We start from the raw sequence: 72,089 nt of genomic DNA, 5'->3' as shown, positions 1-72,089 counted from the left end.
ATGCAAGGTATGTGAAGAAAGTGAAATGTGCTTATAGTAAAAGATCATAAGGCGGCCCTGGAATGTAAATTTTTGCCTAGTAAGATAGAATAAAGCAAAATGTTTGAGCAAGTTGTTGAAGGTTTGTAAAAACTTAATCTTGTAAAAAGAAATTCTGTGAATGACAATATTGGCTATTTAAAGGAGGATTTTTCCATAAATTGAACATTGAAATAAAAGCACAACAGAGGCACAAGTCATGGTGACTCATGCTGGAAATCCAAGCACTTTAGGAGGCCCAGGCGGGTGGATCACTTGAAGTCACAAGGTTGAGACTAGCCTGGCCAAGATGGTGAAACCCCATCTCTACTAAAAACACAAAAATTAACTGGGCATGGTGACATATGACTGTAATCCCAGTTACTTGGGAGGCTGAGGCAGGAGAATCGCTTGAACCCAGGAGGCAGAGGTTGTATTTAGCCAAGATTGTGCAACTGTACTCCAGTCTAGGTGGCAGAGGGAGACTGTCTAAAAACAACAACAACAACAAAAAGGAACAACAGGATTTTCTCAGTGCACTAATCTACTCTTTAACAAAAATTTGTAAAGGGTTATAAAAAGGCTTATGAGAATCTCACCTTATAATCAAAGTGATTAAGATTGAATAGATTTGTATATAAGGTTTTATTAAAAATTGGGGTTGACAATAGTATACTAATACAAGGATGAAATTTGGCTTTCTGTCTTGAATAAGATTTTCATGTAATACTAAAAAATAATAAAAGATTTTGTTTGCCTTTTGAGTAAACTACAGGAAAAAAATGGAAAAGCAAGACACAGATTGTCTGAAAATTGAAGTCTTCCATCTATCAATGAGTAAAGGTTTTTGCCTTTTTAAAATTTTTGTGTCATCATTTTGGCTAATTAAATGACTTTTGGTGACCTGAAATTCTCAAGTGTTTTAAACCTTTAACATATTTGATAGTCGGCCCAAAATAAAATTTCAGCTTCAAAATTGTCTTTTCTGATCACTAACTTTGGGATGCTACAGCAGACCCCTGAAACATCCAAAAGAGAGGTAAACAGGATGATTCGACAAGTTAAGTTACATGGAAATTGTTGTCAAAATAAGAAATGATGTTTAACCTTTTTCAGGTTATATTTTAGTGAATGTTATTAATATATGTTCCAAAATTGTATGACATTTCTAAAATTCTAATATGTCTGACTACATACGATCAATCTATTAAGAATTATGGTTATTAGATTAAGTTATTGTAGACCACAGAAATAACCAAATTTCCTTGTCAATTGTGTTTTTAACTATGACTATTTATAGTCATTTCCACAATAAATTGCTTAATGCTGATGTAGTTTCTGCAAAATTCACAAGCACACAAAATCCTAGAATATGATGTCTTTTAGGAGGTTCATGAGAGGATGCAAAGGACCCTGAAAAGTGCTCTTGAATACAGGTTTCTGGAAACTTTAGAGTCATATCATTTGGACTGTTTAAGAATTCCTGGAACTTTAATTAAAAGACTGACTTGTTTATAAAATTGCTAATACAAGTAGAACAAAATTTAATTGAGTATCAAGAAAATATTTTGCCAGATTTTCATGCCAAATCAGCCAACACGGAAACTGTTTAAATATACAGTCTGAATGAACTCCATGGTCTCAGTCAATTTACCAATGAAAACTCATTAGTTATCAGTGCTACGTCCCTAAATTGGAGAAACAACTGGTATTCAAGCAGGGATAAGTCCGATGTTAAGCATGGACTCATGGAGAACCAAGATAGCCACCTTGTCTTTCCTGAGTCCTTAAAGCTTCTGTTATTAAAGATTCTGCATTCCATGACTCATTATGGAAAAGATGAAATAATCCAAATGAAATATATATTGTTGTGGTCACTTCTAAATGGCTGAAACAGTTTATGACCAATGTTTGGTTTGCCAAACCCATATTCCTGGGAAGACAATCAAAACTTCAGGTACGTTCGGCTACCTGGTGAGTCATTTAAACATTTATAGAGGGATTTCATTCAATTGTCCTTTTCAATGCATGTTTTCTGGTTGTATAAAAGCTTTCCTTTGCAAGAGGGCTGATACATACAACAGTAGATTATTATGCCACCATGTATTTTCACCGGGTAAATAAAGCTTTTTATGATTCTCTGACTTAAAACAATCAACTCTTCACAATCTAGGACCCGAAGACTGGATCTTCTAAGAACATCAGAGAATGACTATCCTTGTCATTCACACTGCAGCAAAACTTCAGAACCTGAAACTTAGGTTCATAACCTCACTACTGAGAAGGGTCCCTCCACACTCTTGACACTGTGCACCCATTGGAACCCTTAAGGTAATGCTAAACAGGGAAGTTTCTCAACAGAAAAAGATGGAAACTTTGTTTTATTTTTAATTTTTAATTTTTCTATTTCAATAGGTTTTTGGGGAACAGGTGGTGTTTGGTTACATAAATAAATTATTTAGTGGTGACTTCTGAAATTCTGGTGCTCCCATCTCCTGAGCAGTGTAACTGTACCCAAGGTGTAGTCTTGTATCCCTTGCCTCCCTACACCCTTTTCCACAAGTCCCCCAAATCCAATGTGACATTCTTTTTTTTTTTTTTTTTTTTTTTAATTTGAGAAGGAGTCTTGCTCTGTCATCCAGGCTGGAGTGCAGCAGTGCCATAGGGACTTACTGCAAGCTCCGCCTCCCAGGTTCACACCATTCTTCTGCCTCAGCCTCCCGTGTAGCTGGGACTACAGGCATCTGCCACCATGCCCAGCTAATTTTTTTGTTTTTTGTATTTTTAGTAGAGACAGGGTTTCACCATGTTAGTCAGGATGGTCTCGATCTCCTGACCTCATGATCTGCCCGCCTCGGCCTCCCAAAGTGCTGGGATTACAGGCGTGAGCCACCACGCCCAACCAGTTTTTTGTTAATATTATTTCATCACCCACGTATTAAGCCCAGTACCTAATAGTTATCTTTTCTGCTCCTCACCCTCCTTTACCGCTGCCCCCTCAAGTAGACCCCAGTGTCGGTTGTTTCCTTATTTGTGCTCATAAGTTCTTACCATTTAACTCCAACTTTTAAGTGGGAACATACATTATTTAGTTTCTTCTTCCTGCATTAGTTTGCTAAGTATGATAGCCTCCAGCTCCATCCATGTACACACAAAAGACATCATCTTATTCTTTTTGGTTTTAGCTGCATAATATTCCATCGTGTTTATGTACCACATTTTCTTTATCCAACCTGTCATTGATGGGCATGTGTGATGATTCTATGTCTTTGCTATTGTTAATTGTGCTGCAGTGAACATATGCATGCATGTGTCTTTATAGTAGAATGCTTTATATTCTGCTGGGTATATACCCAGTAATAGGATTGCTGGGTGGAACTGTAGTTCTGCTTCTACCTCTTTGAGGAATAACCATACTGCTTCCCACAATGGTTAAACCAATTTACACTCTCACCAACAGTGTATATGTGTTCCCTTTTCTCCACAATGTTGCCAGCATCTGTTATTATTATTATTATTATTTTTAATAGTAGCTATTCTGACTGGTGTGAAATGGTATCTCATCGTTTTGATAGCATTTATCTAATGATCATTGATATTGAACTTTCTTTCATATACTTGTTGGTTGCATGTCTATCTTCTTTTGAAAAGTGTCTGTTCATATCCTTTGCCCACCTTTTAATGGGGTTTGTTTTTCCCTTGTAATTTTAAGTTCTTTATAGATGCTAGAACTTGGACCTTTGTCAGATGTGCAGTTTGCATATATTTTTTCCTATTCTGTAGGTTGTCTGTTTACTCTGTTGATAGTTTCTCTTGCTGTGCAGAAGCTCTTAACTTTAATTAGATCCTACTTGTAAATTTTTGCTTTTGTTGCTGTTGGTGTTTTTATCATAAAGTCTTTGCCCATTCCTATTTCCAGGATGATTGTCTTCTAGGATTTTTATAGTTTGAAATTTTACATTTATGTCTTTAATCGATCTTGAGTTGATTATGTATATGGTGTAAGGAAGGGGTTTAACTTTAATCTTCCACATATAGCTAGTCAGTTATCCCAGTACCATTTACTGAACAGGGAGTCTTTTTCCCATTGCTTGTTTTTGTCAGCTTTGTCAAAGATCAGATGGTCATAGAAGGCTGACCTTATTTTGGGGCTCTCTATTTTGTTCCATTGGCCTATGTGTCTGTTTTTGAACCAGAACCATGCTGTTTTGGTTACTGTAGCCTTGCAGTGTAGTCTGAAGTTGGGTAACATGAAGACTCCAGCTTTGTTACTTTTGCTTAGGATTGCCTTGGCTATTTGGGCTTTTTTTTGGTTCCACATGAATTTTAAAATAGTGTTTTCTAGTTCTGTGAAGAATGTCTTTGGTAGTTTGATAGGAATAGCATTGAATATGTAAATTGCATTGGGCAGTAAAGCCATTTTAATGATATTGATTCTTTCTATCAATGAGCATGAAAAAAACAAATTTTTTCATTTGTTTGTGTCTTCTCTGATTTCTTTGAGCAGTGTTTTGTAATTCTCATTGTAGATGTCATCCATTTTCCTCATTAGCTGTATTCCTAGGCATTTTACTCTTTGTGTGGCAATTGTGAACAGGATTGCCTTTCTGATTTGGCTCTCAGTTTCACTATTGTTGGTGAATAGAAATGCTAGTAATTTTTGTACATTGAATTTGTATCCAGCAACTTTGCTGAAGTTGTTTATCAGCTAAAAGAGCTTTTGGCCCAAGACTATGGGGTTCTCTAAATATAAAATTAGGTTGTCTGCAAATAGAGATAAATCAGCTTCCTCTCTTCCAATTTGATGCACTTGGTCTTTTTTCTTATCTGCTTTCTTTGACTAGGACTTCCAATACTATGTTGAATAGAAGTGCAGAGAGAGGGCATCTTTGTCTTGTGCTGGATTGCAAGGGGAATGCTACCAGTTTTTGCTCAATCATTATAATATTGGCTTTGGGTTTGTCATAGATGGCTCTAATTATTTTGAGGTATGGTATTAGTCAGGGTTCTCTAGAGGAACAAGACTAATAGCGTACATGTATATATGAAAGGGTGTTTAAGGAGTATTGACTCACACAATCACAAGGTTAATTCTCACAATAGGCTGTCTAAAAGTTGAGGAGCAAAGAAGACAGTATGAGTCCCAAAACCTCAAAAGTAGGGAAGCCGACAGTGCAACCTTCAGTTTGTGGCCAAAGACCCAAGATCCCCTGGCAAAGCACTGGTGTAAGCCCAAGAGTCCAAAAGCTGAAGAACTTGGAGTCTGATGTTCAAGGGCAGAAAGCATCCCGCACTGGAGAAAGATGAATGCTGGAAGACTCATCCAGTCTAGTTTTTCCATGTTCCTCTGCCTGCTTTTATCCTAGCTGTGCTAGCAGCTCATTAGAGGGTGCCCACCAAGACTAAAGGTAGGTCTGCCTCTTTTAGACCACTGAATCCAATATTAATCTCCTTTAGCAAACCCTCACAGACACACCCAGTAACAATACTTCACATCCTTCAATCCAATCAAGTTGACACTCAATATTAACCATCACAGGTATGTTCTTTTAATACCTTGGTTACTGAGAGTTTTTAATATGAAGGAATGTTGAATTTTTATAAAAGGTATTTTCTGTGTCTATTGAGACAAACTACATGATTATCTTGTGGTTTATTATAATTACCAACTTTGAATTCTGGGGATGAAACCTACTTGATCATGATAGATTAGCTTTTAGATGTGCTACTGGATTTGGTTTGCAAGTATTTTGTTTAGGATTTGTGCATTGATATTCACAAAAAAAATGTTGGCCTTAAGTTTCCTTTTTTGTTGTGTTTTGCCTGTTTTTGATATGTAGATGATGCTGGCCTCGTAGAGAGACCTGGGGAGGAGTCCTTTCTCCTCAATTTTTTGGAATAGTTTCAGTAGGTATGATATCAGCTCTTCTTAGTACATCTGGTAGAGTTTGGCTGTGAATCCATCTGATCCTGGGATTTTTTTGGTTGGTAGGCAGGCTATTTGTTATTGATTCAATTTTGGAGGTTATTATTGGTCTGTTCAGTGAATCATTTTCTTTCTGCCTCAGTCTTGGGAGGATGTGTGTGTCCAGAAATTTACTCATCTCTTCTAGGCTTTCTAGTTTGTGTGCATAGAGATGCTCATCATAGTTTTTAATGGCTGCTTTTATTTCTGTGGTCTCAGGAGCAACATTCCCATTATAATTTCTAATTATGTTTACTTGGATCTTTTTTCCTCTTTATTAGTCTAGCTTGCAATTTTTTGTAATGTAGCTAACTCTTGATTTGTTGATCTTTTGGATGTTGTGTGTGTGTGTGTGTTAATTTCCTTCAGTTAAGCTCTGATTTTTGTTATTTCTTGTCTTGTGCTAGCTATGGGGTTGATTTGTTCTTGTTTCTCTAATTCTTTCAGTTTTAAAGTTAGGCTGTTAATTTGAGATCTTTCTAACTTTTTGGTGTGTGCATTTAGTGCTATGAATTTCCTTCTTAACACTGCCTTAGCTGTGTCCCAGAGAATCTGGCATGTTGCATCTTTGTTCTCATTATTTTCAAAGAACTTCCTGATTTCTGTCGTAATTTCATTTTATACCCCAAAGTCATTCAGGAACATGTTGTTTAACTTGCAACTTTTATAATCTTTTATTTTTATGGTGTTGTGGTCTGAGAGTGTGTTCTATATGATTTCGGCTCTTTTATATTTGTTGAGGATTATTTTGTGTCCAATTATGTGATCAATTTTAGCATATATTCCATGTCATGATGAGAATAATGTATATTCTTTGCTTTTGGGTGGAGAGTTCTGTAAAAGTCTGTCAGATCCATTTGCTCCAGTGTTGAGTTTAGGTCCTGATATTGTCTGACTTTGTGTCCCCACCCAAATCTCATCTTAAACACTAATCTGAATTGTAATCCCCCATGTGTTGGGAGAGAGACCTCCTAGGATGTGATTAGATCATGGGGGTAGGCTCTCCATGCTGTTCTCATGATAATTAGTGAGTTAGCATGAGATCCAACGGTTTTATAAGGGGTTTTACGCACTTTGCTCATTCTTCTCCTTCCTGCCACCATGTGAAGAAAACATGTTTGCTTCCCCTTCTGTCATAATTGTAAATAAGTTTCCTGAGGCCTCTCCCACCCTACAAAACTGTGAATCAATTAAAACTTTTTCCTGTATAAGTTATTCAGTCTCAGGTATTTCTTCATAGCAGCATGAAAAAGGACAAATAAAGGTCCTGAATATCTTTGCTAATTTTCGGCCTCAATGATCTGTCTAATACTGCCAGTTAAGTGTTGAAGTCTCTCAGTAATATCGTGTGAGAGTCTATGTCTCTTCGTAGGTCTCTATGAACTTGCTTTATGAATCTGAGTGCTCCTCTGTTGGATGTATATATATTTGGAATAGTTAAGTCTTGTTTTTGAATTGAACCCTTTACATTATGTAATGCCTTTCCTTGTCTTTTTTGATCTATGTTGTTTCAAAATCTGCTTTGTCTGAAATTAGAACAGCAACCTCTGCTTTTTTTTTTTTTTTTCCTGTTTCATATTTGCTTGGTATATTTTTCTCCATCCCTGTATTTTGAGTCTATGAGTGCCATTACCTGTGAGATGGGTCTTTTGAGGATACCGTTGGGTCTTGCTTTTATAACCAGCTTGCCACTCTTTGCCTTTTAAGTGGGGATATTTAGCCCATTTGCATTTAAGATTAGTATTGATACGTGTGGATTTGATCCTAACATTGTGATGTTACCTGGTTATTATGTTGGCTTGTTTGTGTGGTTGCTTTAAAGTAATACTGGTCTGTGTGTTTAAGTGTGGTTTTTTATTAGCTGGTACCAGTCTTTCCTTTCCATATTTAGTAGTCTTTTCAAGATCTCTTGTTAAGCAGGTCTGGCGATAATGAATTCCCTCAATATTTGCTTATCTGGGGAGAATCTTATTTCTCCTTAACTTAAGAAGCTTAGTTTGACTGGATGTGAAATTATTGGTTGAATATGTTTTTAAGAATGCTGAATATCGGTCCCCAATCTATTCTGGCTTTAGAATTTCAGCTGAAAGGTCTGCTGTTAGCCTGTTAGGGTTCCCTTTGTAGGTGACCTGCTCTTTCTCTCTGGCTGCCTTTAACATTTTTTCTTTCACACCAACCTTAGAAAATTTGATGATTATGTGTCTTGGGGATGATCTTCTTGTGTAGAATCTTGCAGGAGTTATCTGCATTTCTTGAATTTGACTGTTGGCCTCTCTAACAATGTTAGAGTAGTGTTCATGGATAATATTCTGAAATATGTTTTCCAAGTTGTTTGCTTTCTTCCCCTCTGTTTCAGGAATGTCAATCATTCATAGATTTGGCATTTTTACATAATCCCATACTTCTTGGAGGTTTTGTTCCCTTTTTTATTCTTTTTAAAATTTTTGTAAGACTGTCTTATTTCTGAGAACACGTCTTTAAGTTCTAAGATTCTTTCCTCAGCTTGGTTTATCCTGCTGTTAATACTTGCGATTGCATTGTGAAATTCTTGTATTGTGTTACTGAGTTTTGTCAGACCCATTCGGATTTTTTTTAAACAGCTATTTTTTTCCTTTAGCTCTTCTGCCACTGCCTCTGCAGTGGACCTTCCCTTGCCACTCTCAGAATAAAAAAGCATTAAAGATCCTAAGTATTTTTTTTTTTTCACACCTCCAACATATTTCAGTCAACCAAAGTAGAAGAGGCTAGTCCATCTCCCACAGGTTCCACACATACCCCACTGCTAGTAACAAGACAGGAAACCACTGGCTTGGGCCCAGAGCACAGACCCTCCATCCTGGGAGAATTACATTGAGCAATTGGTTACTTGCACCACTTTGGGGTGGAACCTCTGGGAGACAGGCAAACAACCCTCTACCACAACCACTACTAAAATTTCTTCCTCTGCTGCCTCTAAGGTGGGGAAGAAATATAAACACTGAGATCACCTCAGAGATGCAATGGGCAGCCCAGAAGTGTCACATAAGGATCTACGGCTAACGATCAAAGGAAAGAAGACCCCGCACTTTCAGAGCATTGAGAGGGAACTTGGCTGCAACTGTGAGAATACAGGGTAGTCATGCAGCTGAGAAACATTCTATCAAATGACCAATAAGCTTACATACTACCTGTTAGATTATACCCCAAAGTTTCAACACCAAACATACCTCACTAATATCTACCCTTCTGAAGCGAGAGACAAGAAGGCAGCTTCCAATAAAGACCATGCACAAAGCCTGAGACCGGTGAAAACATTCAGAAAATAAGCCTATTGATTGTACTCAATTGACACCACAGATAAAGGAGCATCCCCACACAGAGATGAGAAAGAACCAATGCAAGAACTCTAGTAACTCAAATGGCCAGAGCGTTGTATGCCCTTCAAATGACTGCACCAGTTCTTTAACAAGAGTTCTTAACCAGGCTAAACTGGCTGGAATGACAAATAGAATTCAGAATATGGATAGAAACAAAGATCATTGAGATTTAGAAGGACAGCAAAACTTGACCCAAGGAAAATAATAATCACAATAAAGCAATCCAAGTGTATTTTATAACACATTCTTATGTACTATTTTGGGTTATACTATCTTTTTAAAAAAAATTAAGAGAAGTTAATTTCTTTTTTGTTCTTTCTCTGCAAGTAGAAATTAATCAAACATTTAAAAATTTTTAATTATTTACTTTAAGACAACAAAGATCTAGCCCATTAATTAATGAGGATTTTTATAAACAAATCTTGAAGCAATAAAAACTAAATAGGAGTTCACATTTAAAAACCAGTAACAGATTAAATCAATTTTTGGAGTTGTTTTACTCAGGCCATTTTCTATGCTTCAGCCCGTTTGTGAACATATGCTGCGTCATTCTGACTGAAAACCTTAAATGAAGCATCTTAAAGAAGGGCCATGAAGAATATAAAGAAAACTGTGTATAAAGACTAAATGTCTTTTTTGGGTGCTTTTTTCAAAGAATTTTATTTAAAATCATTCTACCAATGACATTTTTTTTTTCAGATATTTAAAAGGTATGAATTATTTTCAGTATTAAAGGACACCACCTGTATTTTTAACTATGATAAAAGGGTCATCTCTTGTAGTTAATAACACCAATTAACCTTTAAATACATTATAGAAAATTAAAAATATATAATCACCAATTTGCCTATAAACGCTTTTCTTTATTCAATAGTGGTGGTTATTAATTGGTACAAATCTCTTTATTTTCAGAGCAATAAAAGCATGAAAAACACTTTCTTATTTTTAAAAGAATCTTTCATAATAAACCTCAGCTACACCATTACTAGTAACTTTGACAAATAGACTTTATTATAAACCTGTAAATGCCTAATACTGTGCAATTCAAATAATTTTGTATCATTACTCTTGGTATCAAAATAGCTTTTCATTTTTTGTTCAACATGAGAAAAAATATTAGGTAAGTATTTTGAACTGAAGATCTCATTATAGTTTACTAAGAAGACAATATTGTATTTGTTATAATCTTGATAGAACTAATGAAAAGAAGTACATGGGTCTTGGCTATTACCTATTAGTTCAGCAATATGTGATAATATATGTATTTAATTAATTATATCTAAGGTTCATATCTATTAATACCTTACTTCTGGTTCTGCACTAATTAGGTATTCACATTTAGTCATGCTACTAACAATTTTGTGTCCTAAATTTTTCCAATTGTAAAATTAAGAAGCATCTCAAGTTCTGGTCCCTTTATAAAACTTTATGATCTGTGGTGAATAATTATAGGTAAACATTTAAACTGAATTTTCTTTTCACTTTCAAAAACATTTTTTCCATAAAGTTGTTTGTCACCACTTTATAGGCTTTTATTATGCAATGAAAGTCTTACAGAAGTTAAATATCTCATTTTATACGTCTTTGCTAAATTTTAAGTGGTGTCACAAAGTGCTGCATTAATTTATAATTTTTAGTACTCATCAAGGTATTTTCTGTATAAGTACAAGTGATGGCTAAGATTAGTACAATATATAGTCCTGTATAATTTTTCTGTTAAAATCTGTCTTTATTAAAATAGTATATTTTGACATGTGGATTCAAACATAAGGAAAGAGGATAAAAAAACATACATACTACTGGGATAAAAGTTAACTTTAAGTATATTTAACTGTCAATCATCATAGTCTAATTACATTCTGGCTTTGCTTATAGATTAATTCATCCCAGGTATAAGAAAAAAGATTTTGTTATATCTGTGTTAAAATTCTAATTCAGAAGAAAAAGTACAACTTTTTTTTGAAACTGGTTTCCGGGTTTTTAAAAAAAATTTTGTTTTAATTAATATGATTCTTCAAAATTTACTTTTCTGAAAGTCACAGAAGCTACATTGGGTCCATAGCCCCAGAACTAATCAATTTAGGCTAGTTAGTTAAGAGGGTTCTCATCTTATTTTCGAGGTACAGATTTGTTTTTATCGATCTTTGCAAACAGGTACAGACATAATAATAGTACATTATCTAATTAACATATATTCGATCTAGTAATATAATCCTTAATCACATTTTTTTTTTGGCTTCTTTTTAAGCTGAGGTTTTAAGTAGGATAAAGCCAGACGTAAAATATAATATTTTTCTTCAAATTTCAAAGTAGGAGAAATACTATTTAAAATTTGCCTGGAAAACCATGAGCATTTCTAAAGTAATTTAATACTGAAGTAATAGAAAGTTGAATGGTTATAAAAAAACAATGGGACAACTAGAAAATAGAGCTGGGCACAGTGGCTCGCGCCTGTAATCCCAACACTTTCAGAGGCCAAGACGGGCAGATCACCTGAAGTCAGGAGTTCTAGACCAACCTGGACAACATGAAGAAACCCTGTCTCTACTAAAAATACAAAAATTAGCCCGGCGTGATGGCAGGCACCTGTAATCCCAGCTATTTGGGAGGCCGAAGCAGAAGAATCGCTTGAACCTGGGAGGCGGAAGTTGCAGTTAGCAGAGATCACACCCCTGCACTTGGGTGACAGAGTCAGACTCTGTTTATAAATAAATAAATAAATAAATGAAAAAAACAAAGGAAAAGAAAAAGAATACCACAAAATAATCTTTAAAAAATTGTTTTTGTTGCCTGTGCTTTTGGCATCATATCCAAAAAATTTTTGCAAAGACCAATTTCAAGGAGCTTTTTATGTTTTCTTCAAAGAGTTTTATGGTTTCATGTCTGACATTTAAGTTTTTAATCAATTTTTAGTTGATTTTTTTTTGTATGATGTAAGATACAGGTCCAATTTTATTCTTTTGCATGGAAATTATTAGTTTTCCCAGCACCATTTATTGAAAAGATTATTCTTTCCCATTTATGTATTCTTGGTACATTTGTCAAAGATTAGTTGATAGTGTACGCATGGGTTTATTTCTGGAGTGTCTCTTCTGTTCCACTGGTCTGTGTGTCTATTTTTATGCCAGTACCATGTTGTTTCAATTACTATCACTTTGCAATACAATTTGAACTAAGGAAGTGTGATGCCTAAAGCTTTATGTTTTTTTTTTTTTTTTTATCTTTTTCTCAAGATTGCTTTGGTTATTCAGGGTGTTTGTCATTCCATATTAATTTTAAGATTATTTTTAGTATTCCTTTGAATAATGCCATTGGGATTTTGATAGGAATTTTTTTGAATCAAAAGATTGTTTGAGGTAGCATAGACAATTGTTTTTCTTTCCTTCTTTTTTTTTTTTTTTTTTTTTTCTTTTTTAAATTCTGAGACAGGATCTTACTCTGTTGGCCATGCTGGTATCCTGGTGTTATAAATGTTAAAATTATGTATTTTGGCCATTTTAATCAGATTGTGTATATTTTGGCTATTGAGCTATTTTAGTACCTTGTATATTCTGGTTATTAGTCCCTTGTCAGATGGATAGTTTGCAAATATTTTCTACCATTCTGTGGATTGTTTCTCCACTTTGTTGATTTTTTTTTCATTTGCTGTACAGTAGCTTTTTTACTTGATGTCATTACATTTGCCAATTTTTGCTTTGTTTGACTGCGTTTGTTTGGTGTTGCTCAAAAAATGTTTGCCCAGACCAATGTCTTGGAGATTTTCCCCAATGTTCTCTTGTAGTGGTTTCATGGTTTGAGGTTTTAGATTTAAGTCTTTAATCCCTTTGGTTTGATTTTTGTACATGGTGAGAGATAGAGTTCTAGTTTCATTCTTTTGCATATGTGTATCCAGATTCCCCAGCATCATTTATTGATGAGGGTGTCTTTTCTCCAGCTTATGTTCTTGGCACTATTGTTGAAAATGAGTTCACTGTAGGTGTGTGGATTTGTTTCTGGATTCTCTACTCTTTTCCATTGGTCTACATGTCAGTTTCTATGCTAGTAGCATGCTGTTTTGTTTACTATAGCTTTGTAGTTGCTATGTCTATGAAGAACATCATTGGTATTTTGATAGGGATTGCATTGAATCTGTAGGTTGCTTTGGTCAATATAGACATTTTAACAATTTTTCTACCAACTCATAAACATGGAATGTCTTTGCATTATTTAGTTTCCTCTTCATTTTTTTCATCTGTGTTATATAGTTTTTATTATAGATATCTTTTACTTCTTTGGTTTATTACTAGGTATTTAATTTGATGTTTGGTTATTATAAATGTGATTACCTTTTAATTTCTTTTTTAGATTGTTCACTGTTTGCATATAGAAATGCTACTGATTTTTGTGTTTTTTATTCCTTAACTTCAGTGAAGGTGTTTACTAGTTTTAATAATTGTTTTTTTGTGGAGTCTTTAGGATTTTCCTAATATAAGGACATATAATCTGCAAACAAGGATAATTTAACTTTTTTTCCCTTAAAACTTGTATGTATTTTATTTATTTCTCATCTTACTGCTTTAGCTAGGATTTCCATCACTATGTTGAATAACATTGATGACAACAAACATCCTTGTCATGTTCTACATCTTAGAGGAAAATATTTCAGTTGTTTCCCATTCTGTATACTAGCTGTGGGACTGTCACATATGGCTTTTATTTTGTTGAAGTATGTTTCTTATTTCCCTGATGCTTTTGGGATTTTTATCATGAAGTGATTTTGAATATTATCAAATTATTTTTCATTATCAATTGAAATGATCAGCACTTTGAGAGGCTGAGGCATCAGGATTGCATGAACCCCCGGGGGTTTGAGACCAGCCTGGGCAACATAAGGAGACCTTGTCTCTACAAATAATAGAAATTAAAATAAAATTAAAAATCATATATTTTTTGTTCTTCATTCTGTTGATATGATGTATCACATTGATTGATTTGCATATGTTGAACCACCCTTGTATCCCAGGAATAAATCTTACTTGGCCATAATAGATGACATCTTTTCAATGTATCGTTTAATTTTGTTTAACAATATGTTATTGGAAATTTTTGCATCAGTATCATCAGAGACATTGGCTTTTTATTTTTTCTTTGATCTAGTTTTGGGATCAGTGTAATATTGGCCTTATAGAATGAGTTTAGAATATTACCTTCTCTACTTTTAAGAATAGTTTGAATAGGATTGATATTAGCTCTAAAATGTTGGTGGAATTCAGAAGTGAATCTCTCAGGTTGAGGACTTTACCTTGCTGGGAGGCTTTTTATTATAGCCTCAATCTAGTAACTTGTTACTTTTCTGTTTAGGTTTTGGATTCTTACCTAGTTCAATCTTGGTAGGTTTTATGTGTCTAGCACTTTGTGTATTTTTTCTAGATTTTCCAGCTTATTGCATATAGTTGCTGATAGTAGCCACTAATAATTCTTTGAATTTTACAGTTTCTGTTGTAATGTCTCCTTTTACATCTCGATTTTATTTATTTGGATCTTTTCTCTTTTTTTAGTTACTATGACTAAGCGTTTGTCAATTTTGTCTAACTTTCAAAAAACACTCTACAATTTTTATTTCATTGATCCCTTGTATTATATTTTTCATTTCAATTTTATTTATTTAAAATTATTTTAATTTGTAATTTTTATGGCTACATAGAGATATACATTAATGTGGTACATGAGATGTTTTGATACATGCATGCAATGTGAAATAAATGCACAATGAAGAATGGGGTATCCATCTCATCAAACATTTATCCCTAGTAACAAACAATACAATTACAGTCTTTAGGTTATTTTTAAATGTATCAATTTCATTTTTTCTTCTCTGATCATTATTATTTTTTCTTCTACTAATTTTGGGTTCAGATTGCTCTTGCTTTTCTAGTTTTTAATATGCATTATTAGGTTTTTTACTGACTTTTTTTTTTTAATGTAGGCACTTATAGCTATACATTTCCCTCTTAGTACTGCTTTTGCTGTATCTCATAGACTTTTGGTATGCTGTGTTCTATTATCATTTGTTTGAAGACATTTTTCAATTTCCTTCTTAATTTCTTCCTTGGCTCACTGTTCATTCAGGATAATATTGTTTCATTTTTATGTATTTGTATAGTTTCCAAAGTTCCTCTTATTTATTTCTAGTTTTATTGCATTGTGGTCATAGAATATGCTTGATACTATTCCAATTTTTTGAATGTTTTAAGACTTGTTTTCTGATCTAACATATGGTATGTCCTTGAGAGTGATCCACATGCTGAGGAAAAGTGTGTTTTCTTTTATCATTGCATATAATGTTCTGTAAATAGCTATTAGGTCAATTTGGTCTACACTGCAGAATAAATTTGATGATTCTTTATTGATTTTCTGTATGAAAGACGTGTCCAATCCTGAAAGTAGAGTGTTGAAATCTCCCACTATTATTGTTGTGGGGCCTATATCTCTTTTCATCTCTAAAAATATTCAACTTAAATATCTGTGTGCTCCAGTGTTGGATGCTTGTATTTTTTAAGTTGCTATATCTTCTTGCTGAATTTCCCCTTTTATCATTTCATAGTTTCCTTCTTTGTCTCTTCTTACAGTTTTTGTCTTGAAATCTATTTTGTCTGATATAAGTATAGCTACTCCCGCTCCTCTTTAGTTTCCATTGACATGGAATATGGAATATCTTTTTCGATTATTATTATTTTTTTCAGTCTACGTGTGTGTTGATAGGTGAAGAGTTTTTCTTGTAGGCAACAACTAAGTGGGTATATTTTAAATCAGTTTAGCCACTCTATTTATTTTGATTGAAGACTTTAGTCCATTTACATTTAATGTTATTATAAATAAGTAAGAACTTACTCATGCCATTTTGTTGTTTTCTTGTTACTTTGTGATCTTCTCTTCCTTATTTTCTTCCTGTTTTCCTTTTAATAAAGGTGATTTCCTTTGGTGATATAAATTAGTTTCTTGCTTTTTATTTTTTGTATATCCATTCTGTATATTTTTGTTTGAGGCTAACATTTGGCTTATAACCAATTGTTTTCAATGATAACAAGGTAACACTACATAAACAAAGAAAAGCATGCAAAAACAAAACCAATAAAGACTAACTTCATCCCTCTGATTTTTAACATTTTGTTGTTTCTACTTATATTTTATTGTACTGTGTATGTCTTGAAATGTTGTTATAGTTATTATTTTTCATTGGTTCAGTATTAAGTCTTTCTACTTAACTGTAGTTTATATACCACAATTACAGTATTATAATATTCTGTGATTTTTTTTGTACTTATTATTACCAGTGAGTTTTTTACCTTCAGATGACTTCTTATTGCTTGTTAACATTCTTTTCTTTCTGACTGAAGTACTTTCTTTAGCATTTCTTGTAGGACAATTCTCTTGTTAATGAAATCTCTCAGCTTTTGTTTGTTTGTGAACATCTTTACTTGTCATTCATATCTGAAGCATAGTTTTACCAGATATACTATTTAAGGCTAAAATTTTTTCTTCAACACTTTAGATATGTCAGACCACTCTCTTTTGGCCTGTAAGATTTCCACTGAAAAGTCTGCTGCCAGATGTATTGGAGCTCCATTGTATGTTATTTGTTTCTTTTCTGTTGTTGCTTTTAAGATTCTTATTTTTGAACTTCAGAAGTTTGATTATTACATGCCTTGAGTAGTCTTTGGGAAAAATCTGCATGGTGTCCTACAACCTTCTTGTACTGGGATATTGATATATTTTTCTAGGTTTGGAAAGTTCTCTATTATTACCCTTTTGAGTAAGTATTAATTTTAGTCTTCACTATCTGGGCTTATTTGTACCCATTCTTCTGTGGAAGGCTTTCCAGATATTAGAAAAAACTTGAGTGTTGTGATCTAAGCTGAATCTGCCTAAGCCTGTATGCCAAACCCAGTTAACACTGTGGTTCTTGCAGACTAGTAGATGTACAACCTTGATGATCTTGGACAAGATCCAAAAGAATTCTCCGGTTTGCCAGGCAGAAACTGTTGCTCCCTTCTCTTACTTTTTCTCAAATGAACGCAGTCTCTTTCTCTGGTCTGAGACACCTGGAGCTAGGGGTGTTGGGGCAAGAGGACCCTGGTGGCCATCACCACTAGGACTACACTGGGTTAGACCTGAAGCCAGCACAGCACAGGGTCTCACTCAAGGCCTATTGTAATCACTTCTTGGCTTCAGTCTGTTTGCTTAAGGTCTTGGGACTACAATCAGCAGGCAACAAAGCCAGTCAGGTCTTTGTCCTTCCCTTCAGGGAGATGAGTTCTCCCCAGTGCCATGTGGGTCCTTAGGTGTTGTTCAGGAGTCAGAGACTACAGCCAAAAACCTGTCCTGTGACTTATCCTTCAGGGTAGTGGGCTGCCCTCTGGCCCCAGACAACTCCAGAAATGCAGTCTAAGAGTAAAGACCTGAAATTTGGGACCCCAAGTGTCTGCTTGGTGCTGTACCCCGCTGTGGCCATGTTGGTAGATTAGGTGCAAGGCTTTTTTCTCTGCTTTTCTCAAGTTTATGGAGTTTCATCCCATAGCCATCCCAGCTGGGAATGTGCTGAGTCTCACCTGAAGCCAGCAAGTGTTAGAGTTTCACCCAAAGCCCTTGACATAGTATTTGGGAATTTCCTCTGATTATTCAGGGCCCAAGAGCTTTTTGGTTAACGGGTGATAATCCTTCCAGAACTGGGTCTTTCCCTTCAAGAAAGCAGGTTCCCTTCTGGCCCAGAGTGTGTCTAGAAATACCAGGAAGTAGGATCTGGAAGTGTTCTCCAGGAAGTAGGGTCTAAAATGACTGGTGCTCTAACCTGCTGTAGTTGAGCTGGTGTCTAAGGCGCAAGACAAACTCCTCCTTACTATTTCCACTTCTCTCCTTAAATGGAGAGAAGGGCTCACTGTTGGAGCCATGAGCTGTGCAGCCTGGGCTTTGGGGAAGGCTGGTGCCAGCACTCCCTTAGCTGTTCCTGCTGGTGTATCAGTAGATTAACCCACCTAACCCAGCCCACTGTCTCTGGGCCCAGTTCAGCACTCGGACTCATAGTCCTTGTGGCAGTCTATATTCAAGTATATTTATGATCCCAGAGCACTTTAGCACACAATGGCAAGGCTCATGGAAACTCATGTTTGGACCACTGGGATTGGTGATTCCCCTTTCACTCAAACTGATTTAAATGCTCCTTTCCTGGGTGGGTGGCAGCTGAATTGGTATGGTTTTGTTTTCTGTTATAACAGGTCAGAACTAAGTCAGTCCCCTCTCCCCTGTGCACAGAAACACTCCGCACCATGCAGCCACTGCTGGTGTGTGGGACAGGCATGGCATCAGCAATTCAAGGCTGTTTTTACTACCTCTTCAGTGCTTCTTTCAGTTATATGAAATAAAAAGCAGGTATTATGAGTGTTCACTTGATTTGGGGTTATTATGAAGGTGCTTTTCTTGTGTAGATAGTTGTTAAATTGGTTATTATGAAGGTGCTTTTCTTGTGTAGATAGTTGTGAAATTGGTGTCCTTGCCAGGAGGATGATCAACAAAGCCTTCTATTTCTTCATCTTGCCCCACCTCTCTCCCTCCTTCATGTTTCTTGACCTGTAAAAATTATGTCATCTGAAAACAGGGCAATTTAACTTTTTCTGTTTTAATTTGGAAACCTTGTATTTCTAGTTCTCATCTAATTGTTCTAGCTAGGACTTTTAGTTCTATGTTCAATTGAAATGGAGAGCATAGACATCCTTGCTTTGTTCCTAATTTAGAGAGAATACTTTCAGCTTTTTATGATTGAATGTAATTCCAAAAGCACAAACAACAAAAGCAAACATAAACACATGGTATTACATCAAACTAAAAAAAATTTGCACAGTAAAGGAAACATTCAACACAATGAAAGGTCAACCAACTAAATGGGAGAAAGTATTTTTAAATCATATATCTGACAAGGGATTGATATTCAAACATATGAGAAACATCTATAATTCAATAGGAACAAAATCAGCTGATTAAAAAATAGGCAAAGAATCTGAGTAGACAATGAGCTAAAGAAAACATACAAATGGCCAACAGATCATTGTATATTGTATGGATATGAAAAGGTGCTCAATCAAGCAACATCATTAATCACTAGAAAAATCAAAATTACAATAGAATATAACCACACATCTAGTATCAAAAAGTCAAATAGTGACAAGTGTTGGCAGGGATGCAGAGGAAAGGGAGCACTTGTATTCTGATGGGATTGTAAACTGGTACAGTTATTTTGAAAAACAGTAGAGAGGATCCTCAAAAACTTAAAAACAGAGCTACCACATGATTTTTTTTCCAGCAATCCTACTTTTGAATATATATTTAAGGACATTGCAATCTGTATGTGAAAAAGGTATCTGCATTCCTATGTTTATTGTAGCATTGTTCACAATGGTTAAAATAGGGAAACAACCTAAGTGTTTGGTAATGGATGAATGGATCAAGAAAATGAGATGTATATATATAATGAAACATTATTCAGCCTTATAGAAGGAAAAAAAACCTGTCATTTGCAAAACCATGGATGAAACTAGAGGATGTTATGCTAAATGAGATAACTCAAGCACAAAAAGACAAATACTGCACGATCTCACTTTTATATGGAATTTGAAGTTGAACTCATAGAAACATGGTAGAAAGGTGGCTGCCAGGGGCTGAGGAGTGAGAAAAATGAGAACATTTTGGTCAAAATGTTTGAAATTTTAAGTTGAGTAATTCTGAAGATCTAATATACAACATAGTAACTATAGTTAATGGAAATATATTGTATTTTTGAAATTAATTAAAAAGTAGATGTTGAGTGTTCTCACCACAAAAAAATGCTAACTATATGATATGATGTATATGTTAATTTTGGTAATCACTTTATATTGTATACATATATCAAAGGATTACATTTTACATTTTAAATACATATAATTTGTATTTGTCAGTTACATGTCAAGGAAGTTGGGGAAAAGATTTTTAAAAAGTAAGTGTTGGTAGCTGGGTGTGGTGACTCGTGCCTGTAATCCCAGCAATTTGGGAGGCCAAGGCAGGTGGATCACCGGAGGTCAGGAGTTCGAGGTCAGCCTGGCCAACCCTGTCTCTACTAAAAATAATAATAAAAAAAAAAAATTAGCTGGGTGTGGTGGCACATGCCTGTGATCTCAGCTACTTGGGAGACTGAGGCTGGAGAATCACTTGAACCCAGGAGGCGGAGGTTGCAATGAGCCGAGATCATACCACTGCACTCCAGCCTGGGCAACAAAGCAAGACTCTGTCTCAAAAAAAAAAAAAAAAGAAAGAAAAAAAAGAAAAAGTGTTGGTGAGAATGTGGAAAAAAGAAAACTTTTGTAAATTGTTTGCAGAGATTTAATTGGTACAGCCATTATGGAAAACAGTATGGGGCTCCCTCATAAAATTAAAATTACAACTACTATGTGATATAGCAATTCCACTACTGGATATATATCCAAAATAATTTAAATTAGAATCTTGAATAGATATTTGCACTCTCATGTTTATTATATCATTATTTACAATAGCTAAGTTAGGTAAACAACATAAATGTCAATTGGTGGATGAATGCATATAGAAAATGTGGTATATACATTCATAGGAATTATTACTCAGCCTGAAAAAAATACTGCAATACGTAGCAATGAAGATGAACCTTGAAAACATGCTAAGTGAAATGGGCCAGATGCGGAAAGGCAAATAGTGCATGATCTCAGGTGTGGAATCGAAATAGTCAAGATCATAAAGCACATAGTAGAATGGTAGTTGCCAGGTGCTGGAGGAAGGAGGAAATGGGGAAATGTTTGTTAAAGGGTACAAAATTTCAGTTCTGTAAGATCAATCTTTTTGAGAGATCTATGGTTTAGTACCTATAGTTAATAATACTGTATTATATACTTAAAAGTTGCTAAGAGTTTAGAACTTATGCTAAGTGTTATTACTCTGAAATAAATAACAGAGGGTGCAGGAGAAAACTTTTGGAGGTTGTCTGGCTAGGACTTTCAGTACTAGGAGTAATGCCAAATATGTCTATGGCCTTCATAGTGGTAATGATTTCATGAGGTTATACATATCCTTCATTTCATTGAATTATATCCATTAAGTATGTATGGCTGTTTACATATCAGTTGTACCTAAATAAAGTAGTTTAAAATTTGAAGAGTTTTAAATTTCAAGTTAATTAAAAATATACTAAGATTGGTGACGTTTTATCTACCTCTTTTTAAAAAAATTACGTTTTATACAATTTAAAATCACAGAGACAAAGCTCTTCTGGCATTTCGTAAGAAAAAGCAGCTTAAATTATGAAAAATAATTCCATTATTGCACCCCTCTAGTTGATAAAAACATTTTGTTGTTTTTGCTATAAGAGAAAATCTCAGCTCTTATGCTTTCCGTAATTAAAACGTTTTTGAAAATGAATCTGAAAATTTTCCTTATGTTTAAACACTTTTAAATATCAGTTGTCAAATTGTCAGAGAAGCAGAGTCTTCCCAGCTTCTATTAATACATGCATCTTCTGGTTTTGGCATGAATATTGCTGTCAGTTTTCTGAATGTTCTGTAACTGGGAATGGTCTAAATGAAGCTTGCCCAAGCCGCCACCTGCGGGCCTCATGAGGACCAGGACGGCTTTGAAAGCAGCCCAACACAAACTAGCAAACTTTCCTAAAAGATTATGAAATTCTTTTGTAATTTAAAAAAAAATTCATCAGCTATTGTTAATATTTGTGTATTTTATGTGTGGCCGACGACAATTATTCTTTTTCCTATGTCATCCAAGGAAGACAAAAGATTCAACACTCCTGACATTTTCCTTGAACACTAAACTATTAGGTGGACTGTTGTACAGAGAAGTGAAACGCTTTCAGCTGTGACAGTGTAAGTTTCCAAGTCTAAACGCTGTCTTGAAGACAGGTGAATTTAAATCAGAAGTCTTTTACTAGTAATGAAAATAAAATGGAATCGTTTATGGGATCTTTTGCATTTCATATCGTTGTCAATGCATTTCAGTTGCTTATTATTTTGATGACTCCTACCTCATGAATATTTTGCTTGAAATTTTGAGAAATGCATGTTTTTCCTTTTTAAAAACGTAATACATATTTTGGCTCCAAATTTGAATTGATTGTGCTGTTAATCTGCATACTAAAGCATTGTTAATATAATAGTACAAAGAAACTTTAATATGGTACTATTCTTAACTATTGAGATGCACAGAAAGATTGATTCTATAAACAGCTCGAATTACTCACTATTGCAAGGGAAATGTTACAACAATCTTATTAACATTGATCACATTCAAAGGTGCTTGAAAGAATACAATATTAACACGTGCTAACTTATTTTTTTCTTTTAATTTTTAAAATTTTTTGTGGGTACATAGTAGGTACATATATTTATGGGGTACATGAGATGTTTTGATACAAGCATGTAATGTGAAATAAGCATATCATGGAGAATGACGTATCCAACTCCTCAAGCATGTATTCTTTGATTTACAAACAATACAATTATAATCTTATTTAAAATGTACAATTGGCCCGGCACTGTGGCTCATGTCTGTAATGCCAGAACTTCAGAAGGCCGAGGCCTGCAGATCACCTGAGGTCAGGAGTTCAAGACCAGCTTGGCCAACATGGCAAAACCCCGTCTCTACTAAAAATACAAAAATTAGCTGGGCATTGTGGTGGGTGCCTGTAATCCCAGCCACTCGGTAGGCTGAGGCAGGGAGAATGGCTTGAACCCAGGAGGCGGAGGTTGCAGTGAGCCGAGATTGCACCACTGCACTCCAGCCTGGGCGACAGAGCAAGACTGTCTCAAAAGAAAAAACATAAAATAAAAAGAAATAAAAATAAAATGTATAATTAAGCTATTATTCACTATAGTTGCCCTATTGTGCTATCGAATAGTAGGTCTTATTCTATTTTTTAATGAAACTATTGTTAAGGTAATAAGAGTGATTTTTAAAAAATCATGAAAAGAATAATCATAGTCTATTGTACATTTTCAGAATAGTTCCATTTATATTTGAGGTATCAAAAGTAGTTGACAACGTATGACAAAATAATTATAGGTACGAATTTATAAAAGATGACTGACTAGAGGAGCAAATAATTTTGTTTGCTGATGACATTGTAACTGGTTTATTATCATTAAAATACTTTTAGTATGAATAATAAATCTATTGAATTTTGGCATTAGTTATTACCTTTAGAAGGTTGCATTCTGTCCCATTTCACATTTTAAAAACTCCGTATACAAACATAAAAACTTACAAAGCTTTTAAGCAGGTCAATTTTTATGGATTCTTCCTTCCATGAAAAAATAAAATGCATTTTATTTTAGCTAAAATCACTCCTTTCTGTACCACCCTAAGCATTGAATATAATTATATCTTTAGAATTTTGCCATAAAATATTTCTGAACTACTTCTGCAGTGTAGTATAAATTGTATCTCTAGCCAGGAAATGATTTGACTACTACAAACTGGAGGTATTATGGAGGTTAAACCATTTAGCCTGCTAAAAATGACTGCAGGTATAGTACATTTGATGTAGATAAAGACCATGCTTGAGTCTGAAACCGCGTATTACCATTTGCAAGCATTGTGAAATTGTGCAAATGAACTTACCTTTCTCTGAGCTTCAATTGAATCACATGTAAAATATTCTCCCTAACTTAGAAGATGATTAATAATTTTAGAGGTGGTAATATTTACAAAGTGCCTAATGCAGATGTTGGTGAATAGTAAGAATTCAATCACTTTAAAAATCTGAATGTAAGTAAGTTATAAAGTTCAATACACCATTTAAAAATACCAAATCCATGAATTTTGATTACATTGTAGGACAGTTTCAAAAATGCTAAGATGAAGTAATTTCTTACTAAATATTAGGTGATTAAGTTTCATAAAAACATATTACAACATATGTACAGCTATGTCATAATTTGTGACCCACATGATCTGTTATTTTGTGTTTTCATTATCATTGTGTAATTTAAATCTGTAAATTCAAGATGTTTTGGAACTCTAGATCAAATATAAAGTACCTGTAAATTCTCTTTCAGATAAGATATTAGTTATCATATAAGATATAGAATTTGAGGATTTTTTTTTTTATAAACTACTCAAAAGGTCAGTTGAAGTTTTACAATTGAAAATGTGTGAATTCATGGAAGAGTCACTGATCATTTTAGAATATTTATGAACATTCATGTTCTACATTATAGACAAAAACAAGTGATTTGAATATTAATATTTATGGAAAAACTTCTCAAGTCATAAGTTATCTGAAGGCAGGAATCATGTCTTATTTATATTTGTATCTTCAGCACATAGCACAGTTCCTGACACAAAGTAGGACTCATTAAGTGCCTACTGATCGACTGAAAAAATAGAACATCTCACCATTAATTCTTCAAAAAAGTAATCCTAACTTAGTTTTCCCAGACACTGATATTAGAAACAAAACTTTACTAGAGTTTTGATGAATTTTTCAGAAGAATGACCTCAGAGAGACAGTGCGGATGCTGATGTGTGTGTGTGTGTGTGTGTGTGTGTGTGTGTGTGTGTGTGTGTGTGTGTGTGTGTCTAATAAATGGATGACTGGAAAATGAAAAGAAAGTTGTATAGACAGAATTGTATATTAGGAGACAATGCAGAAGAGATTATCTACTTTTATGTGTATGTTGGGAGGCTGATTTCGAACTGTTAAACATAGAATCCTTTTTTGTTTTCGTGAACTTGCACACAGAAGTATCTATAGTATCCTTAATGTGTTAGTTAGTAGGATAAAAATTCGCTTTGCCTAAGTAGCATTGCATGAGTTGGGGGTACTGAAAAAATGTAAGTTTAATGAATTGAGTCTAGTTAGGAGTATACAAATTTAATTATATTCCAGATCCATAAGAGTTTCCTCAAAGAAATTGTGTCATATTTTAACAGAGATTTAAAAGGTAACAATTTCAATCTGAAAGTGTGCATAATAAAATTTTGGAAATTATGAAACAATTTTATAAATTATTTTTGACAACAGTGACAAGAATGGGGAAAACATTTCAGCCGTACATAAAATTTTAGAGTGTGATTGAGCACCTTCCACCTTATCCCACAAATTAAATGATTTCAGTGTTTACAAAAAAAGAATATGTAATTTCAATAACTTTTGAATTTTCCCTTTTCTCTCCACTAGGCTACGCTGTTCGTTTCCTCCGTAGGTCTCTTTTATTTGATGTGACTGTGGTTAGAATATTTAACATTAGATCCAGCGTCTTAGCAATTTTTGAAGTGTATAATGCATTATTATCAATTCTAGGTACAATCTTGTATACGAGATCTCTAGAGCTTATAAATCTTGCTTAACTAGCACTTTTTGCCTGTTGATAATTACGTACCTTCCTACTTCCCCCTTCCCCCAGTCCTTGGCAACCATTTCACTGTTCGCTTTGAATATTTTAGAAACCTTATACAAATTGAATCGTTCCATATTTTTATTTCTGTGACTGGCTTATTAAACTTAGCTTATTTTCCTCAAGGTTTATCCATTTTTTTGCACATTGCAGTATTTTCTTTTTTAAAAAAGGCTGATTTATATTGAATCGTGTATGTACCACATCTCTCTATCCATTCTACTTAATATCCTTTTGGAGTCAATATTAGATTTTTGTTTCATTAAAATCACCTTTGCCAACATGATAGACTTAAAAATGCCTAAATATATTCTCCATGAATGTATCAAACTATCTTGAAAAAGAATCAGCAGAAGAAATAAAGATATCATGAATGAAGCTCCTTGAAGGGACTGACAGGATAGCAAGGGGTTTATGAACAAGAACTTTGCAATCTAACTACTTGGGCTTAAATTACAGCTGTGTTACAAACTAACTCTGTTACCTAGACAGGAAAATTGTCTCAATTTCTTCATCTATAAAATCAGAGATAATAATAGGACCTAACTCCTAGTGTTGCTGTGGAGAATAAATGAATAAACTACCTGAAATTTTATAGACACTGGATGTGTTAGTTTTGATGATAATTACTATTCCCAATAAGGTCCATACTAATGCCCTAAATTTTTTATAAACTTGTATCTGCTAACTATTACCACACAAAACTTATGAATGAATTAAATAGTGCCTTTTAGTTATGTTTTTAGGAAAAAAGACATTATTATTTTGGATATTTGAAGTTCAAACTTATAGAACACTGCTCTCTTTGAGGTTCTCTCAAATGTAAAGAAATTCCTCTGCATTAATTTGATAAGCTGAAGTTACCATACCATTTTAGAAAGGAGTGACTCCTATGTTCACATGCCTACCCCTCAAAAGTCATCAGTCTCATTAATCTGGACCTTTAATCAAACAAAATGTCAATCGGCTTGAAAGGCTTTCTTTCTTCTACCATTTGGAAAAGTTATTCCACTAAATTCTTCTCCTACACATTCAAGAGTTATCACACTCTCAAAAATTATAGCTACAAACAAGGAGTCCTAAGAGAACATGACTCATTTACAACCTTTTACAAAAAGTGAAGAGGAGGAATTGAGTCCCCACTTCCTTACAAGTAATTAGGGAAATGTAAGCCAAAGTAAAAAATTTGGCAACACCAGTTGTGGGCAAGGATATGGGGGAGGCAGAGACTTTTATATTCTTTTTTTTTTTTTTTTTTTTTTTTTTTTTTTGAGACGGAGTCTCGCTCTGTCGCCCAGGCTGGAGTGCAGTGGCCTGATCTCAGCTCACTGCAAGCTCCGCCTCCCGGGTTCACGCCATTCTCCTGCCTCAGCCTCCCGAGTAGCTGGGACTACAGGCGCCCGCCACCTCGCCCGGCTAGTTTTTTGTAGTTTTAGTAGAGACGGGGTTTCACTGTGTTCACCAGGATGGTCTCGATCTCCTGACCTCGTGATCCACCCGTCTCGGCCTCCCAAAGTGCTGGGATTACAGGCTTGAGCCACCGCGCCCGGCCGAGACTTTTATATTCTTAAAGGACTATAAATGTGTTGCATCCACTTTGGATTATAACTTGGCATTAGCATTTCTGATTGAATATTGTAAAAATAATTATTTATTAATGTATAAAGATAGATGAACAGGAATCTTCACTGTAGCATCATTTGTAATAGCAAAAATTGGGAAATATTCTAAGTTAACATCAACATGAATGAAAAATGTAAGTACATTTATAAAATATGGTAAAATCGAGATGTAAACATAAATCTGTATGTATCAGTGTGGATAGCCTAAAAATGTTAAAAAGAATTGCTTGATAACTTATATAGTCCATATTAACTTGTGGTTTTAGTCCATTTCTAGAGGTTAAATACAAAGTGCTATTTTTGATTTGCTTCTGTTCAATCTTACAGAAATTCATGTGGGTCATAGGCCTATATGATTAAAGTATAAAAAAGTCGATTTAAAAAATTTATACCAATTGTGTGGTGATGGTTTTCTTTGGTAGTATAAGAAGGATGGGAGTGGCTTGAAGAAAAATAAGTGACTTCAACTGCATCATTAATTTTTTATTGCCTTAAATCAATTCATGATGCTAATATTTTCATGTGTCACTTTTATTTGTTGAGTTATGGGTTTTGCTATTACTTCCTTTAATTATCTATAAGAGATAATTTTCTTTAATAGAAAATCAATTTAAAATAGAGGAAAGTAAGGACAGGATATAATGCAAAACACATAATGTACAACTGATATATTAAGACTTTAAAACTAGTCAAGACTCTGATCTCTAAATCTCTAAAATGATCATAATGTCTATTGACTTGCTAATGCATTTCCGATTTCCTTTATAAGCTGCTCAATATCACCAAATAAATAGATCTAATTAACCTCAGTGATTTTCAAAGTGTCATTTGCTCAAATTTTATTTAGCGAAACTTGCTTTTCTATTTTATGCCTTCTGGGAAAAAATTGGTGGCTACTAATGTTATTGTGGTTTATTTACTAAGTTCAGATATCACTACTTAAAGCCTACTAATGTTTCCTCCTAGCAGCTTTTAAGACATGACACCACCATTATACAGCATATAAGAAAAGATTAGAGAGAAGGTCTAGCATAGCTGGAGTTATTAAGAAGCTTCAGCAAAATAATGAGGGGAGTGGGTCAGAAGGAAGATAAATAAAATAGCATACATAAGGATCAAATTAATATGCTTAGCTTCTTATGCTCAGGTTTATGATGAATGGGAATGACAGTTGTAACCCTGGACACTTAAGAGAATCCACCTGACAGTAATGCAAAGAGGAAATTACAGATGATGGGAAAGAGATGAGAAGCTAGTACCAACCTGCTTGTCAGGGTACTTGGCATCTACACTCAAGTTGATGGTGGGGGTACGAAGGAGATTTTGCTTATCCCAGAAAATCATGTAGAAGGAGGCCAATTAGTTTACCTGACATTTTTATGGAATATGTAGAGGGATACTCAATATTATCAGAGAAGTGCTTATCATCAACATCCTCATGGACCTATGAAAAGATAGCATCATCACCATTGATATTTAGAAGAAGGGCTATTGATTCTCAAAACTTCTTTTCTCATTGGTTTTAGGAAATGAAGGTAGCAACCTACAAATAACTGAAAAATCATTAAGAATAGGATTGATGAGGAAAATGGCATTTACAGATACTAGTATTTATAAATACTAAAATTAGAATTAATAATAATTAAATGACCTATGAAATGGATTTTCAAGTTTACTAAATTATAGTTGTCTGCATACATGTTCTTATATACATATTAAATATGTATATATTACAAACATAGACTCAAATAACATATAGATTACCATTGTGAGAGTCTGATATTAGATATAAATCTCTTCTCATTTGATGTTAGTGAACATTTTAGGTTGTTTTGATTAGTGATTGTCCTCTATTCTATGCGATCTTGTTCAGTAAACTTTGCATTCCCTCTCATTTGCTTCTGTGTAACTATTCTTATCTATTTTTCATACTGGTCCACATAGTTACAGGTCCTTTCATAAGCTCTGATGTAAAAATTGTAAGAGTTTTTATTATCTAGGTATGCAGCAATATATTTTATCAATTGCATTCATATTTCTATAGATACTTCTTTTCTTATTTGCTTTTGTATAAATCTGTGCAGTCCCAGATTCTGCTTCTTTACTTTTCTATGAATAATTTTTGCTATTATATAAAAAAATTCAACCTTTCTGGGCTTCTGTGGGGAGATATGTTCTCTAAATATCTTTTGAAATGTAGCACAAGTGGAACGGCCTTCAGTTTAAAGATAGTTTTGACACTTGTTACAAACCCTGTAAGGTTAGAAAATATATTGGTATATAAAGTGTTATACTTTGTGTATATATTGTTTTGGTAAAGCCAACATTAAGAAAGCACAATTGAAGAGTGCTCAGCTAAAATATTAATCAAGTATGTCCAGTTGAACAGGGCTTCACAAACATTACATGAAAAAGAAACATACATTGGAAATGACTATAAACATGCCTTCTGATATTCATGTCTTCATACATCTCAATCAATAATGATGCTTTGCTCATTAGCATGATGGATGTGATATATAAATTTTTTGATGTACAATAATAAATGGCAATGTGATAGTAGCATAATAAATGTCCTCATATTTGTGAAATTAAGGTTATTCATGATAAGATATTCAGCGAAAATATTTTAAGACATGCCTTACCCTTGCATGGAGCAATACATAAAAATCTCTAAGTATTATATCCTTAGGAATGACACTCTAGCCTAAGTTACTAAGTGTTTCTATAGTCAGCTGTGAACTGCTGCCATAGCTGGTTGATATTAATACGGTTGATATAATTCATTCTAAAAATGTTGGCATTTGTCTCAAAATAACCTCTTACAACAAATAATAGTAAGAGTACTTAAAATCCGGTGTAATTGGAAATTTTCCAAGTAAATACAGATTGTGGGAATTGTTTCTTTTATATAACTAAAAATAGTTTGTTAATAAATGCCCCTGTTTGTAATCATCATGTGTGTAAAAGTCTGATCTAAGATTTGTTAATGTAACAATCCTCTCCAATTGAAATATTTAGTGGCTAATTTTAACTACCAGAAAGAACCTATACATGACCAAGTAGCATTAAGTCAGTTTACAATACTTCCTCTATTCTTGCCCCACAAATTCATTATTTTGAAGTCAATAACTCAGTGTCAGATGGTGTGTGAGCACTGCATGCAAAAATAATTTTCAGATATAGCTCCCAATTTTAGCTAATAAATGCAACAGAGTAGACATACTATTATTCAGATGTCAGTAGAACATTGAGCTGAATGAGTGAGTAGGTCTCATTATGCCACATAGGTAGATTTCCTTAAAAGAAAAAAAAAGAAAAAAAAGGGAAGAGGTATGATTTAATATCAACCCTCTAACAAAAATGATTGAAAAAATGTAACATATGTGAGAATCTTGGCTCTTGGGTATATAATAAAATATAGTCAGAGTAGGTAACAGTTATACTCGTATTACCACACAGTTATATCTGATCAAGTTGCAATTTACTGATGATTCAACCCTATTTACATAATTTACCATTGATTCCAAGTTGTTAGTTAAGTATGTTGGCAGAATAATTTTGAAAACATTCCAAAATCTCATAAATGCAGTATACAATGAAATTTACTATATTGTAATTTCCTTTCTACTCCCACTCAGGAATTCTAAAATTGCTTCATAGTTTTTGTAATGTTATGTTTTTGTGGCAATTTATTCTCTTCCTTATGTATATGTTTAGACTAGAAGGACATTTTCTGAACAAAAGAACAAAATAATGGGGATGAGATAAATTTGATTAAGTCCCTGTTCCGTCACTAATTAGCTGTCAGAACTTAACTAGGTCATTTTTGTGAAAAACGAACAATGATATTTGTTCTACCTCTAACAAAACAGTTATGTGTCAGAATTAAGAAAAATCCCTCTAAAGTGCTTCAAAATGTAAAATGCTAGGCAAATGCGATTTTTTAAGATTAAATTACATTTTTTAAGTCCCCACCAAATATCCTCCAACTTGAAATGCTTTTTGCCATTACTCGAGAATGCCACCAGAATTCACTGTATGGAGAATGCTAAATATGGCGTGATGTCTAGTCATGTACAATGGAAACTTATTCTATTCAAAGTACCAATTTCTGGTTGAGAAACATTTTACTAGAGGGTAAAAGAGCAGGAGCATCACCATCTTGGACAAGCCCCTCATTCTAAAGTGCACCTTAATAAAAAAAGAAAATCTGTCTAAATCCAAAGGGCATCAGCCTTAATGGCTAATGTCAGCATGACCATAAACCACAAATAACATCTCCGACCAGAAACATCCCAAACTCCTCCCCAGCCAGAGACATGCTAGCCCCAAGATAAACCCCCTCCAGCTGGGAAGACGCCAGCCCAAAGGTAAGCCCCCTCCTGCTGGAAAGATGTCAGCCCCAAGATAACTTCCCCTCTGCCCAGAGACATTTCAACCCTGCCATAAACTTTTGCCCCACACAGAAACATCTCAAGCTTGTAATAGGCCCCTTCACCCTAAAACCAATATATACTCTTAGTCTGTAAGAGAAAGTGCTCCTGACAGAAATTGGCCAGAAGCTCCTCTTGGGTTTTATCTAAAGTAAACCTGTCTTTAACTGTCAAGCCAGGTTTTCTGTTTCTTTCCTCTTTCTTTAACTTTTACAGAGGGTATCTATTTTATCTCTAGCCTTCTAAGACATACAAGCTCACATGTAACACAGCTCAGATTTTGGGGAAAAACACAAATGACTATGTCTGTTCTGATCCTTTTAGCTATGCTACCGTTTAACTCCTCCACTACCAACACCATGATCTATTATTCCCCTTGTTCTTACACTGAGCTTGCTGAACACAGTCTCCTCTTCTAGAAGCCCAGTTTTGATGTCCATATATTGTTACCTTGGTTTTGTAATAGCTGGATTCTTATATGACAGTGGTCCCAGTGGAGAGTGTCCAGATTCTTGATGTCTTGAACAAAAAATTGGACAAAACACACAAACAAAACAAGGAAAGAATGAAGCAACAAAAGCAGAGATTTCTTGAAAATGAAAGTATGCTCCACAGGGTGGGAGTGGGTTCGAGCACTGTTACAGAATTTTCTGGGGTTTAAATACCCTCTAGAGGTTTCCATTCATTACTTGGTATATGCCCTATGTTAATGAAGAGGATGAAGTAAAGTTACAAATTCATTTACTCATTGTATGCCCTATGTAAATAGAGAGGCTATTTCCTATCATAGCTGAAGTGTTTTCATTTGATTTAGTTCTAGGAAGTTCTTAGGTTCCCTGCCTCCAGGCCCTATTCTCCTGCCTCAACAGCATCGGTGCACATTTTTAAGTTTTGGTCACTTATTTATTATCAGGATCATCCATCTTGTTATTTTGGATAATTTCTTCCCCATTTCAAGACTTAGCCCCAAGGGACACCATTCACTCTCCAGCTGCATCCCTTCCCATGTCCAGATATTCTAACTCCTAGTCTATAAGCAAGACAGAATAAAATCTTTGAAGATATTTTCAACCCAACTTTTTACCTAATATAAAACTCATCTATGCTGTAGTCTGAAATAAAAGCAAAAGCTTGGTTTGAACACTTTAATAATGGGAATTTAACCAAGCTGTTCAGTGTTAGCTTTTGAGTTTTACTGTTAGTAAATTTTCCTTGTATTGAAATGAAAACTTTCTCCTCATAACATATATCAGTTTGTCCTGATTTTGTCCTCTTAATCTATTGATAATATCAAGTATCTCTTCCACAAATCTTTCAGGTATTTTATCATATATGTCATGTCTATAGCCTAGTTCCTAACATGTCATTGCATAAATTAAACTTAACATTTTAGTAACTTTGGTTCTTAAAAATTTGTCCATTGGCTTGCCTTTTTATTAAATGTGTCTTTTATATATTCATCTAAATTATTGATAACATTCTAGGCAGGAAGTAACAAAATGATAAACCCTGCAGACTACCTTTAAAGCTCCTCTCTGTCATTTGACAGTACTGCATTATTCATTTACCTAAAGAATCACTTATCTGTCTTGATATCCAACCCACATTTTCTCACATTGTACATAAAGTTTTTAGGCATCACTACACACTTTCCTTTTTATGCTGATTTAATAATCTTACAACTTATATTTATTTAAAACAGAAATGTGGCTTGGCCTCAGGAAATCCAGAGACTTAAATAAGATCAAGCTCTTTCTATTTGCTCTACACTTCTCTCTGTGTGTGGCTTCATTATGTTCTCTCTAAAGTCAATTTTTTGTGCACTTTGAGGAACATTGCTACTCTCATCCACACAGCTTCACATCATACAGCTTTAACTACCTGAGAAAAGACGATTTTGCTCTCAAGCTCCTAATTCCCTGTTAAAAGGAGGTTCATTTGGTTAGATTGGCTCATTGGTTTATTATTGAATAAAACAGTGGTCAAAAAGATCTAACATTTGTACAACATGGTTACATGGCAGCTTCCGTGATAAACATGTAAAAGATGAAAGGATCAGTACCGTTACAAAAGCACTGCAGCATTGGGCATGCTATTCCAAACATGTCAATTTTATTGATGTTTGCTGAAAAAAAAAATGAAATGAGTAAGTCATTTCATTGTTTAAGGTTTTTCTTTTTTAGGTCTTTAAAGTGATGTATTGAATACTCAATTTCAGATATTTCCTAGGCATTAGTGCTAAGCTAAGTGGACTGTAGTTTCTACAATCTGATATTTTATCCTCTTTAAAAATCAGGACAACTCTCTCATTTAATCCCTTTGTAACTCTGTAATTTTTAGAATTATCCAAAGATAAATGGTGAAAATCTGCCGAAGGATTTTCATGAAGAGATAAAAAGGAAAAGGAAATTTGGGGTTTTCTGTCTTTTTATCATTTCTTAAAGATGACAACATCTTGCCTGTCCCTTCCTTTTCCTCCTTTCTCCTCCTTTTTTGGATTTGAATATATAAAAATAATAGCTAATATTCACTAAGTCTCACAGACTGTTCTGAACCTTTTTGTGGATTATTTTACTTAAAACCTCTGTGGACACTGAAAATTTGAGACAGTTCTCAGTCAATTAAGGAAGTTTATTTTGCCAAGGTTGAGAAAGCACACAGGTGACACTGCCTCAGGAAGTTCTGATGACATATGACCAAGGTGGTAGAGGCACAGCTTGATTTTACACATTTTAGAGAGACATGAAACATCAATCAATATATATAAGGAGTACATTGGTTCAGTCTGGAAAGGCAGGACAACTCGAAGCAAAGGCAGGAAGACTCAAAGCCAGGAGGGGTCTTCCAGGTCACAGACAGGTGAGAGACAAAGGTTGCGTTCTAATGAGTACCTAATTAGACTTTCCAAAGCAGGTAATCAGATATGCATTTATCTCAGTGAGCATAGAGATAAATTTTAATAGAATGGGAGGCAGGTTTCCCTAAGCAGTTCCCAGCTTGAATTTTCCCTTTAGCTTCGTGATTGTGGGAGCCCAAGATATTTTCCTTTTACACCTCCTAGCAACTATCTGAGATACTTACCCTACTTATTCAAGTTTTAAGAAAGAAAAGTATAACTAACAAAAGTTAAATGACTCCAAAAGCTGTCTAAGAGAATAAGTGGTAGAGCCATCAATTGTATCAAGCAGGTTGGCTCTTAAGTATTATTCATGCTGCCTCCTAAGAACCCTAACTTTCCTCCTCAACATTTTTCTCATAAATATCAAAATATTAATCTTTCTGTTATTGTATATACTAGTACCAGAATACTTGACTGCATTACAAGAAACAGGTTGAGATGTCTTTATGTAATACCTATATATCATCACTACACAGCTGATAACCCCCTTGATAATATTCTCTTTTATGACTTGAATAACTGTAACACTCAATCTGATTTCTGTCTTAACAAAATATAAAGTCTTTGCCACCTGGGGTTAATATTCATAAACTTTCACTTATTTAGTGAATTAACTAAATTCACTAGTCTAATCCTCGACTTTCCAACGCCGTCATAAAACTTCTCCCTCACACAGAAACATTCCAAGCTTGTGATAAGCCCCTTCACCTTAAAACCAATATATACTCTTAGCCTGTAAGAGAAAGTGCTCCTAACTGAAATCAGCTAGAAGCCCCTCTCAGGTTTTTTTCTAAAATAAACTTGTCATTAACTGTTAAGCTGCATTTAGTGTTTTGTTTTTTTTTTTTCCTCTTTCTTTAACTCTTACAGCTCTAAGATAAGGAACTCAGGGCCTATCATCAGGTTGGCTTGAACACACAGAAAATTTTCCTAGCAGCCTTATGTTTTCCCAGGTAGGCATTTTAATTCAGGCCTGGGGTCATGCTAGGCACACATTATATATATATATATGAAATATATATATATATATATGAAATATATATATATATATATAGTAAACTGAGTTTTTGTTGCAAGTATAATATGGTTGAAAATATTTTATTTTCTTTCTTAGCAGCCAGAAGAATCCATTACCTTATTAATAAAATACCTGGGATATTGATGCTGATGTCAATTTTTCCACATGTGTAAATGATTCTGTCTATATTTACATTGCATTTACAGTTGTCATCTGACTGTTGGAGAAAAATAAACTAAGGGATCACAGGGCTCCATTGAAGCACTAGAATGATATTTGCTAGAAAAATTTTGATCCACATTGTCACTCTTGCCTCTTGTCTCTCTTGCAGTTTGTGAGGATTGTACAAAAAACTGACAAAATTCTATTCTCAATAGCCTTGAAAGTCTGCAGACTTTTCTCAATGGCAAAAATAAACATTGGTTTCTTAGATTTTCCAAAAGCCATCCCTGATTATGACATAATTCTTTTTACTGCACTGAAAAATGTAACAGTTGTTTATACACTAATAAAATCCAATTATGTTTGAAAGACATATATTAAAAACCTACTGTCCACAAGTTATTTCACTAAAGTTTCAGAATGTAAATAAATAAATCAAGTGTAATCCTCATCTTCTGTTACTGAAAAAACTGTAATATTAGACTATATCAAGAACAACGTTTATGTAATTTATGATACATGGCAGTATTTTGTACTTATACAGAATGTGTACCTTGTATTCAGACATGACAAGTTACTTACACTCCAAATTTCCAAATTTTTATCAAGAATTATAGAGGGTCAGATATTTTACCCTTCTTGCCAGCTAACAATTTAGCCTACCACGGTTTCATAGTGGTTGACAGAAGTCACAAAACTCCAGGATCAGATACAAAGGATCTTATTACTTGTAGCACAGCAAGAAGCATAAATATGAGTGTCAGTTTCCTTTGCCTGAAAGGTCCATTGGTTTAATGTGTTATGGATCAGATGGATGCTACACATGTAATGGTTTGCAATTACAGCTGAGACACACTGAGTTTCCCAGATCTTTTATGAGAGTAAACATGCCTGACTTTGCACTAAAGGAAAACATTTTTATTTTTTAATTAAACTGGACAAAAATAATTTCTTCACTTTTTTCCATAGGAATGTATTATATCTACATTTCAAACTTTTCCTCTATACAAAAATCCTTGAAAAAAACATTTTGGAGCAAAGGACAGATGGTGCCTTTCTCACAGGATGTTCATGCAGTTGTATTAGTCTGCTTTCACACTGCTATAAATAACTACCTGATACTGGGTTGTTTATAAAGAAAAGAGGTTTAATTGACTCACAGTTCCACATGGCTGGAGAGACCTCATGAAACTCACAATCATGGCAGAAGATGAAAGGGAAGCAAGGCACATTTTATGTCACAGCAGGAGAAAGAGAGTGAGGTGGACTGCCAAATACTTTAAAACCATCAGATCTTACGAGAATTCACTCACTATCACAAGAACAGCATGACAGAAACCTTGCCCATAATCCAATCACCTCCCACAAGGTCCCTCACTCAACACATGGAAATTATAATTTGAGATGAGATTTGGGTGAAGATATAGAGCCAAACCATATCATTTCACCCTGGCCCCTTCCAAATCTCATGTCCCTCTCACATTTCAAAACACAATCATATCTTCCCAAAAATACCTCAAAGTCTTAACTCGTTCTGGCATTAACTCAAAAGTCCAAGTCCAAAGTCTCATCTGAAACAAGACAAGTTCCTTCCGCCTATGAGTCTGTAAAATAAAAACAATTTGGTCACTTCCAAGATAAAATGGGGGATACAGGCATCGTGTAAATGCTCCCATTCCAAAAGGGAGAAATTGGCTAAAACAAAGGCTTACAGGCTCCATGTAAGTCTGAAATCCTGCAGGACAATCACTAAATCTTAAAGCTTCAAAATAATCTCTTTTGACTTCATGTCTCACATCAAAGGCACAAGGACGCAAGGGGTGTGCTCCCCATAACCTTGGACAGCTCCACCCCTGTGGCTCTGCAGGGTGCAGCCCCTGTGGCTCCTTTCACAGGCTGGTGTTGAGTATCTGCAGCTTTTCAGGGTGCATAGTGCAAACTATTGGTAGATCTACCATTCTGGGAACTGGAGGATGATGGCCCTAGATTTCTCTGAAATCTAGATGGAAATTCCCAAACCTCAATTCTTGTCTTCTTTGCATGCACAGGCTTAACACCATGTGTAAGCCACCAAGGTTTAGGGATTATACTCTCTGAAGTAATGGCCTAAGCTGTACCTTGGCCCCTTTTAGCCACAGCTGGAGCTGAAGCCACTGGGATGCAGAGCACCATTTCCCAAGACTACGCAGAGCAGTGTGGACCTGAATGCAGTCCAAGAAACCATTTTTTCCCTCCTAGGTTTCTGGGCCTGTGATGGGTGGTGGGTGGTGAGGGGTGGGGGGTCGGGAGGGGGATGCAGTGAAGACCTCTAAAACACCCTGGAGACATTTTTCCCATTGTCTTGGCTATTAACGTTCACTCCTCTTTACTTATGCTAATTTCTGCATTGGTGGTTTTAATTTCTCCCCAGAAAATGGCTTTTCCTTTTATACCACATGGACAGGCTGCAAATTTTCCAAAATTTTATACTGTACTTCCCTTTTAAAGATAAGTTCCAATTTCAGACCATCTCATTGTGAGTGCATATGACTGTATGCATTCATAAAACGCCAGGTCACATTTTGAATGCCTTGCTGCTTAGAAGTTTCTTCTGCCAGATACTCTAAATCCTCTCTCTCAAATTCAAAGTTCCACAGATCTCTAGGTTAGAGACAAAATGCCACTAGTCTCTTTGCTAAAACACAGCATGAGTGACCTTTACTGCAGTTCCCAATAAATTCCTCATCTCCATCTGAGACCATCTCAGCCTGGACTTAATTGTCCATATCATTAACACATGTTAGTCAAAACCATTCAACCAGAATCTAGGAAGTTCTAAACTTTTCCAAATCTCCCTGTTTTCTTCTGAGCCATACAAACTGTCCCAACCTCTGCCTGTTACCCAGTTAAAAAGTCTCTTTCACATTTTCAGATAACTTTACATTAATGCCCCACTTCCCTCAGTACCAACTTTCTGTATTAGTCTGTTTTCACACTGCTATAAAGAACTACATGAGAGTGGGTAGTTTATAAAGGAAAGAGGCTTAATTGAATCACAGTTCCACATGGCTGTGGAGGCCTCAAGAATCTCACAATCATGGTGGAAAAGAAAGGGGGAGCAAGACATGCCTTACATGGCAGCAGGGGGGAGAGAGAGAGAGAGAGAGAGAGAGAGAACTTCCAAACACTTTTAGACCATCGGATCTCACAAGAACTCACTATCACAAGAACAGCATGGAGTAAACTGCCCCCATGATCCAGTCACCTCCCACCACGTTCCTCCCTCAACACATGGGGATTACAATTTGAGATGAGATTTGAGTCGGGACACAGATCCAAGACATATCAATAGTATCATGACATATCCATGGAGAATTGTCTCCTGACAATTTTCTACCTCTAAAATTGGTAAACAATTTCTATTCTGAGGGCGTTTTGTAAAATTCTGAAAATTCAGTTAAATTCTGTCCTGAGGATGTTTTGTAAGATTCAATCATTTGTAAATAGCATAGCCCAGTAACTGGCACAGTGGATGATCTCAACAAAAATTTATGTCCTCTTATTCACTTTATCTTCACTTAAACTTTAAAATAATGCAATCAATATAAATATTAAAAGATGTCATTAATGGATTTTATTTTTATTTTTATTATTTTAAAAATTATTATTCTAAATAAACCTACAGACCCTCTATCGTATGGTAGGTCATCAAAATATAAGTCATATATTAAGTATACAAATTTGGGTTGCTGATGATAAGATTGTCCTGGGAGATAAAGTAATTTATTGTAAAGAAAGTAGACTTCAAACTGCTTATATAAGTCATTCCAGTTACTGCCAAAACTGTGATAATTCTCTGTATCTTAACACAATATACAAATGCTGATATATATTGGTGGTCAACAAATATTTATTCAATGCATAGACTGATGAATAACACGGAAGCAATCGTTGATCAATACAGTATAAACTATTAATTCAACACCTTATTTGAATCTTCAGAAGTGTCAGCTGTAAAAATAGTCCATGGAAATAGTTGTGCTGTAAAAGTCATTTACAAGTAGATTACAAATATATTTAAAATGTAAAATACATAAATATTATGAACAATATTTGACAAAACTTTAAAAAATTTAATGCATAGAAAATGTATATACATATCTTAAGAAAGGTTATCTCAATATTCTCTCAAAAATAAAAATACAGTGATGATTTGAGATAAGGAAAGAACCTTTTTACATTGTGTCATATTTAGATGCAAAATCAAGTATAGAAATTTTCCTATGAGTTAATATGTGAATAACTTATTCACTGCTATAAGTAATAATACAGTATTTGTGGACACCACTTGTCAAAATTGTGATCATAAATTAGCAAGAATGAAATTTTGGATTAACTGGACAAATTAATGGCATATCTTTCTAGAAAACTATAGAGTGATATTTTGTCAACATTGGTAACTTAGTCTACTAGGATTTATCAAAATATTGTTTGTCTGTTACTTTGAAGAATCTTAACTGTATCTCCAATACAGACAAATACATAATTTCTTTTTAAAAGCCTGAATATATTAACATTGAGCTCTGCTCAAATATAGCACAAAAGAAAGTTAGCTAGTAGCCAACACCCAGAGTATAAAGTTATAGAATTTAAAACATTGATGATAAATTTGAGAATTAATCTTGCATTTGCATTTATGTACTTGAATGATGTTATTAACCTGTATAAATCTATTCTCTGCCTTTCATAAAATGATTACATGGTAAAGCTAAAGAAAAGAAATAGAGGTTAATTGATTTTAAAAATGTAACATGAATTTTTTGAAGTACATTTACCAACATATGAAAAATTGCACACTTATATAGAATTTTTTCTGGAGTTGGTTTCTGAAGTTTCATTCCTGAGTCAAAATAGTGGGCTGAGGTCCTTAAATGGCACGATTTTGGGTTCTAGTATCACTATGGCAGTATAAGGCTACCACAGCAGATCTCTTCTGCTGAGTACAACAGAACATTCTTAACATAATACAAAAGGAATCTATATGAGGACTCTTAAAAGTGCATAAAGGTAATGTTTTAGATCAGAGTCAAATCTTAAAGAGGTGTCCTGCATGGGGGATATTATCATTTTGTTCTTTTCTCTCTCACTTCTATCCCAAGGGTGACCCAATTACAGAACCATAAAACAGAGAAGAAACATAAATGGCTAAATCTCTAATAGAATTCACACTATTCTGAAGAACTTGGAATTATTGGAAAGGTGTTCCATATAAACTGAAGAATGTGGGAAAAAACGTAGGAAGTGAAAATCTGAAAAATGGATACCACTAATTCAATAAGTCTAGAGGTCACCCTTGCATCATGTTTGCACAGGAATGACAAAATTCAGCATAGCAGAGACTTCAAAAATTAAACTGAGATTGGTACCACTACCCTTGGAAGATGAGACAGAATTTGTAGTTTGAGCCTAAATGTTTGAATTGCCTGCTAAAAATTAAAGCAACTTTCTCCTTCCAGAGGAGTACAACAGGACCCAGAATATACACATCACGATATTTAAATGTTCAGGGTATAATCTAAAATTAATTTCACATGGAAAGAAACGTGACACATTTTCACAGGAAAATACCCTCAAAGGATGATATCTACAAGATATCCAAATAACATACAGGTGACCAAAAAACATAAAAAAAAATGTTCAACATCACTAAACATCAAAAAATGCAAATTTAAACCATAATGAGGTACCACCTCACACCAGTCAGTATTGCTATTACTAAAAAGTCAAAAAACAGCAGATGCTGGAGAGACTGTGGAGAAAAGGGAACACTTATACACTGTGGGTATATAATTTAGTTTGGTTACTGTGGAAAGCAGTTTGGAGACTTCTCAAATAATTAAAATAGAACTACCATTCAACCCAATAATCCTATTACTGGGTATATATCCAAAGGTAAATACATTATTCTACCAAAAAGAAACATGTACTTACATGTTCACTGCAGCACTATTCAAAATAACAAAGACATGGAATCAACTTAGGTGCCTATCAATGGTGGACTAGATAAAGAAAAGATGGTATGTAATTACAATGGAATGCTATGGAGCCATAAAAGAGAATGAAATCATGTTCTTTGCAGAAACATGGATGCAGCTGGAGGCCATTATCCTAAGCAAATCATATAGAAAAAGAAAATCAAATACTGAATGTTCTCACTTAAAAGTGGGAGCTAAACGTTGGGTATAGATAGGCAAACAGATGGAAACAATAGACACTTAAGAACACCAGAGTGGGAAGGAACAGCAAAGGGCAAAGGGGGAAAAACCACGTATTGGGTACTATGCTTACTACCTGGATGACAGGACAATTCACACCCCTAACCTTAACATCACACAACATACCCATGTAACAGACCTGCACATGTTCCCCCTGAATCTAAAAGTTAAAACTTAAAAAAAAAAAAAAAAAAAAAAAAAAAAAAAAAAAAAAGAAAAACCCTCCTCATGCCCATTTATTTCAGATATATTTGGCTTAAATTCTGCATTATATTAGATCCTATGTCCTTTTAGAAACAGCCAAAAGAAAAATGCAAGGAGTAACAAGGAATGTGCATTGTTTTCATTAAAGAAAGAGATTTTTAAATAATGCAATTATTAGAAAAATACTTTAAATCAGTTAATTTATAACCATTCTCCGTAAGGTAAAAAGTAAACACACTTGAGAGCGATGGAAAGTGAATCTTACAAATATACATATGTATGTGTTTATACACACACACATATATGCTGTGAAGCAATTGAAACATTTAGAACTGGAAAATACTTTTCTGAAATTAAAAAAATGTACAGGATGGACTCAGTAGCAGAATAGATATGATAGAGTGGATGAATTTGAAGATAAATCATTAGGGATTAATCAGTCTGGAAGATAGAAAACAAAACCAAAAAAGGAACAGAACATCAGGGACTAATAGAAAAATATCAAAAAGTGAAATATATGAGTCATTGTAGTCCAAAAAGTAGAAGATTTCTGGGCTGTATGACTGAGAGCATTAACTCAGGTTAAGCCCTGCAGTTTTCTTGTATTCAGAAGCAGATGCCACTCTAGGGATGAAAAAGCAGCTGGCATTTGTATTGCAAAGTATTTGTGCAAACAGAACTTCAGAAATCTCTAATATTCAACTGAGTACTGATCAGCACAAGTATGTGAGGAAATTACCAGTTTAGGGAAAGAATTACCCAAAGGAGTTAGAGGAAACAATACCAAGAACTCACACTGAGCTAAGAAGAGTGCCTGTTTCCAACAATCAAAGCAGCGAACTGTACAACTGATGGGGCACCAGTAAAGTACTAAGTAGCAATTCGCATAACTAGTTGAAAAATTTAGTCCTAGAATAAACTATGTTTCAGTATCTTCAAACAAAGCTTAATAGCAAAACCAAAAATATCAAATTATTTCTAAGTAACTAAACCATGACCAATAACAAATATCCAAGAAATTTATAGGTTAACAAAATATTTAGCATCCACAATTTAAATTCACAATGTGTTATAAGCAATTTAAATTTACCAAGCATGCAAAATAACAGAAAAATACAAAATAATACTGAGGGAAAATAAATTATTCAAAACAGATACAGAAGTACATTGATTAATAAACATGACATGACAATAATTATTATAACAGTATTTATTATGTTTAAGAAGCTAGACAAAACATTAAAGCATATTAAGTAGAGAATTGGGAGTTGTAAAAAATGATTCGGATCTAACTTCCAGAGATGAAGATAAGAATGCCTGAGATAAAATTCACTGGATGGGATAAATGGCAGACCAGATTTTCCACATAGAAAGAATTTGTACACTTGAAGAAAGCAATAAGAAAGCTATGCAAAATAAATCACATAAAAATGAAAGACCAATAAAGTTAGCAGAGTGTCAATGAACAGCAAGACAACTTCAAATTGCCTAATATATGTGCAGCTCAAGTCATCGGAATAGATGAGATGGAACAAACAGAAATATATTTAGAGATATAATGGCTAGAAATTTTCCAAACTTGAAAATTATAAACCCACAGCTCAATGAATCCTAATTAGCACAAAAAGCAAGAAGCACATCTCACCAAGGTATATCATAATAATATTGTTTAAATCCAGAGGACAAGAAAAATGTTAGAATCAATAAGAGATAAAAAGATTCTCTAAGTATACACCATTATTTAAAGGTCTACAAATCAGTTATGTGTACACAGTAAAGTAATAAAATTTGCAAATACAGTAGTAAAAGTACAAAAAGTTGAATATTATAGATAAGGGTTTAGGATTTTAATGTGTATTAGAGTTGCCTAGTATGCTGGTTAATATTGCACATTCTAGGGCCTCAAACCTGGAATTCCAGTTTCAATAGGTCTGCTGTAGGACCTATGAATCAGCACTGTAACTAGAAAAAAAATGGTTAAAATTCTTGTAGCATTTTTATTGAGATAAAATGAACATACAAGAAAATAAAAAATCTTGAGTGCTGTTTGATGTGCTTTGACAATTATATACACACATCTAACTACCAACCAAAACTAGATATAGAACATTTACAACATGCCTGAAAGATTCCTCATCTAGGGAGACACTGAAACTCATAACTAATAACTGTTGATTTCTGTTAACATAATGTAGTTTTGTGTATTCATATAAATGAACTTGTACAGTATGTACTTATTTGTGTTTGGCTTCTTATATTCAATTTAATGATTTTAGATTCTCTATATTTTTACATATGAGAATTTGTTTTCTTTTTATTGAGTAAGATTTCATTGTATAAATGTATCATAAATTTTAATCCATTCATGTGTTGATGGGCATTGGTATTATTTCCAATTTTTAGCTTTTTTTTTTTTGTTTTGAGATGGAGTCTTGCTCTGTCGCCAGGCTGGAGTACAGTGGCGTGATCTCGGCTCAGTGCAATCTCCACCTCCCGGGTTCAAGCCATCATCCTGCCTCAGCTTCCTGAGTAGCTGGGATTACAGATGCGGGCTACCACACCCAGCTAGTTTTTGTAGTTTTAGTAGAGATGGGGTTTCATCATGTTGGCCAGGATGGTCTTGATCTCCTGACCTCATGATCTGCCCAACTCGGCCTCCCAGAGTGCTGGGATTACAGGCGTGAGCCACAGCACCTGGCAATTTTTAGCTATTATGAATTAAAATGTTATGTACAGGCTTATACTTGTCTTCAAGTGGACATAAGCTTGGTTAAGGATCTTATATCAGATATACGTATGGCAAATATTTTTCACAGATAGAGGCTTACATATTTATCCTTGTTACCCTGTCTTTTGATTAGCATAACTAAAAGTTTGATTGTCTCATTTATAAATTTTTGTCCTTATGGTTACTACTTGTGACCTGACTAGAAAGTCTTTGAGTAACCCAGTGTGCAGACTTTTTTTCTATATTTTCTTCTGGAAGTTGTATGAATCTAGATTTAATGTTTTGTTCTATTATTTGTCTTGAATTTATTTTTGTTTATGGAATGAAGTAGGGTAGTTATATCTCTAGGGGTCTCTATCTCTCAGTTCTTTCTTCTGTCTGCAACTTTTAGCGTATTATCCCTTAAGATTCTTTGAGGACCCATGGGAAAGTATTGAAACCACTGTACCTACTTTTTTAACTGCTGGGGTGTTTGCAGATCCCAATTCAATAAACCAGCTTATACATGCTATCAAAGGTCTGTTCAATATTTGAGTGGTTTCTATTAACAATTATCTATAGTAGATTCCTCTTCTCACAGCACTCTACAAAGGAAAAAAGTAAACATGAGCCTCTTCTCTCCTATAAAGGGCTTCTCATATTCTGCATTTTAGTTGATTTAATTTTCTTTTTATCCTCAGATTTAAAACTTTTTTAAAAAGAAAAACTATGCTCTTGTAACTTACCTGGCTTATTATTGATATTAGACAACAATAATCTTTTGTGACTTACTGCATCCTAAGTGATACAGGAAGTGCTTAGAATGTGAATTCAGGCTCTTACTTTGGCAAACACTTCTGTAGAGTAATGAAAAGATTTTAGTTACAGTTAATTTCAAATTGCCCTGATTCCTACAATGATACGTAAAAAAAAACTTGTCTACTAAAGAGTACTGATAATATTCTAGTAGAACTACCATTCTAGCTGTTTGTAAAAGATTATTCTAGCCACCAAACACTTTATTGTTTCCTCTATTTTTACTATAATATAGGACAGTTAATTTGTTTACCTAAATTTATTAAACTAGTAGCATGGCTGATCTGTCAATCTTTTGCCTTTGGGAAAACAAAAGTCATGGAGGAGAAGTAATATACCCTAATGTTCATATAATATAATCTGGTGTAATATACACACATATTTTTTAAATTTATTTTTTTCAAATAACATTAAAAATAATATCTATCTTTTCAAATGAAGAGTACTTGTACCTGGTATATATAAGTAGCCGGGTTAGAATAAATCAACACACTATATGTTTCCTTTTCTTGTCTTTCTTCTTTGTCAGTGAAATTTATGTTTGGTATCAGAATTCCTAGAAACTTTTAAGAACTGACTCCAGTTAGTTTCGGTTTCTGCATACGTTTGTGTGTGTGTGTATATATAACCCTTTACATAGTGAAGCATTTCTCTAGCATAAGGGAGGTGTATTACTCCATTCTTGCACTGCTGTAAATACCTGAGACTGGGTCATTTATAAGAAAAGAAATTTAATTGGCTCATGGTTCCATAGGCTGTACAGGAAGCATGGCATCATCTGCTTCTGGGGAGGCCTCAGGGAACTTTTACTCATGGCAGAAGGCAAAGTGGAAGCAGGCGTCTTACAATGCAGTAGTAGGACCAAGAGAGGGAGGGGGAGGTATTACATAGTTTTAAACAACCATATTTTGTGAGAACTCAAAGCTCCAAGGAGGATGCTGTTAAACCATGAGAAACCACTCTGGTGATCCAGTTACTTCCCACCAGGCCCTACAATTCAACAGAAGATTTGGACAGGAACGCAGATCCAAACCATATCAGAAGGTAAATTTCTGTAATATATTTGTGCCTCTGAATGCTTTAGACATTTTTAATAAAAACTTGCTATGAGAGGAAAACCAATTTCAGTAATTTAGATACAGTAGCTTGAGATTGAATGCAGAATTTATTTTAAAATATTCATTTACTTTCTACTTTTTGAGTATATATCATGCTGTTTTTACTCTCTTGATACAAAAAAGGTTCAAATAAAATTATAGTGAAGAGTCAATAACTAAGTTAAATGTCCTAGTTTATTTTGTGTTGCCATACAGAGTACCAGAGACTGGGTAATTAATTAAAAAAACTGAAGTTTATATGCCTCAGGGTTTTGAAGGCTGAGAATGCTAAGTGCTGGCTTCTAGTGAGGGCCTTTATGATGCAGCAACCCATGGCAGAGGACAGAAGGGCAAGCGAGTACATCAGATAGACAGAAAGAGGGTATAATTCATGCTTTTGATCAGGAACCCACTCCCGGGATAATTAACTCATTCCCATGGCATATGGCAGCAACCCATTCTTAATATTCTCACCTCTTAATATAATCTCAACTGCAATTAAATTTCAACATGGATTTTGAAGGAAACATTCAGACTATAGCATTAAATGAATAATGAATACTGCTCTTAGCACAGTGGATAGAATCAAAACCTTCTGTGCTTTCTCTTTTCTGTTTGTGTGATCAAGTACAGAAGTGCTCAAAGGGATGTTTGTGTTCTGGAGGTGGTGAATTAGTAGTGGGTAATCTATGAAACAATTAGTCAATTCAAGTTATCAAGCATAAATAACAAATATACAAAATTCATTGGATGGTGCAATTACGGTTTAAACAATCGATTTCAATTATAATTTTCAGTTATATGTTTGATATCATGTGAGTGGATTCTATACAACTGTCTCAATGTATTTATTCAAAGAATAGGTTCCAACTGTCATATATGACTAGCTGCTGAAATAACTGAACATGACAATGCTTTGACCCTCTGCATTATTTTATGTGATGCTTGAGCTGTTAGAGGTATCACAAAAGATATATTTTAAGTGTCGAAGATAATGAATAGGTGTTATAACTTTTTTGTCTTTTATTTTTTAAGACAGACTCTCACTTTGTCACCCAGGCTGGAGTTCTGTGGTGCGATCTTGGCTCATTGTAACCTCCTCCTCATGGGTTCAATAAATTCTCCTGCCTCAGCCTCCCGAGTAGCTGGGATTACAGACATGCACCACCATGCCTAGATAATTTTTCTATTTTTAGTAGAGACGGAATTTCACCATGCTGGCCAGGCTGGTCTCGAATTCTTGACCTCAAGTGATCTGCCCACCTTGACCTCCCAAAGTGCTGGAATTACAGGTGTGAGCTACCGTGCCCAGCCCAATGTTATAGCTTTTTATAATATCTCACCATATGGCCCATCATTATGGGATATTACTTAGTATTATTGTACTTTATGTTTGATAATAGATATTTTAATTACTTTTTAAACTGAGTTTTACAATATATGAATACAATATACGAAACTGAGTTTTACAATTATGAATTGATTCATTGGTTATGCATGCTTTTTAACCTTCAGAATTATGAGAGATTGCCCATCATATTCTCACAAACAAATCATATATGTTTAAACATGTATCGATTTCCACTTTGGGTGCTTTCTTTATTCTAGAAATTTTCTGCAGAATTTAGGGGGGTAAACTCTCATGTCAGACATTTTGGGTTCAAATTATAGCCCTGGCTCGTGCTAAAGCTATAACCTTGAATAAAGCACATAATCTCTCTGACTCAGTTGTTTTATCTGTAAAGTAGACATATTGAAAATGCCTCCTTTATAGCACTGTTGTGAGGATCAGTTCACTAATAAAATATAAAATATAACATGCCACATTGAATGCAAACCATTAAATGATAACTACATTTTGTAATATTGCTTAACTTATAAGTTTGAGAATGACTTATGACTCAACTGAACTACAAACACACACACACACACACACACACACACACACACATTGTAAGACAGAAGTTGAATCTGTTCTGAAATTATCATTGTGATAAAAGATACTTGAGGTATAACCTTATTATTTGTTCCCATTTTTTTTTTTGTTTATTTTCCTTTCCAAAAGATAGCTAATTAGACCATTGGGTTCCTTTGCCTCTCTGGGTAGTCCAAAGATAATAGTACTACCATTTATTTTTAAGAGCTTTATTGATAAATATTTTATATATTATATAATTCACCAATCTAAAATGTACAATTCAATGTTTGTGTGTTTGAAGAGTTGTTCAACCATCACCATAATCAAATTTTGAAATATTCTCATCACTACAAAAAGAAATCCAAAAAACTTTCACTCCTCATTCCCCTCCTCCACACTACAGCTCTCAGACTATAATTTTTAAAAATAATTCTCATCATACATTAATTATGTAATAATTTCAACTAAACTCGGGATATCAATTATATTGATTAATTTTATTACACAAAATTAATCAATATAATATTTAAATTTTATAGTCTTCTGAAGGAAAGATATATATATGTAATTGTATGGGAAAATTATTTTATTTAATTAAAAATTAAATAAAATTTTTACAAGATAGGGAGACTGAAACACAGAGAGGTTAAGTGACTTGCCCAAGGTCACACAGTTAAATTCACTGAAGAACCAGGAGATGAGGGCTTTAGCCTCCCAGCTGCCAGCCAAATACTTCATGATAGACTCTTTAATAAAAAGTGTTTTTAGAGAAAGTATCAAGAGTAGTTATATTATGAAAATGAGGTCTTTCTTCTGCCATCAAGGAAAGAAAAAACCCTATACTGATGGTTAGAGGCCACAAGGCCCACATAATACAACATTTTCTTCTTTCCCTGTTCCCAAACCTCTTGGTTCCTGTCTTAAACAATCTTTTAAAGGTAAAATTCCCAAGGCAGAAACCATGTGACTTAAGAAGTGGGATTTAATTTAGGATATTTACTTTTAGTTACAACAATTTATAGAAATTTTTATTCCAATATAGAAAATATGGGACAGTCATCCCAACATTCATATACATAGTTACATAGCAATCAGCCACCATTTACAACTTACACCAGCCCTGCATTTTAATCACAGTCAACCAACATACAACCTCACAATGCTTTCTTCATGAGTCACTTTTCTTTCTTACTATACCTGTATTTTTCCCCCAACCCTGATCCTATATGTTTTAAAAGTATATTGAGTTTCTGATAAGCTTCAAAACATTTACTTAGATCCAGTTGCATTAAGAAGAAAAAGTGAACGTAAAACTGTCACCCCACAGTCCCTTCCCTGACAAATCATACTACCAAGTATGCTGTCGATTTGAACAAAGTATGTCACTACCAGGAACTCAATACACATACTAGAACTTGCTTTAATATGAAATTTAACTTGACCTTTACTGTATGTTTGCTTTTAATGCAACAATGTAAAAACAAACACAACATAGTATTTCAATGCCGTACCTTTATGCAAATGACTTCATCTATCTTTCTTAAACATGTTGTGATATAGCTAATGTTAAAACTGACACAGCTTCACTTTCCTCTTTCTCTCTCTACTGAAAGCTGCAGAAATACAGCTTTAAGTCCAAGACGATTTGGTTTAAGCCCTCAAAATAAAAAGTGCACATCCACTTCCACTGCTCTGACTTTCCCCACGTTGTTGATTGTGATTCTCTGTGGCATGTTGGTAGAACAGGCAGTCTATATATAATTTGTACAAAACATCTCTAGCCAGGGTAAGGCTTTAGAAACTATCTTAAAAAGAAACTTGTCAAAATACTTTTCATATTTAGTACAAATGCTAACTATTATGATTTTCTTCCAGCACATCTGTTTAAGCAGTCCAATTACCTAAGTGACCCTGTTAAAGATCTGCTTGTGGAACAAATAGGCAAAGTCATTTCCTGAGCCAAAAGATACAGATAATAAATGTTAATAATAGTAGCAGACTAAAAACATTCCTTTTTGTTGTTTGTTTTCCATAGTCAACAGTTTTAGCAGAATAACTTTAAAAATGACAGATTTTGGACCGGGCGCAGTGGCTTATGCCTATAATCCCAGCACTTTGGGAGGCCGAGGTGGGCAGATCACGAGGTCAGGAGATCAAGACCATCCTGGTTAACACAGTGAAACCCCGTCTGTAATAAAAAATACAAAAAATTAGCCGGGCGTGGTGGCGGGCGCCTGTAGTCCAGCTACTTGGGAGGCTGAGGCAGGAGAATGGCATGAACCCGGGAGGTGGAGTTTGCAGTGAGCTGCAATGGCGCCACTGCACTCCAGCCTGGGCAACAGAACCAGATTCCCCACCCCCTCCGCCCCCCCTAAAAAAAAAGAAAAAATGACAGATTTTTTTTTTTTTAATTTACTGCCTGAAAAGAGTTTAATAAAGAACATCCAAGGCCTGATTGCTATTATTCTGAATATAACTTTCAATAACTTTCTGCAGGTTACATTTGGCTACTGTCAGACAACTTACTGATGCATGGAAAAATGTCCAAAAAACTGCAGTGGTTTACATACATTTTACATTACATATATTATTTCTTAAAACCCCCAACAGAATGAAGTCTTAGCAAACACAAATTTTAATCTCTGAACCCCCTTCCAGTAAGATTTGCAAAGATGGGGGGAAGGGGAGGAATAACCCATTTTTTATATTCCTAGTGTATTGATTAAAATGTAATCTGCAAAGGGTTTGTTTAGCTCACTATCCAGGCTGCTAGGGTTATGACAAACATTATTACTTCTTTCCAAGGTAAAAAATGACATCCAAAAATAACATAAATTCTATGACATGATTTTCCTAAGCATGACCTCAACTTGAAACATTAGAATACTTAAGAATTCTAAAGATTGGTATACCACCACTGCACCAGCATTTTTAATTATTCCAACAACTACAGGAAATGTCTATACAGTTTTTTAACTTTACGAAATTAAAGCTGAAGAAAATAACTGATTTAGAGACCATAATAAAAGGACAAATACTTAGCCAGAGATATCACTTCCTCCTGAAAAAGGATATTTACCTCCTCTCATTGCAGTTTTTTTCAAGGTATCTTACTGATTTCAGATATAATTTAAAATTTACCTTAAAAATAGAAACAAACAAAAGGACCAGTTAAACTGACATTAACTAATAAAAATATGCTCAAATTTACTGACAGAATCATGAGCACTTCATAGAATACTTAGACTCTACCAGTTTTAAGTAAAAGAAATAAAGAATAAATTATAATTACAAAGCCAGCCTTTCCCCTTGGGGAAACAAAAAGCCACTTTTGACCAATTGCTTCCTACATATATATATATACTGTATATTATTATAAGCTTCTTCAGAGAAGCAAAACATCTTTGTCTTCCCGACACCGGATTATCCAGCATGTTAGTTTTCATATCAGGAAGGCAACTGGAAGTGCTGGACCCAAAAGTATTTCTGGTTTCCTTTTGAAAAGACCACTGAATATGCTTCTATACATACTAAACCATGCAAATTTATGCAGTGTGTTCAACATCATCTCCTTATCAATACAGCACAGATTCCGATTCTTTCTACTGCACCCCCAAGGAATTCAAAACATTATTGGTGCAATTAATAAAGAGAAAATGTGTGTCAATGACTGGAAGGCTGTTTTACAAGAGGAGCTGGTATCTCTGATTTTACCTCCTTGTTGTATGGAACTGTGCAGACAGGATGATACCTGAGCAAATAAATCAACTACCATAACTGGAAGGGCTTGTCAATCTATCGTCTTTGCTTTATCATTTGCAAAGTGTGCTGCTGCCTCCTGAGTTTCCTGCATTTCTCTTTTCTTGAAAAATCAGTGCTTGACCCTTTCCAACATAACCAGAGAAGAAATGAGGCAGAAAGTATCTCTTCATCACTGTTCCGCCTCAGTCCTGAGACTGACAGGAAAGGACGTAACCAGACTCAGAGTTCTTTGAGTATCTGATGTCAACCCGAAGAATTCTTCAATAGCTTGCGCATCTATTTTTTCTACAACGTCGTCATCAAACAACAACCAAAAATCATGACTCTCAACTATTGCAATATAATGGCCCCCTTGGGACCACTTCCACAGTGAACCACAACAGCAACAAGGTCGTACATTCTGTCTGGATTGGTGGCATAACCTGAAGTGTTAAATAGACAAAGTTCTAAAGGAAAAAATTACCTGGTAAGAGAGTTTTGTATATCGATGAAATTGATCCATATATTTAAGTCTCTTCAAGTGTAGAGCTAGAATCATGGGTAGTTTTTAAACTTTCTTTTTTTTTTTTTTTTTTTTTTTTTTTTTGAGACGGAGTCTCGCTCTGTCGCCCAGGCTGGAGTGCAGTGGCCAGATCTCAGCTCACTGCAAGCTCCGCCTCTCGGGTTTACGCCATTCTCCTGCCTCAGCCTCCCGAGCAGCTGGGACTACAGGTGGCCGCCACCTCACCCAGCTAGTTTTTATATTTTTTAGTAGAGACAGGGTTTCACCATGTTAGCCAGGATGGTCTCGATCTCCTGACCTCATGATCCATCCTTCTCTGCCTCCCAAAGTGCTGGGATTACAGGGTTGAGCCACTGCGCCCAGCCTAAACTTTCATCCGTTTATGTGCTTCCTGTTTGCTGTGACGCTCTTCACAGTAATACTTGTATTCACTACACAGAGTTTCTGTGTTGCCAAAACCCCTTAGGCAGTGAGTAATTGATGTATTTTGTTCCACGTCAACAGAAAGGTCTAAAAAAATCTTTATCTTTACTGCTTATAGTTTCACAAGTAAGATATATGGTTTCATTAGTTAATGTTTCCTGAAAAATCTCATGAACCCACGTCGGGTCTGGTGTGTTGTTATTATTTTCATTATCAGTATTATCATTAGGTAAGTGACCATTTTGTTTTTCCTGCTTTCTCTCTTCTTGTAAAATATCAGCAATTGTATTTAGTAGATAATTCAAGAATTCATGGACATCTTGTTGCAAGATGTTGTCAAAAAGCTCATTTTCTTTCCATAATCTTGTGATGAACTTCTTAGGAGGTATTACTCCAACCTTTTTCTTCTGAGTGGCTATGCTATGAAAGAGATCTGCTAAGCATGTAAGAAGGCTCTCCTTTTTCCTGGGTTGACTCTCACATACAAGAACTTTTTCCTGAAATGGACGACAAAAGTAAAGTGCTTGAAGAACTGAATTGCAGTAGCAGGTATTCCCAAAATTGACTAATCCAAAATAATGCTCATTGACTGGAAACTGTTCTGGACCAATCTCTTTCTCTAATGTTGAAGCATTTGCGCCCATGGTACAGATGGAGGCGAATTTGGAGACTGTCACTGGAATTTCCATCCGGCCAGCGCCATCTTCCAGCGAATCATAGCGGCGGAGACTAGCCGGGGAGGAGGGGAGCCGGGCCGCTTGCTTGCACCACAGCCCGCGAGCGGACCCCGAGCCGCCACGGACCCACGCACCGAGCCCACTGGACCTCCGCTGCCGTCATCGCAGCTGGACCCTCAGGCACTCCAGGCCTGGGGTCCCAGCCCCTGCCTGCTGGCTGCCTTTTTTTTTTTTTGGACGGAGTTTCGCGCTCTATTGCCCAGGCTGGAATACAGGCGCGTGCCACAATGCCCGGCTAAATTTTGTATATTTAGTAGAGATGGGGTTTCACCATGTTGTTGGTCAGGCTGGTCTCGAACTCCTGACCTTGTGTTCCGCCCTCCCAAAGTGCTGAAATTACAGGCGTGAGCCACGGCGCGTGGCCCCACCCTGTAGTATATTTTGAAGTTGGGTACTGTGATGCTTTCAGTTCTGTTATTTTTGTTTAGGATTGCCTTAGGTATTCAGGCTGTTTTTTGATTCCATATGAATTTTATAATAGTTTTATCTAGTTCTTTGAAGAATATTATTGGTAGTTTGATAGGAATAGCATTGTATCTGTAAATTGTTTTAGGCAGTATGATCATTTTAATGATATTAATTCTTCCTGTTCATGAGCATGGAGTGTTTGTTCATTTATTTGTGTGATCTCTGATTTCTTTCTGCATTGTTTTGTTATTCTCATTGTAGAGTTCTTTCACCTAACTGTCTAGCTGTATCATTATTTTTGCGGCAGTTGTAAACGCAATTGCATTCTTGATTTGGCTCTCAGCTTGCCTGTTCGTGAATAGGAATGCTAGCGATTTTTGTGCATTGATTTTGTATTCTGAAACTTTGCTAAAGTTGTTTATCAGGTTAAGAAGCTTTGTGGCCATGACTATGGGGCTTTCTAGATATAGAATCATGTCTTCTGCAAACAGGGATAGTTTGACTTTCTCTCATCCTATTTGGATGCCATTTACTTATTTCTCTTACCTTATTTCTCTGGCCAGGACTTCCAATACTATGATGGACAGGTGTGGTGAGACAGGGCATCCTCATCTTGTGCCAGTTTTCGAGGGTAATACATTCAGCTTTTGACTGTTTAGTATGATTTTGTCTGTGGATTTAGGATAGATAGTTCTTATTATTTTTAAGTTGTTGATTACTGGGTAAAATATAGGAAAATCAATATAGTAAAATAAAAGGAATATAAGTTGTTCTACCACAAAGAAATATGCATGCATATGTTCATTGCAGCACTATTCACAATAGCAAAGACATGGAATCAACGTAAATGCCCATCAATGACAGATTGGATAAAGAAAATGTGGTACATATATACCATGGAATACTATGCAGGCAGAAAAAAAGAATATTATATCCCTTCTGGGAACATGGATGGAATGGGAGGCTATTATCTTAGCAAACTAATACAGGAACAGAAAACTAAATACTGCATGTTCTCACTTATAAGTGGAAGCTAAATAATGAGAACACATGGAAACAAAAAGGGGAACAAGAGATACTTAGGCCTGCTTGAGGGTGGAGGGTGGAAGGAGAAAGAGGATCAGAAAAAATAAGTATTGGGCACTAGGCTTAGTACCCGGGTAACAAAATTTGCACCACAAGCCCCTATAACATGAGTTTGTCAATATAAAAAACCTGCACATGTACCCCTTAACCCAAAATAAAACTTTTAAAAAATTTTTTTTACTTTACCCGGCCTGGCACGGTGGTTCACGCCTTTAATCCCAGCACTTTGGGAGGCCGAGGTAGTGGATCATGAGGTCCGGAGTTTGAGACCAGCCTGATCAACATGGTGAAACCCTGTCTCTACTAAAAATACAAAAATTAGCCTGGTGTGGTGGCACGTGCCTATAATTCAAGCTACTTAGGAGGCTGAGGCAGGAGAATTGCTTGAACCTGGAAGGTGGGGGTTGCAGTGAGCAGAGATCATGCCATTGCACTCCAGCCTGGGTGACAGAGCGAGACTCCATCTCAAAAAAAAAAAAAAAAAAAAAAAATTTATTAAGTTCTGGAATACATGTGCAGAATGTGCAGGTTTCTTACATAGGTATACATATGCCATGGTAATTTGCTGCACCTATCAACCCATCATCTAAGTTTTAAGCCCCGCATGCATTAGGTATTTGTCCTAATGCTCTACCTCCCCTTGCTTCCTACCCCTGACAGGCCCCAGTGTGTGATATTCCCCTCCCTGTATCCATATATTCTCATTGTTCAACTCCCACTTATGAGTGAGAACGAGAAGTATTTGGTTTTCTGCTCCTGTGTTAGTTTGCTGAGAATGATGGCTTCCAGCTTCATTCATGTCCCTGCAAAGAACATGAACTCATTCTTTTTTATGACTGCATTGTGTTCCATGGTATATATGTGCTACATTTTCTTTATCCAGCCTATCATTGATGGGCATTTGGGTTGGTTCCAAGTCTTTGCTAGTATGAACAGTGCCACAACAAACATATGTGTGCATGTGTCTTTATAGTAGAATGATTTATATCCCTTTGGGTATATACCCAGTAATGGGATTGCTGTGTCAAATGGTATTTCTGGTTCTAAATCCTTGAGGAATCGCCACACTGTCTTCCACAATGGCTGAAGTAATTTACTGTCCAACCAACAGTGTAAAAGTGTTCCTATTTCTCCGCAGTGTCACTAGCATCTGTTGTTTCCTGACTTTTTAATAATCGCCATACTAACTAGTGTGAGATGGTATCTCACTGTGGTTTTGCTTTGCATTTCTTTAATGACCAGTGATGATAAGCTTTTTTTTCATATGTTTATTGGCCACATAAATGTCTTCTTTTGAGAAGTGTCTGTTCATATGTTCATATTCTTTCCCCACTTTTTTATTTTTATTTTTTATCGTAAGTTTAAGTTTCTTGTAGTTTTTGGATATTAGCCCTTTGTCAGATGGATAGATTACAAAAATTTTCTCCCATTCTGTAAGTTTCTTGTTCACTCTGATGATAGTTTCTCTTGCTGTGCAGAAGCTCTTTAGTTTAATTAGATCCAATTTGTCAATTTTGGCTTTATTGGAATTGTTTTTGGTGTTTCAGTCATGAAGTCTTTGCCCATGCCTACGTCCTGAATAGAAAAAAAAAAAACTACTTTAAATTTCACATGGAACCAAAAAGGGGCCCATATAGCCAAAATGATTCTAAGCAAAAACAATAAAGCTGGAGGCCTCATGCTACCTGACTTCAAACTATACTACAAGGCTACAGTAACCAAAACAGCATGGTACTGGTACCAAAACAGATATATAGACCAATGGAATAGAACAGATACCTCAGATGTAACACCACACATGTACAACCATCTGATCTTTGACAAATCTGACAAAAATGAGCAATGGGAAAAGGATTCCCTATTTAATAAATGGTGCTGGGAAAACTGGCTAGCCAAATGCAGAAAACAGAAACTGGATCCTTCCTTACACCTCATACAAAAATTAACTCAAGACAAATTAAAGTCTTAAATGCAAAACCATAAAACCCTAGAAGAAAACCTTGACAACTTAAAAAAAAAAAAAGAAATAAAACCTGTATTTGAACAGTATTAAGGCATTATATAATAAAACAGTGCTTATTCTGTGTTGTATCAGCACCATTTTAACATGCTATGTGCAATATAAGTACTAGGTAAATTCAGCCTTTAATCTACTGGTACATCACCATTGTTTATATTAAATGACAACAATGTAAAATCATCATAATTTTTAATTTTTTTCAGAAGCAGAAGCAAATGTAGGAAAGATGATTTCTAATATTAGAGAATTATGTATAATTTAGGTATTTGGTTTCCCTGCCTTTATAGGATGACCACTTTACAATAAATGAGAAAGAAAGATGCAAAGTCATTTTCCTAAAAAAAGAGCATGTAGAGTCCTAAAAATGTTATAGAACTAGTCTATCGTCACAGCTATTTTGAAGCATGAGACTAATAATTGTCTATACATATATACAATTGCCAATGGCTAAATTACAAAGGGAAACTTGTAGAATGCCTACTTCTTAAAATGTCTTTATAATGCACATCTTCAAAGGAGAAGGCATACTTACTGTAACAATTGAATTTCTTTGAGTCTGTGTAAAGGAGATGTTTGCATACTCAGAATAATATACATTCCTTTAAAAGCTTTTGCCAAGGGAAAATTTATACTTTCATTTATAGCTTCTATGTAATTTTCCCATAAAGTATAGTATACAATTTGGTTTTATATGCAAAACAGAGCTGTGTCTTCAAATTTACAAAGTCACATAAGATAATATAGGTATAAATCAACATTTATAAATCTAATAATCACATAATACAGAAATAAAATAATGTAATACCATATATACATATATAGAGAGACAGAGAGATAAAGGCAGCAATAGAGATAGGAAGAGAGACAGAGAGATAGAGAAAGACAGAAAAAGAGAGAGAGATTTATTATGAGAATTGACTCATGAAATTATAGAGACTGAGAAGTCTCACCATTTTTCATGTGCAAGCTGGAGAATTATGAAAGCCAGTGATATAATTTAGTATGCTTCGAAAGGTCTGAAATCTGCGGGATCCACTGGTGTAAGTCCTGGAGACCACAGGCCTGAGAACCAAGAGCTTCAATATCTGAGAGCAGAAGATGAATGTTCCAGTTCAAGAAGAGAGATAATTTTCCCTCCTTCTGCCTTTTTGCTGTATTTGGGCTCTCAATAGATTGGTTGACACCTGATAGATTGTTACAAGTGGATTGTCTTTACTCAGTCTATTGATTCAAGTGCCAACATCTTCCAGAAACACTCTCACAGACATACTCAGAAATTATGTTTTTCCAGCTCTCGGGGCATCCCTTAGCCTAGTTGATGCCTAAAGTTAACTATTACAACAGCCTTTTGAGTCTGACTACTGCCACAGTGCATTTGAAATTCTGGCATTTTATTGTTTGTGTCACTATTTTTTTTGACAAATTGTATTCAATTGTATCGATATACAAATGTTTATTTGTGTGTACAGTTGAAGAACATTTGACTTGTATTCAATTTTGGTTGATTACAAGGAAAGGATACTATAAACATTGACATACAGGTTTATATATGCATATAGTTTTTATTTCACTTGCATAAAAACCTAGGAGTGTAGTTTCTGGAAATGATGAGTATTTGCTGCACTTTATTTTTTAAAAAATGACCAAAATGTTTTCCATATTAGATGCACCCTTCTTCATTCCTACTAGTAATATATGAGTGTTCCAGTTACTCAGCATACTCAGATTTTTTTTTAAATACCCACTTTCATTTTAAAATGCATTTCCAGAATGACTAATAATGTTAAGAATTTTATATTGCAGTTACCTGTCATTTATATTTCCTCAGTGGTGAAGTTTCTAAATCTTTCATCTATTTTATTGGAGTGTTTTTGTTGTTGTTGTTGTTGTTGTTGTTACTGAGTTTTCAAGAGTTATTTTTATGTTCCTGATAGAAAGCCATTATTAATTACAGAATTTATAAATATTTCCCCCCAAAAAACTGCCTTTATTATCCTCTTCACATATCTTTGAAAGAGTGGATATTTTGAGCTTACAACTGGGTGGGGCCAAGATGGAAGCAGCAATGATCAGAGGCTCCCATCGAAAAGATCCCAAACAGCATTGAATCCTGCGTTGGAAACTAAGGTATCCAGGTTTTGTCATTAGAACCAACTAGGCTTCTGGCATTCAACGGAGAGGAAAGAAGAGCAGTGGAAGGAAGGCTCCCACCGAAGAGCCACACAGGGCAGGGGAGCCCCCACCCTCAGCAAAGGGAGGCAGTGAGTGGGCGTGCTATCCAGCCTGGGAAACCGTGCTTTCTCTACAGAACTGTGCAACACAGGGATCAGAGGATCTCACTCATGAGCCCACACCACCAGGGCTTGGCTCCCAACCATAGAGCTGCATAAATTCTCACAGCCACTTGGCTAGAACCTGCCTAAGCCTGCCAAGTTCCAGGGGGAGGGGTGGCCATCACCACTGCTGCAGCTGCCTGCTTTCTAAGTTAGCTGAGCTCCTTGGGGGAGTGGTGGCAGCAAACACTTCCGCTGCAGGGCTTCCCTGCAAGAACTCCAGCAACTCCAGCCAGGGGGGCTCAGGAACAAAACTTTGATCTCCCTGGGACTGAGCCCCCAAGGGGATGGTTGGCCATAGTTTCCACAGACCAGGAGATTTAGTCTTTCCTCCTGCTAGCTCTGAGGAATCTGGGAAGCCCTGATGAGTGGGTTTCCCTCCAGTGCAGCACACCCCCTCTACCAAGAGACAGTCAAAGTGCTTTGTTAAATGGATCCTGCTTCCCATGCCACCCAACTGGGTGAGACCCACAGGGGGTGTCAGACACTCTAAACAGGAGCATTCCTACTGGCATCAGGTCAGTTCCCCTCGAGGTCAGAGATCCCAGAAGAAGGAGCAGGCACCCATCTTTGCTCTTCTTCAGGCTCATCAAGTGACATCTCCAGGAGCAGGAGTGAACCAGATAAAGGGGACCTGAAGTTAACCCCTGGCAAACCACAGCAGCCCTACAGAAGAGGGACCTGACTATTGAAAGAAAAATAAACAAACAGAAAGCAACAACAACAGAATCAACAACAACAAAAAAGTCCCCACAGAGACTTCATCCAAGGGTCAGCAGTCTCAAAGATTGAAACTAGACAAACTCATGAAGATGAGAAAGAATCAGAAAAAAAAAAATAAATAAAAAAGAAAAGAAAAAAAAATGCTGAAAACCCAAAAGGCCAGAGTGCCTCTTCTCCTTCAAATAATTGCAACACCTCTCCAGCAAGGGTGCAGAACTGGACGGAGAATGAGTTTGATGAATTGACAGAAGTAGGCTTTAGAAAGTGGGTAATAACAAACTTCGCTGAAGTAAAGGAGCATAGTGTAACCCAATGCAAAGAAGCTAAGAAACTTGATAAAAGGTTATAGACGCTGCTAACTAGAATAACGAGTTTAAGGAGGAACATAATGACCTGATGGAGCTGAAAAACACAGCACAAGAACTTCATGAAGCATACACAAGTATTAATAGCTGAATCAATCAAGTGAAAAAAAAAAGAAGGTCAGAAATGAAAGACTATCTTGCTGAAATAAGGCAGGCAAAAAAATAAATAAAGAGGAACAAACAAAACCTCCAAGTAATATGGGACTATGTAAAAAGACGGGTATCTGAAAGAGATGGAAAGAATGGAAGCAAGTTGGAAAACACACTTCAGGATATTATCTAGGAGAACTTCTGGAACTTAGCAAGACAGGCCAACATTCAAATTCAGAAAATACAGAGAAGTCTACTAAGATACTTCACAAGAAGATTAATCCGAAGACAGATAATCATCGGGTTCTCCAAGGTTGAAATGAAGGAAAAAATGTTAAGGGCAGCCAAAGAGAAAGGCCAGGCCACCTACGAAGTGAAGCCCATCAGACTAACAGCAGATCTCTCAGCAGAAACCCTACAAGCCAGAAGAGAGTGGGGGCCAATATTAAACATTCTTTTTTTTCTTTTTTTTTTTTTTTTTTTTGAGACGGAGTCTTGCTCTGTCGCCCAGGCTGGAGTGCAGTGGTGCAATCTCGGCTCACTGCAAGCTCTGCCTCCGGGGTTCATGCCATTCTCCTGCCTCAGCTTCCCTAGTAGCTGGGACTACAGGCGCCCATCACCATGCCCGGCTAATTTTTTGTATTTTTAGTAGAGACGGGGTTTCACCGTGTTAGCCAGGATGGTCTTGATCTCCTGACCTCGTGATCCACCCACCTCGGCCTCCCAAAGTGCTGGGATTACAGGCGTGAGCCACCGTGCCCAGCCTAAACATTCTTAATAAGAAGAATTTTCAACCCAGAATTTAATATCAGGCCAAATTAAGCTTCATAAGAAAAGGTGAAATAAAATCCTTCTCAGACAAGCAAATGCTAAGGAAATTCATCACCACAAGGCCTGCTTGCAAGAGCTCCAGAAGGAAGCACTAAATATGGGAAGGAAAAACCAGTACCAGCCACTGAGAAATTCACCAAAACATAAAAACCAATGACATTATGAAAAAAATACGGCATCAACTAGTGTGCAGTATGACTAGCTACCATCATAATGACAGAATCAAATTCACACATAACAATATTAACCTTAAATGGAAATGGGCTAAATGCCCCAATTAAAAGACACAGACTTGCAAATTGAATAATAAGTCAAGACCTATCAGAGTGATATGTTCAAGAGACCCATCTGACGTGCAAAGACAGACATAGGCTCAAAATTAAGGGATGAAGGAAAATTTACCCAGCAAATAGAAAGCAGAAAAAAGCAGGGGTTGCAATCCTAGTCTCTGACAAAGCAGACTTTAAACCAACAAAGATAAAAAGAAAAAGAAAAAGAAAAAAAAAAAAGGCACAGAAGGGCATTACATATTGATAAAGGGATCAATTAAACAAGAAGAGCTAACTATTCTAAATATATATGAACCCAATACAAAAGCACCCAGATTCATAAAACAAATTCATAGAGACCTACCAAAAAACTTCAACTCCCATACAATAATAGTGAGAGACTTTAGCACACCACTGTCAATATTAGACAGAGCAACGAGACAACATTTACGAGGCTTTTCAGGACTTGAACTCAGCTCTGGATCAAGTGGAACTAACAGATATATGCTGAACTCTCTACCCCAAAACAAAAGAATATACTTTCTTCTCAGTGCCACATGGCACTTAATCTAAAATTGACCACATCATTGGAAGTAAAACATTCCTAGGCAAATGCAAAAGAACTGAAATCATAACAAACAGTCTCTCAGACCACAGTGCAATCAAATTAGGACTCAGGATTAAGAAACTCCTGCAAAACCACACAACTTCATGGAAATTGAACAACCTGCTCCTGAATGACTCCTGGGTAAATAATGGAATTAAGGCAGAAATCAAGAAGTTATTTCAAACCAATGAGAACAAAGAAACAATGTATTAGAATCTCTGGAACACAGCTAAAGCTGTGTTAAGAGGGGAAGTTATAGCACTAAATGCCCACATCGGAAAGCTAGAAAGATCTCAAATCAACACCTTAACATCACAATTAAAAGAACTAGAAAAACAAGAGTAAACAATCCCAAAAGCTAGTAGAAGACAATAAATAAGATTAGAGCAGAACTGAAGGAGATAGAGAAACGAAAATCTCTTCAAAAAAATCAATGAATAAAAGAGATATGTTTTTGAAAAACAAATAATAAAACAGAATGCTAGATAGACTAATAAAGAAGAAAAGAGCAAAATCAAATGGATGCAATAAAAATGATAAAGGGGATAATACCACTGACTCCACAGAAATACAAACTACCATCAGAGAATGCTATAAACACTTCTATGCAAATAAACTAGAATATCTAGAAGAAATGGATAAATTCCTTGACACATACAGCCTCCCAACACTAAACCAGGAAGACATCAAATCCCTGAAAAGAGCAATAACAGGTTCTGAAATTGAGGCAGTAATAAATAGCCTACCAACTAAAAAAAGGTCAGGAAAGACAGATTCACAGTTGAATTCTAGCAGAGATACAAAGAGGAGCTGCCATCATTCCTTCTGAAACTATTGCAAACAATTGAAAAGGAACTACTCTTCCCTAACTCATTTTATGAGGGCAGCATCATCCTAATACCAAAACTTGGCAGAGACACAATAGCAACAACAACAAAAAAACCTTCAGGCCAATATCCCTGATGAAAATCAATGCAAAAATCCTCAGTAAAATACTGGCAAATTGAATCCAGCAGCACATCAAAAAACTTGTCCACCTCAATCAAGTTGGCTTTATCCTTAGGATGCAAAGCTGGTTCAATATGCACAAGTCAATAAACGTAATTCATCACATAAATAGAACCAATGACAAAACCACATGATTATCTCCACAGATGCAGAAAAGGCCTTTGATAAAATTCAACATCCCTTCATGCTAAAACCCCTCAATAAAATAGGTGTTGATGTAATGCATCTCAAAATAATGAGATCTATTTATGATAAACCCACAGCCAATATCATACTGATTAGGCAAAAGCCGGAAGCACTCCCTTTGAAAACTGGCACAAGACAAGGATTCCCTCTCTCACCACTCCTATTCAACATATTATTGGAAGTTCTGGTCAAGGCAATCAGGCAAGGGAAAGAAATAAAGGGTATTCTAATAGGAAGAAGGGAAGTCCAATTGTCTCTGTTTGCAAATGACGTGATTTTATATTTAGAAAACTCCATTGTCTCAGACCCAAAACTCCTTAAGCTGATAAGCAACTTCAGCAAAATCTCAGGATACAAAATCAATGTGCAAAAATCACAAGCATTCCTATACACAAACAATAGACAAGCAGAGAGGCAAATCATGAATGAACTCCCATTTACAATTTCTACAAAGAGAATAAATACTTAGGAATACAGCTAACAAGGGATGTGAAAGATCTCTTCAAGGAGAACTACAAACCAGTGCTCAAGGAAAGAAGAGAGGACCTAAACAGAAGGAAAAACACTCCATCCTCATGGATAGGAAGAATCAACATAGTGAAAATGGCCATATTGCCCAAAGTAATTTATAGATTAAATGTTAATCCCATCAAACTACCATTGACGTTTTTTCACATAATTAGAAAAAAAAAAAGGTACTTTAAAATTCATAAGGAACCAAAAAAAGAGGCCATATAGCCAAGACAATCTCAAGCAAAAAGAACAAATCTGGAGACATCACGTTACCTGGCTTCAAACTACACTGCAAGGCTACAGTAACCAAAACAGCATGATATTTCTACCAAAACAGACATAAAGACCAATGGAAGAGAATAGAGATCTCAGAAATAAGATCACATATCTCCAACCATCTGATCTCCAACAAACCTGACAAAAACAAGCAATGGGAAGAGGATTCCCTATTTAATAAATGGTGCTGTGAAAACAGTCTAGCCATATGCAGAAAATCAAAACTGGATGCCTACCTTACACCTTATACAAAAATTAACTCAAGATGAATTAAAGAATTAAATGTAAAACCCAAAACGATAACAACCCTAGAAGAAAACCTAGGCAATACTATCATGACATAGGCATGGGCAAAGATTTTATGATGAAATCACCAAAAGCAATTACAACGAATTGACAAATGGAATCTAATTATACTAAAGAGCTTCTGCACAGCAATAGAAACTATCATCAGAGTGAACAGGCACCCTACAGAACAGGAAAAAAAATTTGCAATCTACACATCTGACAAAGGTCTAGTATCCAGAATTTAAAAGGAACGTAATCAAATTTACAAGACAAAAACAAATAACCCCATCAAAAAGTGGGCAAAGGATATGAACAGAAACTTCTCAAAAGAAGTTATGCATTAGTCAACCAACAATCATATGAAATAAAGCTCAATATCCCTGATCATTAGAGACATGCAAATCAAAACCACAGTGAGATACCATCTCCCTCCTGTCAGAATGGTGATTATTAAAAAGTCAAGAAACAACAGATGCTTGTGAAGCAGTGGAAAAATAGGAACACTTTTATGATGTTGGTGGAAATGTAAATTAGTTCAACCATTGTGGAAGACAGTGTGGCAATTCCTCAAGTATCTGGAACTCATACATGCACATGTATATTTATTGCAGCACCATTCACAATAGCGAAGACATGGAACCAACCCAAATGCCCATTGACTACAGACTGGATAAAGAAAATGTGGTACATATACAGCATGGAGTACTATGCAGCCATAAAAAGGAATGAGATTATATCTTCTGCAAGGACATGGATGAAGCTGGAAGCCATTATCTTCAGCAAACTAACACAGGAACAGAAAACCAAACACAGCATGTTTCACTCAGAAGTGGGAGTTCAACAATGAGAACACGTGGAAACAGGGAAGGAAACAACACATACCAGGGCCTGTCATGGGGGATGGTGAGGAGAGGGAGATCATCAGGATGAATATCTAATGCATGTGGGGCTTAAAACCTAGGTGATGGGTTGATATGTGCAATAAACCACCATGGCACATGTGTACTTATGTAACAAACATGCACATTCTGCACATGTATCCCAGAACTTAAAGAAAAAAGTGAATACTTTTAATATTTATAAAGTCTAGCACATGAACTTTTTATTATAAATTGTGCTTTTAGTGTTGTATCTAAGAAATATTTGCTGAACCCAAAGTCAGTGTTTTCTAGAAATTTTATAAGATTATGTTTTATATCTAGGTCTATAATATATCTGAGTTAGTTTTTGTAACATGCAAATAGTATGAATATTGTTATTATTAATGTCTTTGCATGGAGATATGCAACATATGTTGAAAAGATCATTTTTTTCCCAATAAAATCCTTTGTACTATTGTAAAGCTCCATGGTCCATATTTTAGTGGGTCTACTCTGATCTTCCTCTGTTCCTCTTCCTTTCTGTTCTACTGACAAATATTTCTCTCCTCCAAAATACACTATCTTTATCACAGTAACTTCATAAAGCTTTCAGAATTAGGTAGCAAGAGACTTCCAAGCTGTTGGCAAAATGGCAGTTTGGGAAGCTCCAGGTTCTTTGGCCCCCCACAGAAACATCAAGTTATAAACTGTAAACTGACTAAAATAACTTTGCAGGAAACCCAGAATACAGTCAATGAATTGTAACAATTAAGCAAATGCCTAATCAACAAGAAGTCACATTCATAAAGACAAGCAATTCTGTAGCGTTGTGTCACTCCCTCCCTTGTGTGGCATTTTTGGAAGGAAGTAGTCAAATTTCTTGCATTTCTTCCTCAGAGAAATTGTTTGCAAATTTTTGCTCTGTCTATGACCTGCTTACAGAACCAGATTCTGTATCACCTAACTGAGAGATAGGATGAGGAAAGCAGCATAGATGTTTATATGGAGGGAATTAGAAAAAAGCACAGACACAGGCACAGGAAATATACATGCCGAGAGAAGACCTGAGAAACATAAATCCTTCACACTGGGCTGATAGTGAAGGTTTCACCTAACATAGAGTCAAATTGCGAAAACTGGAAGAATAGCTGTTATTTCAAATGTCAAATTTTCAACAAAAATTGCAAAACATAAAAAACAAGAAAAAACGTTCTAAAGGACTGAAATAAATCTCTATGAATTGACCAAAATTTAGGACTTATTCGAAAAATACTTTAACAACTGTTTATAGTATGCTTAAATTTTAAGAACACAAAAAAGAAAAAGTATTAGAAAAATCATATATAAAAGTGAATATGCCAATAGTGAGATATAAATTATAAAACAGAACAAAACAGAAATTCTATAGCTGAGATTAAAAAATAACTGAATTGAAAAGTTTAGTAAAGAAGCTCAACATCAGACTCAAACCAGAACAATAAAGAATTAGTAAATTTGAAGGTAGAAGATTGGAAGTTAGTAAATCTGAGGAGCAAAGCCAAATAAAATAATAATGAAGAACATGAACAGAGTCTAAGACATTTATGAGAGGCCATCAAGCAGACCAATATATTCATTACAGTAATCTTAAAAAAGAAGTGAGAAAAATGGCATAGAGTATTTTTTAAATAATGATAAGAAATCCAAAATCTGATTTTAAAACATGGATATAAAAATACAAGAAGCTCCAAGTTAAAAAAAAAAATCCAAAGGAACCCACAGCAAGTTGCATAATAATCAAAGTTGCAAAAGCCAAATATAAAACAGAATCTAGTAAACAGCAAGAGAAAAGTGACTAATTATGCACAAGTTATCTTTAATAAAATTATCAGATTATTTAGGTGAGCCTTCCAGTCTGGAAGGGGATATATCTGCAGTGTTAAAAGAAAAAAAAAAAAACGCACAAACAAAAAAAAAGTCTCAACCAAGTATTTAATCCAGGGCAAAGCTGTCCTTCAAAATGAGGAAGAAATTAAGACATTATCAGATAAATAAAAGCTGAGACAGTGCATTATCACGAGATCTGTGCTAAGAGAAATGCTGAAGGGAGTCTTTCATGTAGACATAAAAGGATGTATGTATAGACAATAACTTAAAGCCAAACAAAATATAAAAATTTATGTTAAGGATACTTACATGAAAAACACATAAAAACTATCTTTTTTTGCATTTTGGTTTATAACTATTTTTTATTCCTCTACGGGATTTAAAAGAAAAAAATTATAAAAGAAATTTGAAACCTATATTAATAGTCAGACAGTATATTAATATGACATTTGTAAATCAATGACATGAAGAAAGATAATTTGTGTATGTGATTTAAATTAAAGTAGTATTAATTCAAAATAATTTTTCATATATGTAGGATATTATGGATAATCACCAAGGTAACCACAAAGGACATATCTATAGAATACACACAAAAGGAAATAAGAAGGGAATAAAAATGTGTCAATTAAAAAAATCAACTATCCACAAAGGAAGGCATTGGAAAAAAGAGGAGGCACAAAATAGCTATAAGACATACAAAAACAAATTATTTCAATGGCAATAATAAATCTTCCCTATCAATTATAAATTTAAACCATTATTTATTCAACTCTCTAATCAAAAGACATAGACTCGCACAATGGATTAAAAGCACTCTCAACTATATGCACACTTTAATATGTTCATTTTGTATTTAAGAATATGCAAAGTTTGAAAGAGAGAAGATGAAAAAAAATATTGGTGCAAACAGTAATGGAAAAAGCAAAGGAGTGGTGATATCAACGTTAAAGTAGAGTTTAAATTGAAAACTATTATAAGAGACAAATGGAAACATTATATAATTATAAAGTATCAATTCACAAGAAGATATATAACAATACTATATATATGCACCAAATATCAGGGATCCTAAACATGTGAAATAGAATTGAAGAGAGAAATGGAAAGCTCTGCAATAATGGTCTGGAACATTTGGAAACTTCAGTACTACAACTTTCAATGATAAATAAGAAAACCAGAAATTTTAAACAGAAAGTGAAGGACTTAACACTAATAATTATACCTAACAGATGAAAACAGATCACTCCAGGCAAAAATACTAGAGTAACATACCCTTTTTTTGTTATTTTTAATTTTTAATTTCTATGGGAACATAGTAGATGTATATATTTATGGGGGTATATAAGATATTTTGATACAGGCATGCAATGGTAATAATTATATCATGAAAAATAGGATATCCATTTCCTCAAGCATTTATCCTTTCTGTTACAATCTACTTATGTTAGTTCTAAAACGTGCAAGTAAGTTATTGACTATAGCAACCCTGTTGTGCTATCAAATATCTTATTCATTCATTCTAATTATTATCTTGTGCCAATTAACCATCCCAATTTTTACCCAACTCCCACTTCCCTTCCCAGCCTCTGGTAACCATGTTATACTCTATATCTTCATAAGTCCAATTGTTTTGATTTTTAGATCCCACAAATAAGTGAGAACATGTGAAGTTTGTCTTTCTGTTCCCGGTTTATATCACCTGACATAATGATACCCAGTTCCATCCATGCTGTTACAAATGACTGAATCTTATTTTCTTAATGGTTGAATAGTAATAGACTGTGTATATGAACCATATTTCCTTTATATCTAAGAATATGCAATAATTGAAAGCTGATGTTGGACACTTAGGTTGCTTTGAAATCTTGGCTACTGTGACTAATGCTGCAATAAACATGAGAGTGCAGATCTCCTTGATACACTGATTTCCTCTTTGGTGAGTATGTATACTCAGCAGTGAGATTGTTGAATCATATGGCAGCTGCATTTTTATTCTTTTGAGTGATCTCCAAACTGTTCTTCATATTGATTGTACTAATTTACATTTCCAACAGCAGTGTATAAGGGTTCCTTTTGCTCCATGTCCTCACCAGCATTTGTTATTGCTTGTTTTTTGGATATAAGCCATTTTAACTGAGATGATATGATATCTCATGGCAGTTTTCATTTGCATTTCTCTGTTGATCAATTATGTTGAGTACCTTTTATTTGCCTGTTTGTCATTCGTATGTCTTCTTTAGAGAAATGTCTATTCAAATATTTTGCTCATTTTTAATTGAATTATTAGATTTTTTTTTTTTCTCTACAGTTGTTTGAGTTCCTTATATATTCTGGTTATAAATCCCTTGTCAGATGGGTAGTTTGTAAGCTCTGAAATGACCTCCTTTGACTCCATGTCTCACATCCAAGTCATTCTGATGCACAAGATGGGTTTTCACGGTTTTAAGCAGCTCTGTCCATGTGTTTTTTTTTTGTTTGTTTGTTTCTGTTTTTGTTTTTGTTTTTTGAGGTGGATTCACGCTCTGTCACCACGGCTGGAGTGCAATGGTAGGATCTCAGCTCACTGCAACCTCTGCCTCTCGGGTTCAAGCGATTCTCCTGCCTCAGCCTCATGAGTAGCTGGGACTACAGGCACCCACCATCACACCTGGCTAATTTTTATATTTTTAGTAGAGATGGGGTTTCACCACATTGGCCAGGCTGGTCTCAAACTCCTGACATTGGGATCTGCCCACCTCAGCCTCTCAAAATGCTGGGATTACAGGCATGAGCCATCATGCCTGGCCTGTCCCTGTGGATTTTTAGGGTACAGCCCCCCTCCTGGTTGCTTTCATGGGCTGAAGTTGAGTGTCTGCGGCTTTTCCGGGTGCACTATGCAAGCTTTTGGTGGATCTACAATTCTGGGGTCTTGAGGATGGTGACCCTCTTCTCATAGCTCCCCAGTGGGGACTCTGTATCAGGGCTCCAACCCTACATTTCTCTTCTGCACTGCCCTAGCAAAGGTTTTCCATGAGGGTTCCCCACCTGCAGCAAATTTCTTCCTGGACAACCTGTGAAATCTAGGTGGCAGTTCCCAAACCTCAATTATTGACTTCTTGTGCACCTGCAGGCCCACCACCATGTGTAAGCCACCAAGGCTTTGTGCTTGTACCCTCTGTAGCAATGGACTGAGCTGTACATTGACCTCTTTTATCCGTGACTGAGATGCAGGGCACCAAGTCCTGAAACTGCACAAAGTAGCAAGGCCCTGGGTCCAGCACATAAAACTATTTAAAAAAAAAATATCTGGGTCTGTGATGGGAGAGATTTCTGTGAAGACTTTTGACATGCCCTGAAGAAATTTTCCCTATTGTCTTGGTGATTAACATTAGGCTTCTCATTAATTATGAAAATTTTAGCAGCTGACTTGAATTTATCGTTCAAAAAATAGGATTTTATTTTCTTTCACATTGTCAGACTGCAAATTTTCAGTTTTATGCTCTGCTTCACTTTTAAACATAAGTTCCAATTCTAAACTATCTCTTTGTGAATGTATATAACTGAATGCTTTTAAGAGCACCCAAGTCACATCTTAAATGCTTTGCTGCTTAGAAATTTCTTCTGCAAGATACCCTGTATCATCTTTCTCAAATTCAAAGTTCCACAGATCTCTTGGGCAGGGGCAAAATGTCACCAGTCTCTTTGCAAAGCATAGCAAGAGTCACCTTCATTCCAGTCCCCAACAAGTTCCTCATCTTTATCTGAGACCACCTCAGCCAGGACTTCATTGTACACATCACTATTAGCATTTTAGTCAAAGTCACTCAACAAGTCTCTAGGAAGTTACAAACTTTTCAACATTTTTCTGTCTTTTTCTGAGGTGTCCAAACTGTTCCAATCTCTGCCTATTACTCAGTTCCAAAGTTGGTTCCACATTTTCAGGTATGTTTATAGCAGCACCCCATTCTCTCTGGTACCGATATACTGTATTAGTTCATTTTCATACTGCTATAAAGAACTTCCAAATGCTGGGTAAT

The 72,089-nt window shown here is 35.2% G+C and overlaps 1 pseudogene; it reads right to left on the bottom strand.

Moving 5' to 3' along the window:
* Positions 1–52,861: 52,861 nt before the first annotated feature.
* Positions 52,862–54,293, bottom strand: LOC102128571 (ubiquitin carboxyl-terminal hydrolase 12-like; annotated as a pseudogene).
* Between the last annotated feature and the right edge of the window lie 17,796 nt (positions 54,294–72,089).

Source organism: Macaca fascicularis, chromosome X (assembly GCF_037993035.2).
Source record: "Macaca fascicularis isolate 582-1 chromosome X, T2T-MFA8v1.1".
NCBI classification, from domain to species: domain Eukaryota; kingdom Metazoa; phylum Chordata; class Mammalia; order Primates; family Cercopithecidae; genus Macaca; species Macaca fascicularis.
This window is presented reverse-complemented; position numbering and strand designations above follow the sequence as displayed.